This window comes from Lethenteron reissneri, chromosome 14 (assembly GCF_015708825.2).
Source record: "Lethenteron reissneri isolate LAM-NWPU_2019-01 chromosome 14, ASM1570882v1, whole genome shotgun sequence".
NCBI classification, from domain to species: domain Eukaryota; kingdom Metazoa; phylum Chordata; class Hyperoartia; order Petromyzontiformes; family Petromyzontidae; genus Lethenteron; species Lethenteron reissneri.
Genome location: NC_083792.1, coordinates 12,278,954 through 12,351,042, shown reverse-complemented (window position 1 = coordinate 12,351,042; position 72,089 = coordinate 12,278,954). Strand labels below are relative to the sequence as shown.

At 43.6% G+C, this 72,089-nt stretch overlaps 1 protein-coding gene across 1 annotated transcript; it reads left to right on the top strand.

Moving 5' to 3' along the window:
• Positions 1-31,740: 31,740 nt before the first annotated feature.
• Positions 31,741-71,490, top strand: LOC133342403 (tandem C2 domains nuclear protein-like). Its single transcript, XM_061551557.1, has 11 exons — positions 31,741-32,360; positions 37,960-38,283; positions 39,908-40,192; positions 41,351-41,475; positions 42,960-43,035; positions 43,174-43,268; positions 47,716-47,829; positions 48,806-48,994; positions 51,345-51,459; positions 54,547-54,755; positions 69,757-71,490. Exons 1-11 carry the CDS (start codon positions 32,186-32,188, stop codon positions 69,883-69,885), a joined length of 1,836 nt encoding a protein of 611 aa, XP_061407541.1. The 5' UTR covers positions 31,741-32,185; the 3' UTR covers positions 69,886-71,490.
• The last annotated feature ends 599 nt before the right edge of the window (positions 71,491-72,089 follow it).

Genomic DNA, 72,089 nt, shown 5'->3' with positions numbered 1-72,089 from the left:
GGCACACATACAACTAACACCAGTATACACATACATATGCGTGTCACTTTGTGATCATCATCATACTCTTTGGTTCTTTTGGTAAAGTCACGTAGGTATAAAATAAAATAAATCACGACGTTTTGGGCGCAACACAAGCGTCCATCATCAGGTGGGAAAGCATGTGATGATGGATGCTTGTGTTGCGCCCGAAACGTCGTGATCTATTTTATTTTATACCTACGTGACTTTACCGAAAGAACCAAAGAGTATGGATTCCTGCAGTTACGAAAGCTTCAAATCAAGATTGAATCATCATCATAATTATCACCACTACCACCATCAACGTTCATCTTATTGATCAAACACGACAATAATATAATCTGTAAGAGGGAAGGCGAGCGAACCAACTTCTAAGTAACAAGATGATTGGAAACACAAATTTACATCACAAATTCTATTTATTCCTTGATTGAACATGAATCAGATTTTTGACAGGCATGCTGATGAAAAAGCAGAAATGTGTTTTCTATTTTCTCTACGGGGTTTCCCCCTCCCGCCCTTCAATTATATTATCGTACGCCAAGGTTGTTTGCCCGGGTGTCAAAGTGAACGTCGAAAAGGGCACGCGAGGCTTTGTGCTCATGCGGCAACTGGGATGCTCTTGTTCCTTGGTCGCGGCCCTCATGCAGTGGTTCTCTGAAGCATCATCCTCCAGATTACTGCGCAACAATGCAGCTCGTGGTCTCATGTATGTATGAACTGTGCGGCTGTCACAGGCAGCTAAATAATCACACGCGCGGATGCACATTACCACGCGTTTTCTTTACGCTTGGGAAGTGTGGCATATTGCTGAATGCTTACCGAGTACATTCTTTTGTGTGTGTTTTTATGAACCCGATGAAACACCACCCCAATCTACCTTTTGGAAACGCGTAGCGAGACGTGATTTGGTGGCTCCACAAAAGGTTGCTTTTGCACGGTCAAAATAATGACGATCTTTCCTGGGACATGTCTTGCGGAAACCAGGAAACTGCCCGGAGAAGATGCTGATTCAAGGCTCTCGGTTCCAAGAAAGTGAGGCCCAGGCCGACCCAGAAGAGCTTAGAATTGATGAGGTTGTTGCTGCGACAGAGTTCAGTGTGGGACAAATGTTCACAAGAACTGCTGGTGTAGGAGAGTCCACTTTTGTGGCCAGCCCACGGACTGAGGAATGCTTGAAAGTGAAAAAAGTAGAAATGTACATGGCTTGTGTAGTGGTCGTTTTGTTTTCGATACAAAGTCACGATGTCCTAAATTATATTTAACAACAAAGTTTGTGCGTTACATGTTCAAGAGTTATCAGCCAAATCCAGACCACGAGCTCAAAATAATTGAATGCATTTTGTCGTTTCGACTATCTGTTGCACACTCGAAATGAAGGACGTGGGCAGGTGCTCCAAATCGAGGGCAGACAATTTATTGTGGTTAATAGCAATCTTGTGAAGAACAGCACCATCACTCTGTAAAATGCAACAGCACGTGTGTCACACACAGCAATTATTCCGAGTCGCCATTAACCACGTGGCTAGTGTATCCGTGCGGTCATTCAATAACAGTTTTCTCTTAAACCCAATTCTACTACTGATAAACCATCTTTGTTTTTGACAATCACATTTGCACATAACTATTCGAATATTCCTTTAATCCTAAGCTGTATGTCTATCTATACCATCCACTTATATCGGTATCTTACACCCATTATATGTGCTGTATGTGTACAGTATACGTACTGTATGTCACCATTGTACAGCTTACTACTTTAAATGTGTTATAATCTCAATAGCATTGCAAGTAGTCATACTATGGGTGCATGGAGATGGTTATAGACTAAACAGTATTAGGGTTAGAGAATTACAATGACAGTAGGTAATTACAGTGCGTCATCCTTTACAATGCACAGTGCTAACACGCCTCTAATTGCATTAATCACAACGAACAATTCAAAGCCAAGCTTAACGTATAGAACACGTCTAGAACATTTATATAACGATCAAAAACAATCTTTGGGTCCTTTACGTGTAAAATGCAACAGCACGTGTTACAACAGCATTTCTTCCGAGTCGCCATTAACCACGTGGCTGGTTTACACGTGCGGTTATTCATTAACCCTGCCAGCCACCTACAGGCCCGACTCGGTCATCACATGCTGCTGTACACACATGCTGCTGTACACACATGCATTGATGCACAGCACATCAGGACTTTCACAGAACCACACTTTACTCCCTTGCTGCACAAGGACATAATTAGAAGAGTGATCCCTTCCTAATGTGCCACATATCAAAGAGTTGATTTAAATGTAACCATCCCAAAGGGATGTGTTTAGTTTGTTGTCATTACCCCCCCCCCGCACCTACGATCAGCACCGCTGACTGCGCAGGGTGCAAAATAAGTGAAACAAAGGTACAGCTGCAGACTGGATCCATCCTCATTTGGACTCATCAGTACAGCACATCCGTCAATGGCCACAGAGTCAGTTCTTGTCAGCTCGTGGTCTGGACCAGGTTTAGATTTGTATGTACAGTACATGCAATACGCATGTTTGTGTGTCGTTTAAAATATTTGTTTCCAGCCTGCATGAATTGTACTGTTGTGATGGGATTTCTCATCATTTACATTGTATGATTTCCCACTGTGCTGAGACCCATCCAACACCAACACTTTTACCACTTGATATGACCTATAAAGCGACCATGACTTTGTCCTTTCTTGATCACAGATAGACACATCACCAACGACCAATTCACGCTGAATGCGCCCATGCTCTTTGAATCTCGAAACATGACTTGAGCCTGATTAGTAATTGGTATCGTTTTGAAGCGAAGATTGTTGCATTTTTGAAACCAGTTCTCAATCTCTTGTCAGCATGAAGGCCCCTTGCTTTCCGACAGTACTCTCTGCTGCCCTGTGAAGTTGCCGTCCGGCCTCAATAGGCGAGGGGCAAATGACGTACACCCTGCTTATCTACAAGTCTCCACGAGAGAATTGTTTATTTTTTTCGTCCACATTCTTATGTATGACGTTGTTTTTTATTAAAACATTCAAACGGCAGATGCTCGCTGCACTAAGATCTGAAGGGGAAAAAAAGTTTAATCTCTCCCCACTTTCAAAATCCATCCACAATTGACTTTTGTTTACCTTCAGGCCAAAATCCCCTGGAGAGCATCTCGTTTATATCTCTTATACATCACGGGTGCAGGTAACTGTGCGCGCACAGGATTTTCCTGGAATCCAACAAAACACGAGAAAGCTGAATGAAATTTGTGTGAAACGCAGACCCCCGTCCGAGATAAGCGACGAGGCGCGAGAGAGACACGAGGCCAGAGAAAGTCCCCAAGGACTCTGCGGTGATATCGCCGTTTACTCAACACGCGCCAGCAAATCGCCCGCGTGGCCATTGCGATGCGGTCACAGTGCGATGTCCGAGTGTTTGTTCTGCTGCATGTGCTGATGCGTCACCTTCTACAAACATTGTCGCGTATTCGGTTCTAAATATTACTCCAAATGTGTCCGTTGCACAGCGGCGCAACTCCCCATGTTAGATAATTGCATGCATCTATCTCTTCATATGCTTCCTTGTTGTTGTTGTTGTCTTTTTTTCAACTAGGAGCAATTTACTGTTGTGTGCTTTATGCGTTAACTGGACGTCGTGTACCCTGGATTTGTGCTTTTGTGTAATTGTTCTGTTGAAAACACACTTTTTAAAAAGCAGACCTGGTAAAGCACAAACAAGAGAGAACAGCCCACATAAGTGAAGATCACAACTACTGCTTGGATTTCTTCAAGCGAGCTCCTATCCACGCAATAGGTGATAGGAATTCTATATTACTGTGATGAAAGTGCAGTTAAGTGGCATTTGGTTTAATTCGTAATTTCAATATAAATGTCACAAACATTTAAGGACATTGCAGTGCCATTGTGAGGATGCAGTACACTTTAGAAAGGATTATTCTGAAATCCACTGGCTCCGCAATAAAGTACAGAGACAGCTTTCACTGGCTGTGTTGTGGACCAATCAGTTTCAAAGACAATGCAAATATTATCAGAGGATTGTTTTGTTTGCACTCTGACCACAAGTATTGTGGTTAATGCAGACATGATTCCTCGTAAAAGGTTCCAGTTTGGTGTTTTAACATCTTAACGCCTGTTTTGTTGCCAGAAATAAGGGGCAAAACCTATTCTCAAACACTTTATTGTCATGAGGTATATACCAGAGTTGCCAGGTTGGACAATAATTACCTCGCTCTCCTCTCGGTTTATGGTTTATCGCTTCAAATTTAACCTCTGCTCTCAGCTCACGTGCTGTGCGATCATTACCGAACGGTTATTAGCCACGGCGTCTGCTAATTTGTATGAAGATTAGATTTCCCGTGACATTGCACGAGTCAGCCGTTGCACGTCATTACGATGGTTCCAAATCTGCAAGATTACCCACGAATATTAAATGAAGACATTTCTCAGCCTGAGTGCTGGCTGGATCTAAATGTTCCTTGTGCAGAACAGGCATTTGGGCATAATGTGGAAGTTGATGCAGTGAATAACTTAGGGAAGGGAACCGTGAAAGCTATTAATGGCGACAAGCACAACATATGATTGCTTGATTTTACATGTACGTGTTTATAAGCACAGCTCGTTGTGTCGATCCACTGCTGGAATGAACGTGGCCCCACGCCACGCGATTCATGGGGATCATTTAACCATATTTCACCGTGCTGGTCAGTACGGGGTGTTGAAGGGAGCATAGTCGGGGGGCGCAGTACAGCTGCTGTACTACCCCCCGTCTGAACATTGCTTCATTGTCGCTACGTTTGCAGATCCAAGATGCACCGCTACGTTTGCAGATCCAAGATGCACCAGCTGTGTGTTGAAGGGAGCATAGATGGTGGGGGTAGTACAGCTGCTGTACTACCCCCCGTCTGAACATTGCTTCATTGTCGCTACGTTTCCAGATCCAAGATGCACCAGCTGTGTCACATATATAGCAGCTCACCCCAAGCTCTCAATGTCCCGAGAGTGGCATTGTCTTTGTGCTGGTCGCCTTTCGGTGTCCTCGGGTCTGACACTGTTTGAGACTTGGCTCTAAATAAAGCTGTCTCTGGTGTGGACCAATCAGTTTTAAAAACAATGTATATACTATCAGACCATGTTGTTTTGTTTGCATGTTCACCACAATTATTTGTGGTTAATGCAGACATGATTCCTTGAAAAAGGTTTCAGTTTGGTGTTTTAACATCCTAACACAGCTGTTTTATTGCCAGAAGGGTAAAACCTCCTCTTATATATCACAGCAGCCATTATCGATCCACTGCTAGATGAAGGTATTCCCAAGTTGTCGCCATCCCTCGCGACTCTTGCGATGCAACGAGTGTCGAGCACCAGCGTGGCAGGTACTGATATGCCGTTCCATGATGATGATTTTTTATAAAGTACATTATTGACAGCTGACGGTGTCAATTTCCATCCCCAATGGAGGGAGAGTTATTAAGGGACAAATGTAAAACATCTCGGCCCATGGTGGACAGTGTTGCCATTAAATGGGGCTTAGTGTGCCTAGGATTTTAAAGAACGCCCTTACAATCTGGGAGAGTCGATGGCCATCGTGCTTGGTATGGCCAGGCTTATCGTGTCGATGGATGAGGAACAGACGCCATGTGTTAATCGCCCTGCAGTATGTGCCCTCCATCAGCTGATAAGTCATTGCTTTGAAATCTCTCCTAGAGCATAGCAGGGCAGTGTCAGGGAGCACAACATTATGGTTTTGCTTTTCAGACCGCTGAAGAATGCACTTGTATGTGTGTGTGTACATCTTACTCTAGTATCCTTTTTTCCTAGATTTGAAGCTTTCGTGACTGCAAGGATTCATATTCTTAGGTTTTTTTCGGTAAAGTCACGTAGGTTAAACATCAAAATTAATGAAAATAAAATTAAAATAAAAATGAAAATAATAAAAATAAAAATAAAAAATAAAAATAATATCCTAGTATTCTTTCTTGTGCTGTTTGTTGTTGACGTTACTTTCTGACCCGCCCTACTGGAAATCTGTGAAAAAAGAGCTTTCTGGCTCATCAGGTTCCTCCAGGATAAATACAGATTCTGTTTCTGATATATGTATATTGTGGGGTTGGAGTTGTGATGTATTGGGTAGCGCAGTGTGCTATGATCATGATGACCCGAGTTCGATTCCCAGCCGCAACTATCATCAGCGATGAGTTGAACTGGTCCCAGCTCCATTGCACTCCGTACTGAGATGCGTGGTGAAGTTTGGTGAAACAGAACTTCACAACCGACACAGTGTGGGGAGGCCCTCATTCAGCAGTGGATTGACAAAAGCCATAACTTAAGTTATACATTCTGTAGTGTATTAGCGTGGCATTAGTTGTTATACTATTTCATGTGGAAAACGATCTCCTTCATGTCAAATCACGGAACCATCTTAGGCGTGTGCTGGGTATTCTTAATAAATGTAGGTTCGTACTTTATATGATGATGATGATGATGATAATACGACGACCCTGGCACCAGACGGTTATATGTGTGCAACGTCATGCGTTTTTCTCTGGCAAAATAAAACAGATGAACGTTTTCATGTTTTCACTTACTTTGGAGTCGTGGTTCTAATACATTGATAGCACTTGGTTTAAAGATTTAGTTTGAGTCATGTTTGTTTTAGATTAGAAGGAACACGCCATAATTGTAAAATGTGAGTGGGCAGCGACTCAGCATATATGGCTGGCTGCAGTATATCTGAAATAAATTGTGGTGTAAGCCTCATGAATAATGAATATTCATCAGAGTATGCCATTAATGCCCCGGAACCCAACTCCCATGCTATGTTCTCCCTAAATCCCTGACCTCTAAACAGAACAAGATGATCCAAAATGCCACCGCTAGACTTCTCACCCGCGTCCATGAATGAGAACATCATCGCCTCCAATACTCCACTGTGTCCGTTGCCTCCTCGACCAGTACTCAATCATCTTCAAGGTCACCAACACAGTCTTCAAGATCCTCCATGAACCCTCAGTTGCCTACCTCTCACCTCTCGTCTTGCTCTACCTCCCCTCTTCTGTGCCTTTCGCAACAACGGACAAGGCTTTTTCTGAATCCCCAGGTCAACATCCATCTGGGAATCCCTCCCTGCTCTCCACAGCCATCCGTACAAAAGACTCCAAAACCGTGTTCAATTTCAGGCTCAATTCTTTCATATTATCGTTTGCCTTTGACTGATTGCCTCTTTTCTGTAAAATAAAATTACTGCTACGTATGCACCTTCTTATTCCCCCACGAAGCATCTCTCCCACTGTGCTGTACAGCGTCTTGAAATGTGGTTGTGTTTAGAAGCTGCGTTAACACAAATTTGTATTGTAAGTGCTAACTTGTGTGGATGTGTATGCATAAATCAGAGTAAATTAAGTACACACTGCAGTATAGCATTCTTGGTGAAGGTTTTATTTATTGAGCAAATGCAAAGTCCCTAAGCCAAGCGGTTGCTCCTGGATGTTGAGGGTGAGTAGGCCTCCACTGAGTTTGTGGATTGGGCAGACTTCTAGGACGTGGTGTATGGTTTGCTCCACCCTACAGGGACATAGCTGGGCTTGCTCTTATGCCCATCGGTGGAGGTTGGCGAGGCATGGGCTGTGGCCGGTCCTGAACCTGTTGAGGGTGGACCCACTGCTCCTTCCTGGGCAGGTTGAAACCAGGGGGCTGCTGTTGTGTGGGGGTAGTGATGAGGTACTAATGTGCCAGGTTCAGTGACTCCCATTCTTGTGTCTAGGTGAGATTCGTGTTGAAGTCGTGAGTGGGTGAGTGGGTGGCTGGCTGGGTGAGTGAGTGAGTGGGTGGCTGGCTGGGTGAGTGAGTGAGTGAGTGGGTGGCTGGCTGGGTGGGTGAGTGGGTGGCTGGCTGGGTGAGTGAGTGGGTGGCTGGCTGGGTGGGTGAGTAGGTGGCTGGCTGGGTGAGTGAGTGAGTGGGTGGCTGGCTGGCTGGGTGAGTGGGTGGCTGGCTGGGTGAGTGAGTGGGTGGCTGGCTGGGTGGGTGGGTGAGTGGGTGGCTGGGTGAGTGAGTGAGTGGGTGGCTGGATGGGTGGGTGAGTGGGTGGCTGCGTGAGTGAGTGGGTGAGTGAGTGGGTGAATGGCTGGGTGGGTGAGTGAGTGGGTGGCTGGCTGGGTGAGTGAGTGGGTGGGTGGCTGGCTGGGTGGGTGAGTGGGTGGCTGGCTGGGTGGGTTGAGTGAGTGGGTGGGTGGCTGGGTGGGTGAGTGAGTGGGTGGGTGGCTGGGTGAGTGAGTGAGTGGGTGAGTGGGTGGCTGGCTGGGTGGGTTGAGTGAGTGGGTGGGTGGCTGGGTGGGTGAGTGAGTGGGTGGGTGGGTGGCTGGGTGAGTGAGTGAGTGAGTGGGTGACTGGCTGGGTCTTTCCAAATCGTCTTTCTTGAGGGCAGGCGTCATCTTTTGTGGGCTGACGGTAAAGATGCAGGCCTGACATCAGTTGCTCACGCCCCTTTCTGGGGACGGGTCTCCACTCGAGAGAAGCTATCGGGAGCTCCTCTCGAGGGTGTTTGGTCTTACTCTTCCACGCCTGTCATCCATATTTTTTGTTTTGTTCACGATAATGAAACATGTTCCATCACTCTCTTGGCCTTCTGAAATGATACTATCCAGAATTCATTAAACGTACACGTTTTTTCGACAGCACTGCCCTCTGAACCCAGCAAACTGACCTTGATTCCCGTTCACGGCTGACAGTGGTAAGAAGCGATCTCTGAACGGCTCCTGCATCCCACAACCCCCCGCCCTTCACCAACAAGCACTAACCAGCCTGGTGAAGTATGGTCAGCCAACCCTCATCGATGGCACGCTGCAGTGATATCTTAATAAAGGGGTTAAATCGTAAACGTGTTTATTTTCGCGCATTTAATAATACAATGTTTGCACTGATGGCTCTCATAATAATAATTAAAGTCACGTCGATGGAAAATAATAAAAATAATAAAAAAAATAATAAAAACCAAAAACTCACGACGTTTTGATCGCAACACAAGTGGTCTTCATCATCTCTCCGCCTGATGACGACCACTTGTGTTGCGATCGAAGCGTCGTGAAGTTTTGGTTTTTATAAAAACATTTTTTTATTATTTTCTATAATTTTTATTTTATTATTTTCAATCTTTATGACTTTACCGAAAGAAGCAAAGAATATGAATTCCTGCGGTCACGATTTTTTTTAGTAAAATTTTTTGTTGCTTAGTTTCAACTTCCATTCTTGCCATGTTTCTGCAATGTCGATGATTTTGAGCGGTAAAGGGGTTGTTTTTATTAAGCTGACAAATTGAAAGTAACGTCATGTTTTCTAAGTATTTTTTATCATTTGTGTTTAGGACCACCTCAATATTTAACTGTCTAATTAAGCCTTCTGGAACATGATGTTAAACATTAATTAACCATCATTTTGGTTTTACACGGACTGTATTCGCTTTATTCATGACAGCTGTAAAACAGCGCGACAACATTATGACGCCCCGCGGATTCTAGCTTGTCTCTGGGGTGACTCTGCCTTGCTCTACGAGCTTAAATTGTTAATGGCTTTATTTCCTTTCAGCCTTATTTTTTTTTAATGAAGCCATAATCGCATAATGCCTTTTTAAAGCTCTAGTGTATATCATATTGTCGGAATATTCTGTAATACAACGAGGGAAATTGGAAGAACGCACATGGGTGCCTTTATGTGCATGGCTGTATTTAAGTGAGAGTTGATAAACTAGACCCACCATGGGTAGAAAAAAGTGGGCCGGGAATGATTCCGACCGCATGAATCTGTCGTGTGCCGCGTCAGTCGTATTAGCTGCTCGCTTGCATTAATTTCCCCAACAGTTTAATGAGCTAATCGCGGAGTCGTGGTGTCTTTTCCATGTGGGAACTAATACTGACTCACGATCTCTGGAGAAAATTTTAGTTTTCATTAGAATTTTATTTAATTCCAAACCAAAGTTTAATCAAAACATTTTGTAACAGTGGTGTGCCCTAACGGACTCTGAAAGCAATTGTCATGCATGACAAACAAATGATTTAAACAGTACAGACACAAAAAAATACCATCTAATTATCACGGAGCCATGTGGAAGAGGCACACGCCTTCGGGGCGAGTGGTCGAGGGGGCTCACCCAGAACACAACACTGTGAGCTGGCACTGACAACGGATGCGTACGAAGCGCAGCTTCAACACAGTTTTCTTGGTTCTTTCGGTAAAGTCACGTAGAAGGGAAATAATAAAATAATAAAAATACAACTATAACATTCTCACGACGTTTCGATTGCAACACAAGCAATCATCATCAGGTGTGAAAACCACAGCAAGAACATGTTTTTTCAAATTTTCTTGCTGTGGTTTTTACACCTGATGATGATTGCTTGTGTTGCAATCGAAACGTCGTGAGCATTTTATTGTTTTATTTTTATTATTTTATTCTTTCCCTTCTACGTGACTTTACCGAAAGAACCAAGAATATGAATCCCTGCAGTCACGAAAGCTTTAAATTGAGTTTTAACACAGTTTTCTTCTGAAGCTATCTGCCCATCGGCTGGTTCTGCCTCAAGTCGTCTCCATCACATCCACTCTTCAAGCTGCAACACCACACTGAGAATACTGGGGGAGGTCTTGGGTCATCGGCACGGGGAAGGATGGTCGATTTGGTTTCACCTTGACTACCCCACAGCGTTTTTTTTTAGTCACACACTCACCAAATATACTTTAACATCGCGCCCAGGATGATGCCATTAAGTTTACGGATGTGTCATCAAGTGTGCGTGTAATTGCTCACACGTGCACACACGCACGCGTGGCAGATAACGCCTCGTCTCTTCCACGTGACATTTGGAAAGCAAAGGACTCAGTCTATAAATGTGTGCGTTGAGCTCGGAAAGTCATTCAGTGGCATCTGGAGGGGGTCACCGCAGTATGGATTGCAGTTATAAATCCTGCATTATTGCGCATTGGGCAGAGATCTGCGATGCGAGTGATTGAGATCTATAGCGAAAGACAAGAAATGACAGCGTTATTTCCAGATGATTACCTCGAAGTGACACTACATGATATGTTCTCCAACACCATTCAACTTAAGGTTGGATCTCCGGGGAATCGCTTGTGTACAGGAGAAAGATAGAACATACTTTTTAAGAATGGTTGAATGTTTGTTGTGTAAAATTCTGAAATAAAATTGCGTCGATGCAAAGAAACGGATAAGTAAAGGTTGGGTAACTTATACAATTCAGCGGTCATTTATGTCTGGGAAATACTGTGCACGTTACCAATGGCATTGCCGTTGATGTGATAACGCAACAATGGCTATGTATGCACTGCGTAGGTGTTCATGGTCGAGCGGTATAGTTCTCCGATGCATTTTCTTTCTCCGGCGGCAATTGAAGCTCCCCCAGCATGCGGAGCGAAACGTCGGACATCATGCCGGGCAACACGTGGTACGGTATGTATTTTATAATTTCATGAAAAAATATATAATTATACTTTTTCACTGATGAGGAAGCTCATCCATCACTTGCTGTTTTATTACTATTATATATTTTTGCACACACAAAACTGCGCAGTAAAAATCGTGCGTAATGTATTCACATATTCAAATGGTTGATGTGAAAATAAATAATGTTCTGCGATGTGCTATAATTTGCACACATATACGGTACACGCTTACACCTAGAGCACTGCCATAATGTCAGCGTGGTTGTCTTTATTGCGGCAATTAAAATCGCGAAGGTGACCACGGCAGAACGCGGGTGAAGACTCGAGGGAATACATTCTCCACGTGAAGTTCGAGCCGCAAAACCACACTTGGACCACAAAGCGGCTACGAAAACGTAAGCGTAACATTTACAAAATGTGTTTCTGCAGAGTGGTAGTGCTCAATAGCTCCGAGAGCTTGGAGTCCCACGTCCATTTGTTTCACCGCTTTAATACGCAAGCGTTCAGCAGCTTCCCAGCGAGCGTCATTTCTCTAACACTGGCAGGAAACATTCAACCCCGTGGCCACGAGGGAGCCGATTGGCCTCGCCAGCCCTCATGAATGGCGAATACCGGCCAGGTCGGATAACAGCAGCAATCGCAGTTGTTGCGGAGATTCCTAAAACAGCCACCTCTGCAGTGACCGCTCAGGATAGGAGCCGTGTACAGTTAGCTTCATACGGGACATGACTTGTGTGCCAACACAGAGGATGGCAGTTTGAAGTTTAATTAGTGTTTCCTTTCATCTGTGGAGAACGGTTCCCAGCTGGTGTTGATTTCTTTGCCAAGCTCACTGGCCGCTAATTCTACGCTGTCATCATGGGTGATGGGACTCAGGCTGTTATTAAACGTATGAATAGACTCTTCAGGTGCTGCTTTTTGGATTTGAGATCCGACTTCCCAAAATGCCTTGCCACTTGGACTGCTCGCTGAATCTTACCTTCTGACAAGGGGGCCATGCAAGATGGCTTGGCTGGTTTCTCCCACTACTCTTAGAATTTGCGACACGTTTGTTTAGGCTTGGATTTTTGGAGCCCTAAAAATTTACAACGAATGTAAGAATCCTGAACAAGGTATGACAATTCGCAGCAATCCACAGTCATAAAACACGCAGGTTGTGAACCTGCTGTATCTTAAATTTTTTTGTTAATGATTAGGAACGTTATTATTCATATGCTGGTGCGCCAGACTACTGCTCCATGCTCCTCACGCTAAGTGCGTCTCATGGGCAAACCACGACTCTTCTTTCGTGCGGCATTATGAAAAGCAACAATTAAATGTTTTTCTTAATGATCGTCACAAATGAATGCAAAGGTTCCTCGTCCAGTCCAATGATGTGGGGTTGACGCAGTGTGGATTTCAGCGATACCGCCAGGATGTGCATGGATGGAGCATTCATCGGTGATGTGCTTGATGGTTTAGACTTCTGTCAAATGGCAACATCTCCTACTTTTTGCGAACGTTTAAATTGGGAATTTGTGAATTGTATTGTTTTAACTGCAAGTAATTAAAATACAACACAAATACAGATGGATAGACGGCCCAAAAGAAACAGGTAAAACTACATGTGCTAGCTATTTGAAAATCGTCATTTCACAACGAGAGGCCAAGAACCTACACCTGATATCATCTTGAAAGATGTAGCAGATGTGTGGATGAATGAGGTAGGGTTCCCAGTATGTATATGTAACATATCTCCAAACATATATACGTGTATCTCCCCGCACGAGAAATTAAATAAAATCTAAAACATTGATAATAATATTATACAGCCTTTTGTACATTCAATGCTGGATACAGGCCTCCCCATGCCACGACTAAGTATGGCTGTTTATTGTCCATACTTCACCACGCTGGTCAATGTATGTTGGCGAATGGAGGCCAACAGCTGATTCAGATATCATTCGCAAATGATGCGAGTCACAGGTCGGAATCGAACTCGCATCGCTGGGTTCATTGGAAATAAATAACAATATTTCAACAATATTTCAATAAAACATTGAGATGCAACCAATGGTATGGGTCATTGTTTAAAAATGAAAGTCTGAAACATATTTAAACGCAGTTCTCATTTCCTTATATGGAAAATTAAAACACTCAGCATGCCACTGTGGTCATCGAGAATAGACCATATAACACATAACGAAGCAATGCCCGATCCACAAATACGAAGGAGTCATCACAGCGATACATTCCGTTGCTCCTGACGCGGTCGTCTGGCTTGACCACCTGCATGTGAGATTGTAGCTGTTGATCTGCATCTACATCAGCCATCTACGAAAGAAGAAGACTTCCTTGTAGACAAACAGAGCAAACATTATCTGTATATACACACTCTCTATGCGCGCCTACATTGTATCTGCAATCGCATCATCAGCACCAGCTACAGCCATCGTAGATCTACTGCTGAATGACCTCATTGCCACCATCCCTCCCACTCTCGTGATGCCACGATCCACCTCCCTCCTGCACACGAGCTCATCTCAACGCTCACGTGAATATATTATAAAGACTGATAACTAATAGCAAAAACATTTCACGCACCATCACGGAGGTAATAAATGAATAGCACGCAAGCGTGTGTATCTCAGGGGAAGAATAAAAGACATAAATGTAGTCCTTCTTTTCTATGGATCTTTCCGACGAATGTTTTTCTGCATTATTTGTTCACGCAGGAAAACACTTAATTGGGTTTCAACTCTCTGAGTTTCTTCAGTAGCCAGGCTTTTAGTCCTTGTTTCCAGAAGTCCCAGAGTCCAATGGACTATGTTTTTAAAATATATTTTTTCATTTCTACGTGAATAAACAACAAAGTATTTATATTAACTAAGCACTAATATAATCTACAGGTATAGATAGTGATATTAGTCCACAGGTCTGCAAAATGCCCTCATCCAGCAGTGGATTGGCAAAATGGCTGTACACATGCGCATGTTTTTGTGTCATCTATTCTCGACAAGTTTCTAAAACCAGAGCTTCAAAGTAGTCGTCCTGAATAATTTAAAAGCACACTTTTAATCCCACTGGCAGTAAATATTTGTAATTGCATATTCATCAATTAAGTATTTATCTATTAGCATTATTAATATCTATCTTCCTGTGGGGTCACCTCAAATCTATTGTTTACAAAACTCGGCCAAGAACCCTGAATTCATGTAGACAAGACACAAATGATGAATGTTCAAAGATTACAACATCCGTCATCTTACAAAAAATCCAACGAGAATTCATGCATGCGTAAGTGTCAATGGAAGTCAGTTTGAACATTTGTTAAAATAAATGAAGTAACCCTATGTGATTTGTGGAAATAAATATCTTAACCCTATGTGTCCTGACTTTCGGGCCACCCCTGTATATGTGCCTACAGCTTCAACAAATCAGCGTGAGCAGGGAGTACAAGCACGGAGGACAGACAGGCAGACAACCTCAATTCCCAGGGAAAGGACAATGATAGCGTTGTTGCGAAGTGACATTTATCGGCTATTTGTAACATTGTCAACCGTGAACGTTTGGGAATTTTTCTATTTCCTATCACTTCCAATTGGGCCTCAATTTATCCAATATGAAGTTGTGTGGAAAAGCAACAATAATCATAAAATAAAAACAACATACTCTGTGTAACTTGTAAAGGATCAGCGGGTGTCTCTGGTAAGAGCACTGAGCCAACAACGCTGAGAGCCTAGGTTTGAATCCAGCTACTGGTGATTGAACCGGGTTCTCAAGTGTAGAGAGCTGATGGTCTCAGCTCAGTCGCCCATGGCTGTACACGCAAAAAAAATCCCACACGTTTACGTGAGATGTACGTTTTTTCCTACTTCAATTGGATATTTTGCGGTTGTAAATAATTAGCATGCGTATTTTAGTGTCACACAACAAACATAAATCTCACAGCAAAACGAGTGAGGAAGCGTGCCCTTTATTGTGTAAAGATAAAAGAGCCACTTGACGGGATTTTCAGAACTTCGATGACAATCTGGACACATGCGGGGGGCGGGGGGGGGGGGCACGCAACTGCTCGGTGAGATTCCCAGATGGATTCTCTGTCTCGTTACTGGACAACGACAGTGAACGGGGAATGCAATCTTTATGAGAAAATAAACAGCAACAAAATACATTAAAGAAAGATGTTGTGGGACCTCGAAGGGCTTTATTTTTAGCTGATATAGGAAGGTGAATAGAGTGATTTCTTATCAAATGACTCTCAACAATAGAACTGATTGTGCAATTCATCTCATCCGAGATCGGAAGCTGTCCGTTCACAATGCTGATAGCTGACCATTGTGTTTGCGTTAAATGGCAGGGTAGGGGTTTTCAATGCAATAGTCGGCATTGAGGCCATCATGTAATTATTAGGCATGTGTCGACTTTATTTCAATTTTCTACAGAGGCGAATAGAGTGATGTTAAAGTGGCGGCTCTGTCTTTGTTAGGCGGCAGTATTTTACTGTTAGTTAGTTTTATAGATTGAAAACGCATTTGTTTAAGAACTGCTTTGTGTTTATTTTTTTGTCCTTCCCCCACACCTCTGGTTACGTACGGTGCGAAAACAGTGCTCCATACGTATAGACGTATAGCCGTTTGTCAACATATTGCTGGATGGAGGCCTCCTTATGCCATGTCAGTCACATGGGGGTTGTGTGGCCACACTTCACCACAATGGCCAGTGCAGGTTGGAGAAAGTGGGGTCCAAAACCGGTTCAGATTTCATTCGCTGCTGATGTTCACCATGGCCCTGCAATTGTATTCGGGCCATCAGGTTCAAAGCACATCGTCCATTAGCCCAGACCAGACATTGCTCAGTACACTACCACCTGATGTTGCATCACTTTCGTGATTGCAATGTCTTTTGGTATCCAACAACAGTGAATCATGTGATAATCACTTTTAATGAGCGGGGTTATCAAGCAATTCACTCAATTCACTCTCATTCGCTTTACTACTAGGTGGTACTGGACTCAATTTCTGCTCTGGCTCGTGGAGATTTAGTGCACCAACTATCATCATCATCACCAATAATTTTAACTATTCCTAATTATAATTCGGAAGAGTTCATTCATAATTTTAAATAATCGGCTGAGATATTACAGCAAAGGCAATGTAATTAATGACTCATATTGCTTGCCTTTATCTTCAACAGTGAAAGACCCATGCTCTTTTATTCCTGAGCTTCAATGTTATTTCACTTATGCAGGATATATTTTTATGCTGTAAAATGCTGATGTAGCAGAGGGATGACATAAAAGAAAAATGCTTGGATAACAATTTTACTGTTTCAGTAAAAGAACAAGGTATGCATTGCGTTATATTGCAGCGTTCTCACGAGCCTGACAGTAGAGTATCTACCAACGTGGCTCCCATTCCTATCTCAAGATGCACCCAGTCCAGGATTGGGGCCGTCCATAAATGACGTCACGCACCTAGGGGGGGGGGGGGGTCAGACATTTGTGACGATGTGTGACGAAGGGGGGGGGGGGGGTAAGAAATGTGACGTCACATCAAAATGCGCAACTTTAAATAAATATATAATTGTTTTAACAACACTAATTGTTATAACAGCACTCCTACAACATCAGAATGCAGCGCCATATTAACTACGCACTACAATGACATTAATTTAAAGCGATTTGAAGCATGTTTTATTTTCAAAATGGAAATATGGTTTTGGTGGGGGGGGGGGCAGAGCTTTGTGACGTCATATTTGAGAGGGGGGGTCTGACTTTTTGTGACGCCGTGTGACGAAGGGGGGGGTCAAAAAACGTCCAAAATCGTCCAAAATCGCGTGACGTCATTTATGGACGGCCTCATTGACATTGCGCCAAAGGATGTAAAAGGTACGCAGGCACACGTGTGGCCCTTTGCCAATCCATTGCTGCGAGAAGCCGTTCGCATGGCGTGCAGGTTGTGGCGATGATTTGACCAAACCTCACCATGCTGGTCAGTGTGTGGGGACTTGCGCGTGGGAGCATGTAAGTGGTACACCAATGGGGGTTTGCTGCGTTACCCTCTGCTGCCTGCCACATAGCCTAGAAGTGTGTGTATATACATATATAACCACGTGATATGCACCGTGGCTGCTCATCCAAGCGCTATCCAGGCTCCACTGCTTAGCTCGTGAGATCCGCGAGAAACTGGTGCTCTCTGGATGATTCGCTCATAGGACGAATCACCCAACAGCTCGCAGCCAGTTGCGGGTATGGTGTTTCGCCGTCTTGGTTCTTTCGGTAAAGTCACGTAGAAGGGAAGTAATAAAATAATAAAAATAAAACATTAGAAAATAATTCTCACGACGTTTCGGCCACAACGCAAGCAGCCGTCCTCAGGTGAAGACCAGGGCTGTCGGGGAGACAGCGTCTGACATTCAGACCAGGTCTGTCGGGGAGACAGCGTCTGACATTCAGGCGCTGTCTCCCCGACAGACCTGGTCTTCACCTGAGGACGGCTGCTTGCGTTGTGGCCGAAACGTCGTGAGAATTATTTTCTAATGTTTTATTTTTATTATTTGATTATTTCCCTTCTACGTGACTTTACCGAAAGAACCAAGAAGATGAATCCCTGCAGTCACGAAAGCTTTAAATCGAAATTTAATGGTTTTTCGCCTTTAATAAATGCTGTGTGTGTAATCATGGAGCATTATGACTCAGAATGCACCTGGCAAAAGCCAGCAGGTACTCGTGAGTGGTAAATCACACACTACGCGCCCCTCCTAGGTACAGCGGAGGCTCACCGCCAGGTGTGATGCATGCATGTATCTACGTTGAACTTCTTTCGCACCGTACGTAGCCAACCGTGCAAAATGCAGCGAATGCAGTGAGAGCATTAACGATGGCTTCCAAGGCACTGTAACAGTGCAACTTCCACTCCCCTCCTCTCTCACAATCCACATGTGCACATCCTTACGAATATGGAACACACACAAAAGAACCCTGCATTTAGCCTTTATGGCACGGCTCACGACATGCCTTGGACTGACCGCCACCGTTGCTAATCAGCCTCATCACTTCCACTCTCCTCCTCAACTCACTCACAGTCCACATGAGCACATCCTCGTGAAAATAAACAGAGAATCCCCATGTGGTCTCCACAGCGGAGCGATGTTAGAAGAGGACATTGAGGCTGGCACGGCGCACGTGAGGGTGGTGTGGTCAGAACCATGCCCGGCCACCTTTCATCTCCACAGCATTTATGTTTTACACACCACACCAAGTGATGATGTAAGGATGAGCCAACTTACGGGGGGAGGCTCAAGGCCAATTATGATATCATTCACCACTGATGTTAGCCGTCACTAAAACCCTCCCCTACTTGACATCTGTGAAAAATTAACCCGTAAAAACTAAGTTTTTCACTATAAATCCTTTATATGCGTGCCAGCCCACATTGATCTTTGAAACGGGCGGCTCGAGTCCTCTCGTCCTCTGGCTTGAGATGGCTGCCACCTATGGGTCAGATGATTGCCTACCACCATTAAGCAATAGGTAATTAAATATAAAAAAAAATTCCCTAAAATGTTGAACATTTTTACAAAAAATTTTCACGAAAATAAATTGTCACGCACAACGAGTCTGAGTGCAAAATGTCAGCTCGATTGGATCATTGGAAGTGGGTTAAAAAACGACCGAAAGATTTGCACGGTCGTAAGCGCGCAAGCAAGCAAGCAAGGTAACTTAATATAAAGGATTTAAAAAGAGCTAAATATCTCATCGGATGCATTCAGGATAAATATAAAGATGATTCTGTATGAAACTTAGGTTGCTGGATTTATAGTGCAGTGTGCTAACAATTGCCCCACCACTGCCCACACGTCTAAATAACGACCAAACAACAATGACCACAGTCGCCATTCGCCACGATGCTCGTGCCAGGCTAGGTGCACTTTGAGACCACGTAAAGCATCAAAGGCTCGCTGGCAGGAGACCATGGGGCAGAGGCAGGTGCTGTGGGTCAATTGATTGAGATGACTACCAAAATACTACCACGACTACCAAATACTCATATTACCAAACATTCATACGACCAAATATACGCACGCACACACAATGCTGCTGTCACGCTCGATTGACTGATGCCGTGCGTTTCTGCGGCGTCGCGAGACGCACAGGTCACCGAACTGAGCACACAAAGGGTTATTGCATCCATCCGCTGCGGTTTGAAAAAAAAAAGTTATTTTACCCAAAAGTGTGTCACGGGAGGTGACCTGAAAAGGCATCAACCCTGACAGCCACGATTTGTGGACGGGTCCTGCACGCCTCCCCCCCCCTCCACCACTGCCCCCACCCTCACAAGGCGGTGGCCATGCTCAATAAGCGTCAAGACACTTTTTGGGTTTGATACGCTCAGAAGAATCTGCGTTTATTTCCTTCAAAGCTTTCGCTTAATTTTCAACCCTCGCAAATGTCATCGAACATATCATTTTAAAACATTTCCTTGTTTTAAATCGAATTCACTGCAACAAGATGCTACGCGTGCTTTCTGGTCATTCATACCATTAACCTTGTTGCTTTAAATTGGATTTTCTTTGCAAAGAGACCGGCAGATTTTGTCCAAAACTCTAAAGTCGAGCAAGTGCATTATTATTTTGAAGTGCAAAAATGTCAAATATATGTATATACATATGTGAATTATTTAAACCTTTTTCAAAGTAGGACCTGCTACGTTGGGGTGGCACAAAGAGACCAGCGTTAAACAAATTGTGAGCCATGCGAGGAGATGTGCTCCCACCAAGGCTATTCACGAAAACATAAAAAAAAATTACAAGGCTGCATTGGAGAAATAGAGGCACAAGCATAATTTGAGACAGCGTTAGCCATTTCAAGTTAGACGGTCCATTACAGAAAAAAAGCGGGATTCAATTATTGACAGGAAATTATTTGAGAATTTAACAACAGAGGGGAATCGCAAAAGTTTGCACTGAAAAATAAATACGAGCGACACATAGGGCACGGGCAGCAAATGTACCTCCACCAAATGAATCGGCGGACAGGCGCCACTGGGCAGACACGAGAGAATGAGTCGCCCTCCGCCTGGGGCAATGATTGTGAACGGAGTGGAATCAAAAGCGTTTCAGTCGAGACGCACGAAAGCAGGAGGGGATGCTCTGGTTTAAAAAATAAAGAAATCTAGATTAATACTCAAGAGCTACATCGCGTAAATATAAAAAAATGTGTCGTTAAATCCGCCACCACCCGACACAGCCAACTAGTAAGGGTTGTCACGTAAACAGAACGTGCCAATTCGTTACAAGTACAGCACACCGGTGTGTTGGAGAGCCACTCCACAATATTTACAATTAAAGTACGACGTTTCGCCAGTAACTACAACTAGCATCATCAGGTGGACAGCCAGATTTGTGGAGAATTCCTCCTGTTATGGGGAAGAGCTACATACCGATGTGCTGTAAGAATAACGATTATAATTGGCGGAAGCTACCTGCTGTGACATGTGGTTCATACACATGGGCACTGACAGGAAACTGGAATGAAATACAATTTTAAAAAGACTTAAAATTGCATGTAGCAGAGCATGCATGCTTTGAAAATTACACTAAAAGACAGAAAGAAGAACACAATACAAATCAGAGACATATTGACTGTTAACGCCAAGTGAGCTTGGACAGGGCACATTACGACAGCCAGTGCATGATACCTGGTGTGGCGATAATGGCGGTGGAAATGCAGAGATGAGATCAGTTGATGTCCAGAAGTGAGATGGATTCCTGAATAACGGGAGGGTGAGGCATGGGGGGGGGGGCCTTCATCCAGCGGAGGATAGACAATGGCTGATGATGATATTGATGACGATGATGCCGTGTCCGCTAAACCCTTAGCCTTGAGTTCAAGATTAAAAGGCACTGAATACATTTTTTACTTAAAAATATATCCCGGCCAAATCCGTTTAACGCTCAATTGAAAAGCCTAATGCACTCTACCGATCAGTGAAACCGGACTCTGCATTAGTGAGCAAGAGAGCACCACAAACAATGTAATTATGCTCATATGGGTAAGAGATACAATCTCGCTGACACAGTGAGAGGTGTAATTGGACTCTGGAGGTGGCATGCACACACGCTGGTCCGCTACGGGTCCTCTAGCCCACTTGCCGGTGCCTCTTGGAGCCAATATACTCACTTGTTGGCTCCTTACCAGCAACATTTGCATTCATTTTAATGACTGCACCTGACACAAAAAAGTACATATTTGTGTTTAAGATTGATGCGTCTTTCTTTGTTGCCAGACTAAATATTGGTCAGTTCTTGTTTCTTACCTAGCAAACAAGCTTATGCAAATGCTCCATCGATCAAATGTGCAGTCACATTAGAGCTGCCTCCACTAAAGGCAGAGCCGGTATGAGAGATATGGCGTCGTTTAATGTGTAGGGCATTACTCTAAAGAACACTGCCTGGAAGCTTCACGTTGTCTGCCTGAACACATTTTTGAAGTTGTCCTGTTATGCTTGTAACCGGGAGTGGTAACAAATGCGGCTTCATCCAACACTTTGTAAGCAATAATTGTTGGATCAGCCAAATTTGTAAACTCCCACAAAACCATTGAGCTGTGAGTTGGCCAGTGGATGTCAGCACAACAAGTGGAGTTGAGTCCAAATGTGTGTAGACTTGAAAATCATCCCTTCGTTTGCGTGAGTTTTCCCTGACGTGCCAAGAGGATGAAGCGATGAAATCAGCTCGTGTGCAGGATCGCTGAGCCATCATTTGTGGCCAGGTCGCTTCTGAAAAAAGAGCTGAATGGCTCAGTGGGCCTTACCTGGTAAAAATAAAAATAGTGGTTTATAGTTAGAGGTGATGGTGGTATGGGGAGGCCTTCATCCAGCAGTGGATTGCCCGTGGCTGCTGTTGACGATGCTACATTCCTTCCACAACGCAAACACTCCTCACGCTGCGAGGTGGCCATGAGATGCCAGCACAGACATGGATTTGTGAATTTCTCTGTGTGGAGATTTGAGTGGGAAAGAGTCAATCTTTTGTCAGGAAATAATGTTATTCATTTGGGAGATTAATATAGCACTTTGCTACTTGGCTTAACAGCTTCATGCCAAATGAACCAGACGTGGGGCAAGATCATGCATGCGGTTGTCTTCAGCCAAAGGATGTGAACCAGTGCCATTCCTGGCTCCAAATTGTAAAGTGTTGTTAAACAATGTAACTTTCATTAAAAAAATCTAATTTCACCCCAGTGGTATTTCGTTTAAAGTGCCAAATTAACTGAAGGTTTTACCGAATTTTGCCATGATTGGTTTTTCAATGAATATCTACTTTTAATGGCTATAACGAGCGGGGGGGGGGGGGGCGGAAAAGCTTTATGACGATTTAATGACTAAATAATGCAAGCAGACGCACGAGTTGAAAAGCATTTAAAATCAATTAACGTGAAGCTGCAGCTGGTGAAGGGATGAATTTGGTCACTGCGATTTGTGCTGAGTTAGTCCAGTAGGTGTAGCTAAAGGCATTCGCCGCAAAGCTTAGAAGCCAATTGGCCATGAACCAGGATAGAGGATCGGTTTCATTTCAGATTCGATTACGGTTCCTTCACATCCTTGCAAACCTTTGTCATGTTTTTGTTTAATCAGACCGTGTTTGTTTTAATGTATTGCGGCTGCCCGAAGCCGGTTTGTTCATATATATATATATTTTTAAATTAAATGTTGTGAACATTTCACCATTGCCTCCTAAGCGCCACGTGTAGTTGCCTTTCTTTACAGAAATTCTAAGAATCTACTTCTCGCATTTTTAAAACGTTGAGGCGCACATCACCTATTGTCATTAGCCCTCCCCAGATTTTAGATATAAATAAAAACACTTTTAAAAACTAGGCTACGTTTGTTCAATTTAAAACGCTTTAAATACATATATATTGTGCACTTTAAATGTCGTGATGTAACACAGGGTTGCCCTTGGATAAGAAGGGATACTTCACGCGGATCTCATCGGGTTTATTTCATCTCCGAGTCAAACAAAGGAGAATGCCCAGGGCCAAATGAATGTCGGGGCTTTGAGGATCTCTGTTCATGATCCCCCCCCCTCCACCCCCCTAAAATAGACAAAGTCAATACACAATACTGTACTGTAGCAATGGGATACATCCTATAGGTAATTGGGTACTTAAAGTCACGGCATCAGACTATGTGTTACTTCCAGTAATGGCTGAAATTAAATAGTTGTGTTCACTTCAACTTTGATTTAGATTTACGATTTGTATGTATGCGTGTGTGTCGAACTTCTTTTGCACCCTACGTAGCCAACCGTGCTAATCGGAGGTGCGGGGGAAGAACAACAACAAAATAAACACAAAAAGCAGTTCTAAATAAATTCGTTTTTCAATCTAGATTTAGTGGCTTCATAATATCGGAAAGGGAGAGCGTTCCAGACGGCCGCAAAAGAACATCTGAAAGCGTGCGTTGCAGTGACGGTCTTTGTTCGATGGCTTCGCCAAAAGCCACTGCGAGGATGAGTTCACGTGATGGTTTATTCTCCTTGACGAGATCACCAAACGTGCTGTGGTTCGTTTGTGGCAATCACTTTGCGTGTAATGAGAATCGCATACCAAGCCGAATCTGTAATTGGGGTGTGGGTGGCCGTGAAACAGTCAAGGGAAGGAGTTGGATGTACAGAGAGGGGGCCGCCAACACTCGAATGGCTCTCGGGTACCCATCAAACGTAATTCCAGCCCTGTTCATGGCACTCAACATCGTCAGTTATATACAAGTGTGAAATGAAATACGTTATCGCTGCATTCACGTTACGATTTATATTCTCCATGTATTTCATCAGTGCTGTGAATTAGTATATACAAAGACAAATATCTCCCGAATAGCCTTAACAGACTGTTGGGGCAAGTGCTGTTAGCGAGCGCCTATGAAGGTCGGAACGGTACACGAGGTGGTGAGTGGCCAGCACCACGCCCGACCACCTTTGTCTCCCTAGTGGCGATGTTTACACATCACTCTAGGTACTCATTTGTGGCTGAGTCTACCTAGTGGAGGCCCAGGACCGGTTTTAATAATCGTCACCGGTGATGGCCGTGAGTGGGAATAGCGCAGCGCACGCACAACGACACTACCGCTCCCCACCTATATACACACGCACACGCAGTGTGTCTGTAATGTTCCCATGAGGTTTTAATTGTGCATAGCAAAAACCATTACTCTCCAACGCAATGGAACTGAACGTTTTTGTACGAAGTGGCGCATTGAAAACAAGATGCACGCATTGCGCGGTGTGTGTGGTGCATACATACAGGGGGTTACTTTGTGCATTGTAACAATTATAATTCCAGCCCTTTGTCAATCCACTGCTGCGTCAAGGCCTCCTCATGCTGAGTCAGTCACAGGGGTTGTGTGAGCATGCTTCACCACTCTGCTCAGTGCAAGTTGGTGATGGACGTGGAGCTTGAACCGGTTCAGATATCGCTCGCTGCTCACGTTGGCCGATGCCGAGAATACATCTCGGGTAGCCGGAGGATGCACACAATGCGTCAATCAGTGCACCACCACTCCACCGCTATGTGCGTACATGTGCTTGCGATTTTACTACTCCCTTGCCAGAATAAATATGTGCCTTGAGAATGTTTTTTTTCTTTACATTGTCCCAGCAAACAATTGCTTGTTACGTTCCCAAGCGACCGTGACGTGTTTCTGAGTTCAGAACGAACGCTGCTGCGTGCACAGCAGGTAGCCCGGCTGTGCGTGATGGCTCAATTTATTTTAAAATTGTGGGAATTAAGTGTCGGTTCTTCACGCGCTCCCTTGCTAAGCTGCTGCTAAACTTCAGCTAAACACAATGTACCACGATGATGGCCAAGTCGAGCAGCATTCAATTTGCACGTCGCGCCACGCACCAAAATCCATGTGCTCACCTGGGTTACTTGACGTCAAGACAAGAGTGTGTGAGTTTGCATAGGTCGGTATGGTACCACTCCACTCACCTTGAATACGTTTTGACTTTACAACTACTTGCTTAATTGTATTGTATTCATTGGCATGAGTGGCCCAGTGTCTCAGGGGTTAGATCACTGAGCCATTGCTGCTGAGAGCCTGGGATCGAATCCTATTTTCAGCCTCGATGGACCACTCTGGTCTGTGTTCCTTCAATAGAGGATCACCAAAACTACACAAACCCTCTCCTGAAGCCCTCTCCTGGCGAGCACACGTCCCACATTTGGCATTAAACTCCTGAACATATTGCATATGCAAGGAGAGAATGGCCACTTGTGATTCAACTGGGGTTGCAAGTGTTGTGAGATGATAGCTTCAGTCCATTAACCAAAGATTCCGGGAAAAAAACGCAATAGATTTCATTTATATTGCTCAGTCCCAGCTCTGTGAATATAAAATGTCAGTTTGACTGACATGCGAATCATATTTTTGTCTCTAGTAGGATGTGTGGGGGATTGTAATGCCCCCTAGTGCTGATAAAACATGTTTAATCTCGCCTTTAGCCCGTCCAAGGAGGGGTGTATTGCAATCAATCTGAAACTTGCAAGCGAAAAGCAGACCGCGACGTGATATTCACTGCATCAATGTGTGTGCAATTTGTAAGGGCGCGGTGACACAGATTTATTTCATTTTAAGGTTATAATCCCTTGTTCATCATGACGTCCTTTTTACTTTGATGTCTCCATAGCGTCACGGAGATCACGTGACGTGAGGGTTCTGCCTTTGTAGTGAGGGTTGTGAGTTGACGCCGAGGAGGGGGGAGGAGGCGCCTCGGCTCCCATGTGGAGTGACGTCAGCCACTAATTATTATGAATGGCGGGGGTATCCATTTGGAGGACGTCACCTGTTCATGATTATTAATGAGGGGGGCTGTTCGATGTGGAGTGACGTCACCTGCTCATGATTATTAATGAGGCGGGGAGGATGCTCCATGTTGAGTGACGTCACCTGCTCATGAGTATTAATGAGGGGAGGGGGGGTCCATCTGGGGGACGTCCCCTGGTCATGAGTATTAATGAGGGGGGCTGCCTGACGTGGAGTGACGTCACGCGTGGGACACACAGACATTCTTGGCTCATTATGAAGTGACTCACTGGCGTTCTGCTGACTAGTGGGGCTGGTGCAGTAGCTGTTCATTGGCACCTACTTGTACAGTACTTGCATGTGAATAACATTGATAATACATGGTGATGGTGGTAGTTGTGGTTTTAGTGAATTCGTGGATAGTTTTAGGAGGGCAGCATTAGAGAATGGTGTGTTTTAATTGCGTGATGCACCACTCTACAAAAGGGCTGAGAATACAATGTTTATATCAGGACATAACGCCAATAACAAAATTGGAGTAACATTGAGAACGAAGACAAACAATAATTCGAATAGATATTAAACATATTGTCACGTGTAGAGTGGGTGGACCAGAGGTCACTTGAAGGGATCTGACAGGTAGTTCTGCGACATCCGCTTGTGTGGTCCGTTCTCGAACACGACGGCTTGCCCTGCACTGCGAGAGATCCGAATGGATACATCATCTCGTGACAGTGCCGCCGGAAGCACAATCGGAATAAATTTTGAGATAAAAAAAGTCAAATCGTAATCATTCGCAAGTCAAAATTTACGACTCCTGGTTTTGGAAACCCTGCTGCAATCATCACTGTATCGTTTGTTGTTATTAATTGTAAGTTGCAGGAATTTTTAATTAAAATGTGGGTTTTTGGTATTTACTTGGTATTTGTTTCATTTAGCCAGGCATGGCAGATATGATAATTAAAACATGTGCCAGCCAGCAATGAATTTTAATCTCGACGGTGTTGCATAATATAATTAGAATGAATATTCTTCAAGTTACGTTATGTGTTCTTGTACACTCCAAAATGTTGGTTCTAAGCATTGCTTATGATTAATTTTATCTGATAAGAAATGTGAAATGTTTAAAACATGAATACAAATTGAAGTGAGCGTTTCGTGAATCACCTAATTATGCAATAATCCTATTTTAATTAATGTATCCCCATAACACGGTTAGTTTATGTTTTGTCATTTTTCTTATTAAGAATTCTGGTGGCGAGTGCACCGCACTATGACCAAGGCGACTCGAATTCGATTCCTGGCCACGGTTAACAGCCACTGGCGAATGACGCTTGGACTTGTTCTGGGCTGCCTCTTCATCAGACCCGTACCCGGCCGCGCCAGGGTCGCAAATGGGTACCCGTACCCTACCCAAAATGAGTGACAAACGGTTACTCACCGATGACTCACGGCCTATCCGGACCCGTACCCGGCCGCACCAGGGTCGCAAACGGGTACCCGTACCCGGCCGGGTACGTGGTAGCCGGGTATCGGGTAGGGTACGGGTATCGGGTACCCGATTGCGACCTCTTCAAATTTCCAGAAGGCTTTCACCAACACGCCACTGACCAGCATATTGACGTATGACCAATCAATCTACATGACTGGCACAGTGTGAGGAGGCCTTCATCCAAATGTTTCTTGTAGCGTATGGCAAGTAGAGTATGCGGACAATCTGTTCACCTACAACGAATATAACGCGATAAACATATTAGGCAACAACATTTATTAATAGCGCGGATGCGAATTGGATGTGACGAGGTTGAGTGCACTGAGCTGCGTCGCGCGAGTAGGAGCAGGCGGTCGCACGGCTGCCTCGGCGTAGCGAGGCGGTGGGATGCTGCTGGATGCTTCTAGATGCTACCAACACGCTTCGGTCTTTGTTCAGCCTGAATACGCATCTCACGCGGACTGTGCTTTGCCCTATATTATATATCATTTATTATAACGCCATTTTTCCGTAACGCGGTGTTCTTCAGGGACGCAACTACTCCCCGCATTATGGGAAAACAGACTGTATATTATGCGTCCAGCTTTAAGTTTGGGATCCTTTGTGATAACGGCTTCTGGGGGGGTAGCGCTACTAATGCTGTCCAGTTCGCTGGAGAGCAGATATAGAATGCAGTGGTTCACGGTATGGTCCATTGTATGGTATGGGTGGCTGCGGTCACTGCACTGTGGGTCCTCTTTACCGTCGTGCTTGTAAAAAGAGACGTGCGCAGCAACAGTGTGAGCGGTCGCTGTTCTAAAGCGGTCGGTGGAGCCACCATCGTTTTCTCGGCAGAACAAAGCCGTGCCGGGCAGTGGTGGGGGTTCCAAAATAATACTCATTAAACACATAACAGGTGACATTTATTAATTCGTTTATTATATTTTTGAGCCAGCTGGCCAGGATTGGGCAAAACCTAGTCCACTTTTTTAACAGGTAACTGGACTAAGTGCTAAGCACTCTGAAATAATGATGCAGTAATAGTAATAATAATGCATTTTACTTCTGGGAGCCTCCGTGAGTATCAGGACTCATTTTCAGGAGGGTCCTGCTATGTTGGGTTGTTTGGCTCATTCCATTCATCAAAGTTTGGCTTGTTGTGGGGGGGAAAAGAGACGGAAACACCCCACCACTCATAGGATGGGGTGACACCCAATAATCCAATGTAGAGGCCGACCGAAACAGAATTTTTGGTTTCGGCCAAAACCGAAACCAAACCGAAACCAAACTGAAAGTAAAACATTTATTTCGGCTGAAACCGAAGCCGAAACCGAAAGTTTAACTACACTTTCCACCGAGACCGAAACCGAAGTTACTGAACACAAGATTTTTGAAATATGTCATGATGCAATGCTACTTTAATAAAAAAAAATCTAGAACTAATGATTCAGAGCGTGCAGTAAGAGTCGCTAAATTTCAAATCTTATACTTAGTAAATCTTATACTAAGTCATTATATCTAAACAAACGAATGTTGTAGTTAAGAAACAGCAGTTTTTCCGCATTCTCGCCCAGCAGGCTGCTGCTGCGCCTTGCTTTGATCAGAATCGACTTTAGTGACGTCATCCCACACCGTGTGTTTCTACATCCTTCACGGTGATTAACTGCTCCGTTTATCAACTTTAATTTTCTACTTCACTCAAATTCGTAATTTCGTTATCACTAATTCGATACGGAACTATTAACTGCATATCAATATTGTCAGACTTCGAATCTCGGTATCAACACGCGTGTAGACTGAAGATAACGCAACACATCAAGCCAAGGCGGGCAGGCGGCTGGGCACAGACAACAGAGGCACTTTGTTGTCGTCCCGCCAAAGAGGCTCCACCCACGGATGTAGATGCAGGCTGCCGTCTGTTGACCGGTCGTATATACATTAGCAGACCATGGTTGCGGCTGAGACCTCGCTCCCAAGCTGCTGCTGCTGACGTGCGTGTCTGTGTGTTTGCAGCCTATCGCAAAGGATTGCCTAGCGCCGACTGACCGGCCGATAGGCAGGGTGATAGACGTAGCACTAGCGTTATATTCCAAAAACTGATCTTCGGTTGACGACCGAAAGTCAATATCAGTTTCGGCCGAAACCGAAAGTTAAAAATTGACTTTTGGCCGAAACCAAAAGTATGCCGAAAAAGACCATTTGCCAACTTTCGGCGCCGAAACCGAATTTCGGTCGGCCTCTAATCCAATGACTGTACTTCCATTTCGAGACCACCACGCACCCAGCCCAAATCCTACAGCACCTGGCTAACTATCGGACATTTTGGCCAACTATCGAACAAAGACGGTCACTGCGGTTCTGTGGCCGTCTGGAACGCTCTTCCTTCCGATAATAGAAAACCACTGCAACTGTGCACTTTTAAATCGAAATTGAAAACGAATTTCTTAATAAGTGCTTTTTGCGTTTAGTTTGTTGTCTTTTTCCCCGCACCTCGGATCTCGGATTAGCCCGGTTGGCTACGTACTGTGCGAAAGAAGTTCTACATACATACCTGGTATTACTCCCAAGGAGTCTCCCATTCAACTACTAAGCAGGCTTAACACTCCCATTGTAAATTGAAAATCTTGTTATCCGGTGGTGGGGATAAATGAATCACCCCAACAACCAAACTCCCCCCAAAAAACTAAAACCATCAAATTAAATCACACGCTGTGATCAGACAACCGCCACCAGCGATGTGGTGTCTTTGTCCAGGAACGGATTGACAAGGGCTGGCTGCACGTCCAACTGAGAAAACGACTTTTAAACAACGATGGCATGGTTACTTTCAAATATTGCGCACATACATGACAGCATGAAATAAACGGCGCGACTCTATGCCATGCGACTTCAACTGTGGACCGTGCCTTGTCGTAGTCAGTCCGCGCTTGTGCGCGGTTATTTTTGTTTGCTGGTGACTTTGTGTTTCGTATCGAAATCTCCTCCAGTGCTGTTGCTGCTGGCGGCAATGCAATTGGTCTAAAACGTCAAAAGTCTTTCAATGCAGAAGGGGGACCAGCAAAGCTACACGAACGCCGCTCTCGTCTGTCGCGAGCAGATCTCAACATCGGTGGCATTTTGCCTCTGAACGTATTGCTGCCATACGCAAAAGCACACTCGAATATAAGACGCATTATCATGTTGCACGTCTGTACGTTCACTGAAAACGAGCCTCCAGAAGCTGTCGGTAACAATATCAGCGGTTGAAAAGAAGCTCAAAGCAGGGGAAGCGGGGTGGATGTTGTGAAAGGTGCCATTGTTACTGCGCGCTGAGAACACACGGTAAGCAAAACCCACTTCCCAGATTGTTTGCAATTAGGTTGAGCCAAGAAGAGGCCCCTTCGACATTGCGTGCATTGTTCCATCCCCGCCTCCTGTGTTCCATCTCGGCAGAGCGGCGGAATGACGACGCGAGGTGCCGTGTTTGCGACGCGCCCTGCCCAAGGTCTCTCCGTGTGTCGCAGTCTCTCGAATCCGGTATAGTCACTTTAATAAGCACTGTAAATGATGAGCCTCCTTGACTGAACGTGTGGTTGTTCGCGGCGTTTATGAATTGCCATTTGGCCTTATAATGATGCCACTCGTGTGAGATGTCTCGGGTCAGGGCTAAGATTGAGTAGGTAGTGATTTTTTTTTGGTGATTTATGCTATGGTTTTTTAATCATCTCGAACACACACACACACACTTGTGTTAACATGTTTATTTAAGTTGTGCTTCTTGTTCGTTTGTTTTGTTTTTGAGTGTGCTTTATTGCGATGACGTGTGCACTCATGCGTGCTCTAAACTTCGCGGATTACGATCGGCTAAGGGGTTAGGTATGTTTGGAATTGTTCGTCAAAAAAAGGCATGCGGCAATTGTGAATAATATTTCCTGCATTCTATCGCACCCACAAACACACCCCCCGACCCACCCCGAACGCACCCTCATCACACACGTGTACACTTGGCCGAGTGCAAAGAGTTGCGTCTGTCGCCTCGGAGTAGTCAGCTCGCTGGTCTCACGCACCGCGCCGTGTCACAGACGCGTCTCTGGGTCTGAGAGAGAGGAGGATGAGGACACAGCAACGCTGCTACTGCTGCTGCTACTCAAAGTTCCTCCAGAGCGTTTGAAAGTGATGGCGAGCCAGGGCAAGGGCTGAGCTGAGCTGAAACGTGCTGGCAGATTTCATTTCAACTATCATCGTCCAAAAGTAACAAAGCCATTGATTAAGTAGTGCCTGCTTGTGTTCACTCCTCCACGCTCATCGTCGGATTGGCAAATGCCCTTCTATTTAAAGTTCACACGCGCGCGTCTACAAGAAAACATAGTAACGAAGCAGGTTTAGCAGGCTACATTTAAGTTGCAATATTCACTTTACTTCGCTTTTGGTTATCGACGTCTGCACTGAGTGAAGAAGAGCGGCGATGGCACCGGTGGAGCTGACGGGCGTCTCGGCAGCGCCGCTCCTTCTGTGCCTCTTGCTTCTGGGGGTGCTTCTGGGGCTGCTTCTCCTCGCTTCTGCGAAGACTCCGGGTAGCGAGCTTCTCCGCGAAGAAAAGGAAGGTTCGCTCGGCCGCTGCATGCAAGGATTCGTCTCTGGTGAGAGGCGTTCGTCATGCACCCGTTTGCTTGTCAACTTTGAGTTTTGACAGGTGAGAGGTGGCCCTCTGCCAGCCCCTCTCTGCGTGTGTCGTGTGTGGCCGGATAGCTACACAATGTTTAGATATCGCTTAGAGACACCCACACAATGTTTGTTTATGGCTTAGTGACACCCGCAAGAATTTCGACAACAATGAACGTGTTTTTCAATGCTGCATTTCTCTCCCTCCAATCAGGTGATATAACTGCGATTATTCTGATAACAGATATTTTGCATACACACAATAGCAAAGTTTAGTAATAATCATAATCATCATAGGCAACATCCGATTAATTTTCATGTACATCATTAGCATCATCCACGATACAGCGTTCACTCATCATCCATTGTTATCATTCGTCAGCATCCATAAATCATGCATCATTGTCCACTATAAACCAGCATCAGTCACCTATCCGTCAATCATCATCACTCGTTGTAATCATTCATCAATCATAATTCACCATCTGCCATACACGAGCCACTAATCACTACCACCACCACCATGCATCAGCATCCATGATTATCAATATTGTTCATGCCCACTGCTAGATGGAGGCATCTGAATGTTCACATCATCACCACCGGTTCTGTGCGGCTGCATCGTTAATTCCGCGGTTGCAATGTGGCAACTCTGACGATGAGTAATGGCAGCCTGTTTGCACGGTGCAAAATACAATTAACACGTTTAACCTGAAATAGACACTATTCGTCAAATAGCTGCAGGGATATTTTAACACCGTGACGTGGAAACGTTCGGACCGTGACGAGTGTCAAAAATATGCCATCTTATGACAGCAAACAGAAGATATACGAGCAGACCTCACCTGGCCCGTGTCTCCACATATGAATACAAATATGTTTTAGTCCACCCTCCAATTGGCTTTCCAGACCCATATTATCCAAATATGTGTTTATGCAAGAAGACTGCGGACAGGTTTTGGCCTTGTGCATCAGTGTTATGTTCCTTCCGTTCGCTCTTGCTCCTTTGTGGGTGGGTAATGCAATCTCTGTTGCCCACGTCCAAGGGCTGAATGGAATCGCATGTACTCTGGCATAGCGGACGTGTACAGATGACTCACGATGTGTGTGCATTTGTTGAAAGGATGGACGACCCATGCTAATGATATCCAGACAACCTCAATATCTCACGTTGTATGCCTCGACATACAAGCATTACATAAATGACGGTAATAATGTGCACACAGGTAACGTGTATAGACTGCTGGTGGTGTGTTTGTGTCTGGAGGTAGTGATGGTATAAGCACTTGTGCACTGCGCTAGAAGCCTCGCTACCTGGGTCCGATCCCTAGCCACGAATACTATTAGTAGCAAGCGGTATCTTAACACGTCTTGGGCTCCCATAGGTAGACTCAGCCTTAAATCAGTATCCAGTGGGGTGTGTCAACATCGGCACTGAGGGAACAAAGGTGGTTGGCCGTGATCCTGGTTACAGCACCCCTTAAAACTAAACTATTATTTTTTATTTAACAGGTAACGCCTCGTGAGTAGCTCTTTATCAGAAGTGACCTGGCCACAAATGGGAACTCTGTAAAGTGGCTTCGAGTGTGGAAATGTATAGCAGCCGAATACTCTAAAGGCACGTCTCTAGATGTCGAGGGGAAAACCGGAGGAGGTGGAGAAAAATCCATGCAACCACGGGGAGAGAGACATGCAAATTCCAAACATACAGGCCTCAGGGTTCGCTATTAAACCCACGACCTCCTGTATACCAAGCGAGGTAGTTAACGTCTCACTACTCCTTCGTTGGGACACTTTGGCCTTAATAGGTGCTTGCAAACAGCACTTGCCAAAACAAGGCTGTACGACTATATGGATGATCACTTTCTCAGATGTGTGTTTGTGTCACCAATTTAATGTGCTGCTGTGTGCATACATGAGAGAAGTTCAAAAGCATGGGTATATTTTTGCAATTATCCTCTGAATACTTAAACGTTAGAAGATGTGAATGTTTAATATGGGCAGATCATCACAATGTCCCTTCCTATGTAGTCCTCTCGTAAATTAAAGAAAAAGCGCTCAAGCTATAATTATACATTTTATTGCTTTAATTAAAAACAGTCTTGCGGAGTTGAGGAAATTGCTTGGATTGTGCAAAATTAGAATTTCAAATGAGTTTGAGAATATTTAAAAAAGAAAAGATAAACAATTGCTTAAAGATGTAATGCATCGAATGTTTCTATTTTTTTAGTTTTTCATAAATTCCACTGAGGGCTTAATTTCTCACTGAATATTTCCAGATCGTCGATATGAATTGGAGTCGGTAGGTTATCACCACAGGCAGAGGGGTGACGTCTCCTGCGTTTTGTGTGCCGAGTGTGGAATGATTTGCCGCCGACCCGGGCAGACCTGGTCGAAATGAATCCCTGATTGTACTGGTACATCGCCATGGGTTTTTATGACCTTCTTTATATTTTCATTAGCCCACCAGCATGATAGCGTGTGGTCTTCACGGCGAACTACACTACTCATATCCCCTGAAATCAATGATGAAGTTTCCAATGAAATATACCGCAAAATTGAAAATGCCACTTAAAAAAAAATTGTAGTAAAGAAGAGAGATTATGGATACTGCGTGATACATTTCAGGCAGTGTCATCCAAAAATAGTGTCCCTGTAATAATAAACAATACAACACTGTATGTGCACGTATACAGGCACGTAGATTGTATACCAAGGGATATTTGAACGCGTTCCGTAACTCCACCCACCCACCCACCACCACCGTTACCCTCTCACTCATCAACCTTCACTGGCCAGCCTTAGTGAAGTATGATCAAACAACCCCCATAACCGACATGGTATGGGGAGGCCTTCATCCAGCAGTAGATTGACAAATGCTTGTAAATAAATAAATATCTAACATAATTTTCTGGAATTACCATTTGGGTAAATAAATGGTAAAAATTAGAATAGGGTTTTCCCCTTTTATCTGGCAACAAAAAGTGTCAAAGGAGCAAATTCCTAATCCTAATGGCGTTGGCCATCAGGAGAGAATCTGCAATCACTGCAGTGGTAGTCAGCAAAATTCAGCAACATGTGCATCAAATAGAAAATGTGTAAAGCAGCGATTCACTTAATCACAGCTGTTGACTAATGTGGCTTATATGAAGGCGTGCATGCTGTGTGATTGAGCTTGCTATGGTAAAATTTAATATTTTTTTGGTGGTTGTGGCCAGTGATGGTTGTGATCTTGGTGGGGCTGTTTCTGGTTTTTGATGGCAGTGGCGTTGATGTCCCTCACCGCCGTGTCACTGCTGCCATTCAGGTCCTTCGTGGTGGTGTCATTGGGGACTGCCATGGTACAAACACCATGGCAGATGCGGACACCTGATGCACAAATGGAAAATTGACTGTGGTCATCCAGAACAGACCGTACAACGTATAACGATGCAATGCCCCAATCCACAAATACGAAAGAGACATCACAGCGATACACTCTGCTGCTCCTTGACCACCTGAATGTGAAATTGTAGTTGTTGATCTGCGTCTGCATCAGCCATATGAAAGAAGAAGATTGCTCATGTTTTTAGCAGTGTTGGTGGTGATGTTGCTGGCACTCAATGGCATTAACATGACTCACTTTACTGCGGTGCCCAGCAGCGTTAATTTAGTTTGTGTTTTATTTCAGTTTGTCTCGTACAGTATATGACAACTTGTGGAATTTTAGTCACATCTTTTTGTGTTTAGTTCATTGTCCTTCCCCGCACCTCCGATTAGTACGGTTGGCTACGGACGGTGTGAAATACGTTCAATATACATATTAGTCTCTGGATTTCATCTGTCACTCTAATCCTCTATTTCACTATGGCAGTCAAAAATATGGTCCACTCTAAATTTAATTCAATTGCACGGGGGTACAATTAACCTGTACCCTGTCCAATATGATCAGGCCAGTCAATGGTGGAACTCATTTCCTTATTTTATATATATGTAGAAATATAGGTAACTACTACGTTTCGTCTTCCTCAAGTTCAAGTTCATTTATTAGGTATAGCCCTGTGAGCCATTCGGCTCTTGAATCGGGTGCAACCGCAACAAAAAACAAAAACTTGAACAAAAAAACATCTTAAAGTGAATATGTGACTGAGTGACTGAGTGACTGAGTGACTGTGTGACTGTGTGACTGAGTGACTGTGTGACTGTGTGACTGAGTGACTGAGTGACTGTGTGACTGTGTGACTGAGTGACTGTGTGACTGTGTGACTGAGTGACTGAGTGACTGAGTGACTGTGTGACTGAGTGACTATTACTGAGTGAATATGTGACTGAGTGCAAACAGAAAATCCAAGAAAAGACAGCAAAACATTGCAGAAAAAAAACACCGTACACCAACGCTGTGTGCAAAAATCCCAGTGGGATGCAAGTCAAACAACCAACAACTCAGTGCACTGCTGTCTCTTCTAATGTTCCTGAATGATCTCAGTCTCTACGTTCCGCTCAGACTCGTTAGTGACGTCCCGTCGGGGTCGGTCGCGCTTGTGTCTTAGGCGGGCGTGGGTCACAGCCATCCTCACACGTGATGATTGCCGTTCACTCATAGCTATTGTTGACTCAAGTTAAATACAATTTGACTGTGCTTACGGACATGTATCCCACCACGTTCGCATACACACAATTAATACCGGTGTCTGTGTGAAGCTTGGATGTGAAGCGGCATGCAATGTCAATTATTTAGTTCTTTCGAAATCCCTTAACGTGGGTCTATCCTTTCAATACAAAAAACCCCGTATTGCCTTCCCAGACTGTTGGGGCAAGTGCTGTTAGCGAGCACCTATGAAGGCCGGCACGGCACACGAGGGGGTGGGTGGCCAACACCACGCCCGTCCGCCTTTGTCTCCCTGGTGGCGATGCTCATACATCGCACCAGGCACTCATTTGAGGCTGAGCCAACCTAGGGGAGGCCCAGGACCGATTCAGATAATCGTCACCGGTGTTGGCCGTGAACAGGAATCGAACTCGGGTCGCCAGGTTCGTAGCGCAGCGTGCGAACTGTTCCACTACCGCCCCCCACTATCCTTTCAATACAAGCACTACCAGATTTGAAGCTTTCGTGACTGCAAGGATTCATATTCTTAGGTTTTTTCGGTAAAGTCACGTAGGTAAAAAATTAAAATTAATAAAAGTAAAATAAAAATAAAATAAAATCACGACGTTTCGGAGGCAACACAAGCTTCCGTCTCGATAGCTGTATCACTTGATACAGCTGTCGTGCTGTGACGGTTCCACCTGAAGACGGAAGCTGGTGTGGCCTCCGAAACGTCGTGATTTTTATTTGATTTTATTTTACTTTTATTCATTTAAAATGTTTACCTACGTGACTTTACCGAAAAAACCTAAAAATAACAAGCACTCCCCCCACACACACACACAAAAGCACACTTTGTTTACAACTATTTTCGTGACTAATTTCATTCACAAAATGAATACTGATGGTGACGTGATGCTGCTGCTGATGATGCTGCCGTGGTGACAGTCCTGTGCTGGTGCCGACGCTGACGACCCCGCGGCTCTGATAGCGCTGGCTCTGTGTCCCAGGCATATCGTGGCTGCTGGAGATGGCGCGCTCGCACGTGAAGCGCTGCCTCTGCCCCAGCAAGGACGACAAGCGGACGCTGGTGGAGGCGCGGCCGCCCGACTACGTGGAGCGCAAGCTGTCCGTGGCCGGGAGCCGTCCCGTCGAGTTCGTGCTGCCCCAGCTGCCAACGCTAGCCATGCGCCAAGTGCACGTGCAGCAGCAACAACAACAGCATCCTCATCAGCAGCACTATCATCAGTATCAGGAGGTGCAGCAGGTGGAGGAAGCTGTGCTATTTGACCGAAGCAGGGATGAGAAAATGATGCACATTGTTGATGGCAATGGTAAGCAGGGAAGAGAGTTTGGTTGAATACATCAGTGATTATTATTATTTGCAAATTGACATATTTTGAGTTAAATATATTGATTAATAAATGTATAATAGCTGGAAGCTGGTCAATAATCCATGTCCCCCCCCCCCCCCATCAGAGTGGTTTTTAATTCTATATTGATTCGTATAAACATGCTTTCATTATTGAGGGTGGTGCGGTGGTTAGTTAATGCACTGCACTCTATGACCCCAGCACTCTCTGTGTGATTCCCAGCCATTTTTAGACATCAGCAGAGAGAGATGTCTGACCAGCGCGATGAAGCTTGGGTCAAGCAACCAACATACTTTATAATTGTATCGTTATTCTTACTATTATTACAAAGGTACGCTTGCAACTTCAGAAGAAAACGTATGTCTGAAAATGTCTATTTTTGTACATTTTGTAAATCAACTTAGTTATCAAAACGCGCAAGCTGTTATCTTTTTTTTTATTACAAACATTTTATTTGTGCATACAGCGGAACGGGGTAGGAAAAAAAACGAATACCTCCGCTTTGTGTTATTTGTTGTGCTGTGCAGTGTCTCGTGAAGAGTGTTTTGGTTCGGTGGCACACTTGATTACACTCTTTATAGCTAATGACAGCCATAGCAAATCGCTCTCGCGCTCTCCCTGAATGGGAAACTTAATTTTGTGCGCTTCACTTCTTTACAAGTGCAGGGCACGAAATGAAAACATTACATCCAGTGTAAAAATGAGGTAACATTGTTCTTGGAAAGGGTCTCTGCACGCAAAGCAGTTTTTGTTATCGAGGGCTGTGCATCTAAAAAAAAATCATTGTACTTTACTATGCTCCAATAACGATGCTCCACACCTTCACCAACAAGCTGCTCTGATCAGAGTGGTGACGTACGACACGCACCGCATGGGAAGTCCCTGATCCACTCGCTGTGGATTGACAAAGGGGCTGTTCCATGTACACGTGAGAGATCAAACATCACTGCGCCGCATGATATGGCCTTCCAACTGTGAATCGGTGAACCATCCTGAACTCTTTCTGCTCTGGGGAAAGGCTACGACTTGAAATGCCTATTGAAAATATTTTTTTCACCTGTTGAGGAGGAATGTGCTTTACTTTTTTTTAAATGCCAGATCTGGCTGTCAAGACATCGATTTCGATCCAACCCCATGTTGCAATACACCCAGTGGGAAGGGTTTGCCACCTTTTGAGGTACAAAACACAATGGCATATTATGGGAATAATAATAATATTTAATAATACCAGATTATGGGTGAACTACATGCAAATGCATTACAATCAAGTCCACGTTTTTGTTTATCCAGGTGAGAACTCGAGAACAGGATTAGTCTCATTTGCAAGAGTGACCTGGATCACCAAGATGACTTAAGCAAAACTAAAAGTACAGCGATTAAAAACATATACAGTGGTGCAGTAATTACGTGACTGACAAAACACTGGGACTTTGAATGTTCCGGGAAGATCCACAGGATTTCCAGGACAGCTACTATCGAAAAGGAGGGTATCCTGGTTAAACCAGGACATGTGATGATGGCAATGTTAATAATGAAACGCTGCTGTCTTCCCCCCCCCCCTCACTCTCCTATCCAAATCAAACAGTGGTTGCACTGCCACTCTTTAGCCAAATGAAGCGTGAACTGGTGGCGGGGACACCAGGAGCTGCCACCGTAGGGCCTGCCGGCCTAGGCCAAGATAACCAAAGGCGGCGGCCCAGCTCGCTGATCATCCCACCCATCGGCTCGGGCGCACCGTCTCCGGGCTCCGTCTCCCGTGGCTCCTTCGCGAGGGCCGCCTCCGTGTGCACGTCCCCCTACAGCCCCAAGCCGCATTCGCCAAGCCCATCGTTTGGCAAACCAAGCCGCTCCTTCAGCATCCAAGGCTCAGGTACACAATGCCCGCAGATTTGGTAGGAAATGTGCCTTAGTCCTTGAACATAGGTGGAATGCCAGTTTACAAGACGAACGCACTTAAATTTAGATTTAAAGCTTTCGTGACTGCAGGGATTCATATTATTGGTTATTTCGGTAAAGTCACGTAGAAGGGAAACAACACCTGATGATGATTGCTCGTGTTGAAATCGAAACGTCGTGATAATTGTATTGTTTGAGATTTGTATTATTTTATTGTTTCCCTTCTACGTGACTTTATCTAAAGAACCAAGAATAAGAGCATACTTATCTCAATTCTTTATTTCGGTATTGTACATACTGGATGTATACTTTGTTTCTAAGTGTGCATAAATAAACGGGATAAAATTAAACACTGCTCTGTCACGCTTCGTGCAGTTTCGGAGGTCGCCCACACGGCACAGAGTACGATGTCCACGTTTTAGAGATTCAAAGTTTGTGACCACTACTGCATCTATCTGTGAATTTGGTTTCATGAACATATATGCTGACCACAGCGAATGCAATGCTCATTGTAATGCTGTACTTTTGTTGTGATGTTTATGTAAAAGGAGATCTAAAAGTACTGAATGTTTTTGGATGTTTTGGAAACTTCAGACAATTTCACTTACTTCCTTCAAATGTTTGCACAAAAACTGTGCCTTCTGAATGTCACTGAAATGGTTATGCTCACAGCAATTCGTGCACTTTCCAGCTATTTTTAAATATGTATTTGTCAGAGTCCATGTTTCTCATCCAGGCCATGGTAGTGAATTGCACTGAGAGGCAGAAGGAGGAATACATGGATCATAGAACATGCAAACTAAGGACAACATATTGACTGTGAATACACATTTAGTGGGCTTGAGCAAGACGCATCGCTAGATCGGATGACAGCTGAGGAACGATAATGGTGAAGGAATGGCAGCCAAAGAAGTGAACTCGCCTGAGCAGGACGATAATTGCAGAGGTGGAGCAATGCGATTAGCTCATGTACAGCAGCAAGAGATGGAAATTTGCATTGCAGATCTGTGAGAGACGTGGTAAAGAAGTGGGGGCAGGCCTTCATGGAGAACAAATACATGTACTTACGTCATGATTGTACGCGTGCGTAACATGCAAACACGCACTCACTTTGTTTACCGTTCCCACGCAGAGTGGAACCTGCGCATGGGCTCACCGGGTGCCTCAAGCAAGCGGCTGCTCAGCAGGCAACTTTCGGTGCCTCTCACGATGCATCCGCAGTCGCCCACGCTGGGGCAGCTCTCCCCTCTCGCAGAGGTAATGCGTCTCCAGCCAGTTCAACGTATGTAAGACAAAATAGGCCAATTATATACACGTGTAGCTAATTTGTAATTTACTTATATACCATATGCTTGTACCACCTAGCTGCAGTTTCCTGAGCCCCAAGCCCCCTCCCCACACCGACCCCCCTTTTGAAGGCTCAGCCCCCCCTTTTTAATTGTTAAAGTCAAGTAAAAAATAATGTTGGTGCAATGTTTAACACCGGTGGTGATTTTTCTTTTTATAGTTCGATTTTTCTTTTCTCACAGCATGCGTAGTAATAAATTACATCTATAGATAGTATTTTTTTTCTCTCATTGCGTAGAATTTTTCATGGTTATGCTTATGAGTATAGATTTGTGCAAGAAAGGCGCCGCGTGTTTAAGCAACAACAACACGACTTGACTTGACTTCCAGGAAGGTGCTCAAAAGTGTTGCACGTGACAAACAATAATAACCCATTGGCCAAAGGGGAGAAACAACGAAGAAGCAGAGGAGCTCAATTTGACAACCAAATGCATCGTATAGATCAGGGGTCGGCAACCTACGGCTCCGGAGCCGCATGAGGCTCTTTACGGGCTGCTTCTTGACGATATGTACGTATGTACAGTATGTACTCAGATGCATTGCGGCTCTTGAAATGGAGAATTTTGTACCGAATTGGAAAGAAATGGCTCTTCTTGTCATTTTGGTTGCCGACCCCTGGTATAGATAGACATATATGAGAGAAAATATTTGCCATAGTAGGCGAATAACTAAATTGAATACGATGTATTTTTAGCACAGTTATTGGAGATTGGGCTTAGGCCATCAACTCACTGCCACGGAGAACCCAGTTGCGTTTCCAGTGGCTATCAACAGGATCTCAGAGTTTAGTGCCCTGACCCCTGGCCCTCCGAGGATACCGTTGGAAGATGCATGTTTCAGAGAAGCCCGTTAATGCACTTCCTCTGCCTTCTCATCAATCTCTACACCTCCAATTGATATATATGAAATGTAATATATATCCATTATATATAAGATATTTTTTTGTATAATATATATATAACTTTATTGTGATAAAAAAATTATAGAGCCTTGGGCACCATCGCGAACACAAGGCAAACCAAGCCAAATCAACGCCGCCGGTTGCTTAATAAAGACTCTGTGGGCCATTTTTAATACCGGCGACAAATGCATTCAATATTTCAGTCTGTGCGCAATGATTCGTAGCGTGTAATTTGTCACACATCTGTGTATTTTGTGGAGAAACATTATAAGTGTTCGGAAATATGTAATCCGAATAAATTGTTCGTGGATGTTTGTCATTTTTTAAAGAATGTTTTAGCTCATTTATGATCGAATCGTTAATGTGGTGTTTCATTTTGTCCCGTTTTTTTATTTGCACACTTAGAAACAAAGTATACATATGTACAATACCGATATAAAGAATAGAGATAATTGTGTTCTTCTTGTAAACTGGCATTCCACTTATGTTCAAGGACTACGGGACATTCCCTACAAATATGGACACAACATACAAAACTGAAGACAGTTTCGACAGTGGGACATTGGAAGGTAACTTTATGATTTACTTGAATGTATCATTCACTGCATCATCTCTTTTCGTTTCGTAAAACACGAGGTGGGAATCTCACGCGCCAAGCGTTGGGCTTTTGCGTTCAAAGTGAAAATGTCGTCGATGTGTCGCCGTAGACGTGATTGTCGAAGGCGGACAGCCAAGTGGCAAGCTTCATGTGCAGCTCCGATACGACCAGACCATGCAACACGTGTGGATCATGGTGGTGCAGGTAAGCCTCTCTATCTCTTTGGTCTTTCATTCTTTCATTCACTCACTGATTGAGAGACGTCACACCTTTTGTGTGGTCGTATTTTTGAATGACACCCGAAGGGGGGCAGATGAGAGAATAGAGTAGCAGGTAAATGTATATCATTCAAATCTAGGTAGTACAGGTTTCCTGTATATAAATGACAAATTAACTACATACAATTAAACCTCGTTATTTCAGTATTTGATCATTATTCGTAATTGGGGATAATTGGGCATGGTTGCACTTTCGGCATATATACGGTGTATTAGTAATTTGCCATGAGCCGAATGGCTGTACCAAATGGTCCAATTCCGGCATGACCAAAACAACGAATCGGTCTGGTGGCGGTGTGCGTGGTGAGCGTTAGTGCAGATCTGTTGCTTTGGACTTTATCTTGTTCATGCACTCTGTGCAAGCCAACCCTCTCAGAAATGTCATCTACACCTAAATCAAGAAATAATAGAAAGGGACTCACGTATAAATATCTTAGTCTGCGAGACAAATCCACAGTTTTGGATCAAATTGATGCAGGTGTGTCAATGCATATGGTGTGAGAAAAAAAATAAAAATTACATTATTGGGGCAGGAGGCACTGGGGGGTACCATTATACATAATTCGGAATATTGGATAAATCGGCAAGGCCAGAGCCTCATATGTGTCGAATTAACAAGGGTTTACCGTATGTATTTAATTGGCCTATTTTTTTTTTATTTGCATAGAACTGATTGGGTTGAATTTTGCCGACATCTGACCCACAAGGGAGTGAGTTCAAATCCCAGATGGGGGTTGACCAAAAGCCAATCATTTCCTTGTAGTTGCTAATGATAAGTGACAACCTGAAGCCAACAATTGTTTTCCACTAGATTAAGTCTCCTCTTCCAAATGAATGTGGAATTTCCACCATTGGCTCAGGGCTGTAAAAAAGGAACTGAGCAGGAAACTGTTCAGCTAATAATATTTCACTGACCGAAATAATGCATACTTTGTAGAAAGCTATGAGTGGTTATTTTACTGGTCCTGTCACAGTAACATACAGTTTCCCATCACTGACTCATACCGCTGTTGGAGAGGAGCACTATTTAATGCTCATTCGAGGAGGGCATACATTTGACTATTTATATGGTTCTTGAAATTAAATGTGCCAGGGTCATGTATCGAATGACGAGCCGTGTGTCAGTGTTGGGACGGGGTTAATGGGTGTGTGCTGAGCCAACATCCTCAGCGTACAGGTGTAAAGACATGGCGAAAATCAGTTTGACGAAAACACACGCTGCTTGTTTGCTGGAGGTTGCTCACGAGTAGGCAAGATTGACGTTATCCACAGGGCTTTGCCGAGCATCAGTGTTCACACTCACTGAGGTCATCCTTAGCTCTGAGAGCTTCCTTTGGGTTTCTTCATTGAACACGAAGTTCATTTCTTGAGCCCTTGCCACGGGTAGACGCAGGACCCCAATTCTGCCCTGAGAATGTTCATTTCTTATCTTGGAGAATCTAATTGTGACATCTGGGATAATATTATGCACTGTGTGATGGAGTTGACAACACTTTTAAGTAGGGATGTAGGAATCACCATGCCTCGTTGGTCATGACATTCGTTTGACTTTAAACACCACACTGGTTCGCGTGGGTTGGTGGAAGGGGTACCCATAACTGCTGCAATTTGCACTCGCCACTGATGTTAGCAGTGGCTGCGAACGCAACTCAGGTTAACAGGTTCATAGCGCATTGCTCTTCCCACACACTACTGCCCCCCCCCCCCCCCACTGTATGATACAATGGACGTAATTATGTGACGTTCAATATTTAGCAAAGGGCAACATTAAACGTAGCCGAATATAATGCATGTAACATATGTACATATTTTATAATAAACCAAATGATATGTTTTGGGAATGCCACGTCATTTTACCAGTGGTAAAAAAAACACCTATTATTTTCTGTTGGAATGTCAATGAAGAGGATTTGCAGGGTATATAGCATTGGTTAGGAAATCATTATTCTGACAAGAATATGGTTTTCACGACAACTATTTTTTTGCTGAAAGGCTTTGATGAGGATAATTGGAAAACATCGATTAGTGTTGACACAACCTTCATATGGATGGTTACTTTAAAGAAGTGTGGATGCAGAATAAGAACCCAGACCATAATGATTATGGCAGCTATGTAGGTGGTGAATTTCTTACTTAAATATGCTGAAAATTACAAGGCAGACATCCTCGCCCATGTTCAAGGCATAGTTTTGTTATAAATCGTAAGTTTGAATTGTATGCCCTGCAACTGAGACTTGATTGACGGTGAACCCTCTCAGCCCAATCACACTTCATGACGCTGACAGCAACCTTTTTGCGATGTTCAAAGCAAACCCTGAGGTTTTATATAATGGGTGGACTTTGCAAAAATACATATCTGGAGGGTATCCGTTTTATTTTTATTCTGGGTTACATTTAAAATGATCTGCAAACGCTGACCCTCCGTTGAAAGAGTCACCCAAAGGCATTTAAATAAAGGTTGCAATTTCAGGAGAACATTTTTTTATTTATAACGTAAGGAAATATTGCACCTGAGGGGACATGTTTAAGGAACTCGTTGTACTGCAGACTCGCAGCTTTGTCGCTTGAATCCTTTCAACGTCCCCATGTTTGTTTTGTTCCACCCTTTCATCTTGTGAACTGGATATTTCGCGTTGCTGTTAACTATCGTGATTTTGCCCCGTAATTATCTCTGTCCCCTTTTTGGAATTGTTTAATATAACTTTAAAAGAGTAGAGGCAATTGTCGTAGTGCTCTGACATCACAGCGGGCATGCAACTTGTGTAACTAACCTGTGACCACTTCCTGTCTTATATGTCATGGAGGACTGAGATATCTCTGGCGATTTGGAGTTTGTCTCTGAGAATCAAGTAAAAATCTAATTTTTGTATTTCTCCCTTTGGGCGCATCCACGACCATTGCCTCGACTCGTGTTTGAACAAGCTGTTTGTTATCTTCACTTGCCCTGCCGGCCGCGAACCCTAACAGACGTCCTCGTCTCTCGCTCCATACTCCAAAACCAAATGCATAAATCATCGGCTCTCATCTATGCAACTCGCATCTGTCAACAGACACGAGGAGGTTTTGGAACACATTTTGCCACGTTTTTCAGTGCAGGTTGGCGAAGGTAGCAGCTACCTGATAAAGGAATGGCATTGCAATCACGCAAGGCGCCTTTCGCCCACAGAAATACCCATAGCCACAATAACCGCAAACAATCAGCTGCCATTGCAACCACCATAATAACACTACAACCACAGTTAACCACAGCAACACTCACCAACATTAAAACAACAAGTAATTGTGTAACGGCTGTACAGGAATTAATTCCGATTCATGTAACATTCATTAATATGTAATGCCTCATTGGACTCCGTGATGGTCCCATCTAGATGCTATATTCATTTACACTGCATTTGTCTTTATCACAAGCAATGCACCTTGCAGTGTGATGCCAGTGCGTAGGCAATACAGACACGTGGTCTGCATCAATTAATGAAAGTGTGCAATCTGCAGCGAAACCAGCATTTCAAAGACATAGACACGTGGTCTGTAGTGTTTATGCAACATTGACATAGACACGCGGTCTGCAGTGATGCTGACATTTATATTAGACAGATAGTGATATCAGCGTGTAGACCACACACGCATTGTGTGCAGGGATACCAGCATTTTAGACTTCGCCAACACATGGGTCTGTAGCGATACCATTGTTTATCTTACAGAGACTGATTGTCTGCAGTGCAAGGACTGTGGAACACTGCCCTGCTCACCCACCCTCCCATTGCTCTTGCGCCAGCTGTCTGCCTTAAACAACAATGTTCCGCTGCCTGTGGAAAACGAGGCTTGGCCTTGGCTATTAAACACATTCATAGGTTACTTCTGAGGTAGACATGGACGGTTGGACCTTAATGAGGTTGTACAGATTGGAGCCGAGAATTTGTTCAAGGCCATTAAGCGGTGCAACATAGGGTTGTGCCTGAAGTCATATTGATGTTCTAAATAAATCAACATAATTGCAGATGGAATAACAGTTGCAGCTCTGGCCTGTGTGCTTATTTGTGTAAAGAATGCCCGTGTTGTTGCATGCATGCCGCCGTTGTTGAGAATAATTACGGAGTTTTTGTTGTACGCAAGAAAACATTTTTATTTGTCAGCTGCAGCAGTGGATGCAGACATGCAGCGAACTTTTTTTTTACCTCTGTGGTTAGAGATCCAATTACCTCGACTGAGCATATGGCATATGTAGGTCTCTAAGTTACAAGCAGATTCACGAGTCAATTACTTCGCTAACTCCAGTACGTAGTAGAAGTAGAAATAATAGGCGCAATGTATGATAGAGGCGCATTGCTCTCGCACCCCGTATGATTTTCCCGGTCGCATTCTCGCCTCAGGTTCAAAACCTCGTGCTCAAGCCGAGCAAGGCTCCGCCGAGCATCTACGTGAAGGGCACGGTGCTCGCTGACAGGCGGTGGACGTTCAAGACCAACATGAAGCCCAACATCAGCGTGAGCGAGCCCGCGGGCACGAAGGCCACGGTTTCCACGAAATCCCCTGGCAATCGAACTCTTCGGCCCAGTTGTAGGCGGGACATTCCATCAGTGGGGGTCAACTAAGGGCTCTGTAAATACTCGAGACCTGTCGCTTATGAGAGTATCAGCAGAGGATGTTTTTGGGGTATTTTTTTTCTCCCCCCTCCCCCCTCACTCAGGAGTTCATTGATTTATCTTTATACTCTATTACTTAATCCTCGTTCAATGGCGAGGGATGAGGGAGATCAATTATGGCGCCTCACTCAAGGCAGTCACAAGGTCGAATGGTAAACAACAGTGGCATAAACATGCCCGTTGTGTATTACACCATTGTACAAAAAGACTTTGTTTTAAGTGTTTCGCAGACTGAATTATGAGCCTGCCAACCGGAGTTCGATTGTCGGCCACGGCCTTCATCAGGCGCGAGTGATATCCGTAACCGGTCGAGGCTTTCCATCCTTCACCAACTTGCACTGACCAGTGTGGTGAAGTATGGTCAAACAACTCCCATGGCCAACATGGCATGGGTAGGCCTACATATAGCAGTGGATTGACAAAGGACTGTAAATTATATTACTTTAAACTTTGCTTTCATAACTGGCAGCAACTGTTTAACGATTTATAGATTCATAATTTAGTAGAGAGATCTTGCGGCCATTATTTTAACGGACATTTACATGCATGTTATTAGCCCTTACTAACGTAGCCATTAAACATAGCATCAACAGTTGCAACCTGCTCTGATTTGGTTTTATTTCCCTCACTATTTTGCTTTATTCTCTTTTTTCGGTGACCCTGTTCACCCTGGCAAAATGAGACTGTCCTTGACTATGCTCGAGTTCTCACCTGGTTTAACAACAACAACAACCACAAATACACCAAACCGACTCGAACATAAAACTCCCTCAGCGCGAACGCGATGGTGGCACTTATCGCCTCGTTTCTCCCGCAGAACCCGAGGTACGACGAGATGTTTGTGTTCAACATTGAGCCCAAAGCGATGCAGACGGCCAAGTTGGAGTTACAGGTGGCCACCAGGAAGCCCCGCAAGGAGATCCTGGGGAAGACAACGATCAGCCTCCACAGCCTGGGAGAGGAGGCAACGGATCACTGGCTGGAGCTCTTCTTTCATCACGCCACTGTAAATAAGCTCATTAATAATTCATCCATAATACAGTTTTTTTGGGGTTCGATCGCGTAAATATAAATGTGTCGTTAAACCCGCCACCACCCGACGCAGCCAATTAGTACGGTTTGTCACGTAAACAGAACATGTAAATTCGGTTCGAGTATAGCACACTCTGAGTATGACGTTTCACCCATAATTACATAAATGAAGTGATTTGTAACGTATTGATAGGAGGAAGACTTGATCCACGGGTAATCGGATTTTCCGCGGATAGAGTTGAAGGTGTGGATAATGGGAAGAGTAATTAGGTTTGCTCTGTCTGCTCAGTACAGGTGGATATTTAATGGGAATTGACACTTGAACCAACATAATTTTTTCTTGAGAATCGTTGAGCAATCCGCCCTATTCAACTGTCAGAAACGCCTTCATCAATGTCGAGTCAACAGTCATTGTTACAGTGGCATGAATCTCAGGCCTTAATCTCCCATTGGCCGTTCCACTTGCATTTGGGCCAAACATTGGAATTAGGTGTGTGTTACAACTACGAGCGTAAGTCATTGCCACATGCTCATGGCAACTGTAAGATTGATCATTAGTAATAATACGTGTTCTCTATCAGCTCACTCACCTCAACGTCAGTGCCCTTTGCCCACATGCATCCACAGCCCAGAGGGCATGAAGATTAAATAACTTGCACACGTCTGCCCGATGTCTCTCTGCGTCCCACCCGTTGGTGTCTGCCAACATGCTGAGCGGCAGTTCCCATTATGAATTCAGAAGACATTGAGAATGCACGTTAGCGTTCAGACCCGAGTATCCTGCACCTAACACATCTACACAGTGATGTACAGTACAGGCAAAAGCCATCAAAGTAAATCAGCTTTAATTGGGGTGTTAAAACAATGTTGCAAGTCTCTTAAATTTTCCGCACCCTCCACCTCTTTCCACACAGCAGTGAAAATGGAAACACCACAAATAGTTAGTTGATCGGTAGGTTACATGTGGTGGGAGGTAAAGCGTGGAAACTCCCACATATTGTTTGTGTTTAGTTGTTGTTTGTGTTTAGTTGTTGTTTGTGTTTAGTTGTTGTTTGTGTTTAGTTGTTGTTTGTGTTTAGTTCGTTGTCCTTCCCCCGCACCACGCATGAGCACGGTTGGCTACGTACGGTACGAAAGAAGTTAACACACGTGCACACATCTTCAAAGTCGTCTGGCCAACACGGCAACGTTGTTCAAAGTGACCTCTAGATTGGCTCTGTAGAGTTTGTAGTGCAGGGAATTCGTCTAGCAGTGCTGTGAGCAAGACATTCCAGGGCTGCACCTTTACCGCCAGCTTACTGGCCATCTGGATGAGTGAAAGCACGTGGGCTTTCATGCACGCCAGCTGTCACTCAATTACGATATTCCTTTAGTAATGCAGGCGCATCTGATCCACTACCAAGCATGTAAGGATCACAACACTATCAGTATCATTGTGCAGCAGTGTAATAGGGAATCATGGTAGATTCGTAACATGGGGGCGCTGATACCAACACACATTGGGCCGTTAAACGTTGTTAGTGTCCGTTGACTTGGTGAGTGTGTCCCCTTTGATGGCTCGTTGATATCTCAGAACAGATTAATTACTTTAATTTCAGCGCAATGAGCTTAGAATACAGAGCTGCATTTATTACACAAAATAACCATAAAGCCCTTTAATTCTGTAGAGGTATCCTAGCTTATATCCATAGTATATATATGGCACGATACATCATACTGTCTCGTTACACAGATGCACGATACTCAGTTAATGATATTGCCAATATTTATAACATTGCCAATTTGTAATTTGTTTATTTAAATAAATTAAGCAACGATTCAGTTAACAATCCTTACTCCATAAACAGTCACTTGATTATATAAATGGCTTTTTAATGGACAAGAGGCTCCCTCAAATGAATCACGAGCTACATTTATTGCCCTTTTATTGTTTTCGGGTAAAGGTTTATATTAACGGCCCATCACAATGTCTTATTCAGCAGATGCTTAATAACATATTTTCTCATTAGGGAGGAATTGAGTGATGGCACAGTGGTTAGCGCACTGCGCTGTGAACCCGGCAACCTGAGTTCGATTCCTGGCCGTGGCTGACATCAGTAGCCAGTGATATCTGAGTTCATCCTGGGTGCCATGGGCAATCAACCCCGCTGACTGACGCAGCATGGGGGGGTTGATTGTCGATCCATCCAGCAATTGATTGGCAAAGGAATATAAAGAACGAAATCAATGGGTTTTCTCGCTCCATTTATTTCGTGAAATGCTGATGAGTGCATTCCTGTGCCGCGGGTAACTTTGAAGTCTTATTGTGAGCGCCTGCATTGCAGATGGACAGAGGGGAGCTGTGTGTGTCCAGCTGTCTCGACCTGCAAAAGGACACCCTTACGCTGCACATTAAGGAGGCACGCGACCTCCGCAAGTCCTACTCGACCACCCCAGGCAGTGAGTCACCTTAAAGGAAACGGGCGTGCGTGCACGTATCCACACCCACGCGCAAATGCCTCCACATAACCAGAGCAGCGAGTCTGAGCCTACTCATGCCGTCAGGTGCGCAAGGCAGAGCCAAGTGATTTCCTCATCGAATCTATCCTGGGTCAAGGTGTTTCACATCTCGTATGTCAATATCAAGTGCTGTCGGGTTTGATGTTATGGAATGATGAAATGTCCTTTGTCGCTGATCGCCCTGACCACAACCTCTTTAACTTCGAATAGAAAACCTGTTTTTTTATTCTGTCGTTTTATATTTTGAGCATGTGACCCAAGTTGGTCCATCGTTAACATTGCGCTTCTGCAGAGGATGCTGGTCTATTCTTTGCTCTTTTTTAATGGCACGTGTTGATACAGTACATAATCTGACTGTTTGACGAAACCAATAATTAATGTATTACTTTAGTTTATTGAGGCGTATGCAATATCCCAATGAGACTATTGTCCGATTATTGTGCTCTTGGCAAATCAATAATATGTAATCCAAAAATACTGCATTATTGTTTAGTCGTAATTGTATTACTGTTGTTCATTTATTGTCAGTTGTTCTTTCATGTTGTCAAATGCTGATATGGACATCCGATTTTTAATGATAGATGTTTTGATAGTTGGTTGAGATGTTTATTGTATTTGTGGCCCATATCTGCCTTGAAAAGGAGACTTTTGGTCTAAACGGGCTTGCCCCTGAGTTAGAGGATACAAAATACAACGTGTGATGTCATAAACTGTGCTCTTGAGCATAATTTCAAATATCAACTCAGGGCAATTCAAATTTAATCAAACGGCTCTTGGTACTGCATTAGTTTAACAAAAATACTCGTCGATAACAATATTTTTTTCTCAATAATTTCGGCCCTTTGTTAATCCACTGCTGAATGAAGGCCTTCCAACAATGTCAGTGATGGGTGTCGTTTGGCCATACTTCACCACGCTGAGTCAGTGCGGCATGTCAAATCGGGGGCTCAGAACTTGTTCAAATATCATGGCTAGGAATCAAACTTCGGTGAACGTTTCATCGCGCAAAGCGAACACCACTGCACCAACCCTCTGCCGTGAATTTGTTTGGTAATACTGCATATTATAAACTGACATTTAATCTAAACAATACTGGTTATTGATTAAATATGATTGGAATTGCTTTGGAAGTGAAGTAAACTTAGTACCTTGGACAGCCTGGGTAAGGAGACAACGATTAAGCGTTTGTGCCCTCGCCTTCTCAACGGAGCGTGACGTACACTGTGTAATGCTACCGCAGCATAACACGGAGCTCCGGTGTTGGCTGGGCCAACTGAGAGTGCGCTGCGCTCTGAGGCTGGGTGCGGGGTGGTTTACCTCCGCAGTAAATTGGACGGGAATGTTGCCCGCGAGGCGCCGGCTCCAACGCACCGCTCGAGTCAATTGCGATTTTGCACGAACGCTCGCGCGTGGCGAAGGATCGGGTCTCTCTCTCGTCGGCACAGGGGCGCGTGCTGCGTGCCCTGTGCCCTTCATCGTCACAGTCTTAGCTTTGAAGATTGCTCTCTTCTCATCATTGAACAGTAATTGATTACAAAAAAGAAACCCGAGCTTTTCGGGTGCGCATGGGCAGAAAATGCATTTGAAACTTAATTTGGAGCTTTCGTGACTGCAGGAATTACTCTTTGGTTCTTTCGGTAAAGTCACGTATAAAGAAAAAATAATAAATTAAATAATAGCATACGACGTTTACCCACAGAGAGAGAGAGAGAAAACAAACTTAAAACTTCCCCGTAGAAGTGGTTCAAACTAACCACTGAACAAAGACGGTGACTGCATCGCGCACTTTCAGATGCGCTTCTGCGGCCGTCTGGACTGTTCTTCCTTCTGATATTATGAAGCCACTGTAACTAGGAACTTTTAATATCAATTGAAAACTTGTTTTAAGAACTGCTCTTTGTGTTTAGTTTGTTGCCCTTCCCCCACACCTTCGATGAGCATGGTTGGCTATATATGGTGCGAAAGAAGTTCAACATTACATATATACAATTGACTTTTTAACAATGCGATGTCGCCCAATCAAAAATCGGTGACACGGTGAACGACATTTTAAAGAAAATAACTGGGGGTTCGTCACAACTGGATGAGCTTCGTCAGTGGGTGATTTTAGTTCTTGTTTAATAACCTTCAAATGTAGCTAGTTTATTTCATTTGCAATGTGGCATGCATGGTTTATTCTCAGAGTTTCGGGCCTGTATCGCAATTGCGAAAGGAAAAAGCTCAAGTAGATACAGTTTACAAATGCCTTATGGAAAAAAATGTGTGTTTCTGCATGAGTGTATGTATTCACAGAGTTTATAATTGATCATCCTCAGCATCCCATGATATTCGGCGCTTTTTTCTGGAAGATTTTCCTGTTTTTTCCTGGATGTTTCTGTTGCGCGTCGTCACTTTAAGATGTTCTTTGTTCATGTTTTGTCTGTTGCGGTTGCACCCGAGGCAAGAGCCTCATGGCTCACAGGGCTATGCCTAATGAATTAAACTGAAAACTCAAACTATCTACTGTTTGATGATGGCCACCTGAAGCCATCTCTCACAAGCTTGCGATGCAAAAATCCCCAGTCGATATAGTTTCCAAATGCCTTCGGGGGACAATGCGCATTTTATACTGGTGTGTGTTTACACAGTATGTATTTGATAACGTGTTATACATTAATATTAATAACATTTAAAAATAATAATTTTGAATATCTGAGACAATTTGAAAAAATACATAGAATTGTTTTCGAGAGTCAATTACAGCAAGTATGTAATGAAAATGTATTTATATTTTTTTGCACACGCACACACATGCACACACATGCACACACTTGCACACACACTTGCACACACTTGCACACACTTGCATACACTTGCACACACACATGCACACACTTGCACACACTTGCACACACACGTGCACACACTTGCACACACTTGCACACACACATGCACACACTTGCACACACTTGCACACACACACGCACACACATGCACACACTTGCACACACACGTGCACACACACACACACACTTGTACGCACAATAGATGCATTCGTGAAAGCCACCATGCTCATCGCGGACAACAAGATGGAGAGGAGGCAGACGCCACTGAGTGCCGTGGTACGTGGCGGCGTCAGCTGGAACCACACCATCAGCCTCCCGGCCGAACACCGGCACCACAAGTTCCTCGGAGTGAGCATTGAGCTGCGGGTGTTCTACCGCGACTCGCTCCGCCGGGCACACCTCCTGGGCCAGGTATGTGTCTCTCTCCGTCTCCAGCTCTCTCTCTCTCTCTTTCTCTCTGTGTGTTTCTTATGCCCCAAACAACAATGAGCCCCAACCAAATGTGACCTTTTGCTGCACAATAGCCAAGCGCTGTTTTTTTTGTGAACGTTCAAACCCATGTGCGCCACGGTGAGTGATGCCAATTATATAATCTCAACAAATACTGTACAACTAAATATCCACCGCATCGCGCGCTTTCATATGCGTCACTGGAACTATGCACTTTAAATCTAGATCGAAAACTCATTTCTTTTGAACTGGTTTTGTGTTCAGTTTGTTGTCTTTCCCCCGCACCCCCGAATAGCACAGTTAGCTACATACCGTGCGAAAGAAGTTCAACATACATACATGTTCTAGAAGAGCTAATAATCCGATATTTGGGACATAGAGATCAAGTCTATCCTTGTAAGTAGAAAAATCCTGAAACCGAAAATTGCAAATTTGGGCCCTCCATATAACAAAATGCAAACCGCAAGAGTGCAGCCCTGCAATTGCTTGCTCATGCCACTGCTGGCAGAAAGACCTCCACTAGAGGAGCTCTACAGAACTCATAGATATGGGTGGTGCTCACATTTTACCCCACCACACACGATCCTATAATAAACTGTGGTGAACCCACTTGTACTGCTGAGTGGACAGAGGCGAGAGATTTAAGATAAACTTGCCCCATTGGTTCAACTGCCGCACCGGGAGATCGAACCTTTGACCTCTGTACTGCAAGTCACGTGTGCGGACCAACACACCATATGGCAGCATCTCTCCCTCGGATAAAAGTTGAAAAGAAAAGTGTTTTCTCAGTTTAACACATAGTAGGCAAACGTGACCAATATCATCCATAATAGGGGTTTGTTTTCGTGTTAGATCGTGTAAATATAAATGTGTCGTTAAGCCCAAATCTGGCTGTCACCTGATGAAGCTAGTTGTAATTACTGGTGAAACGTCGTACTCAGATTGTAAATGTTGTGGATTTGCAATGTAACCCCAAAAAAATACCAATATTATGATTGATTTTCTCTTTTAAGCATGGGGCTGCGATAGTTTTTAGTTTTTATCTGGAGGTTCGTGTTTTTGAAAGTGTGTGATGCTAAAGCTGATTAAACGCAATCAAAGCAATCTTTTTTTGAGTTAAACTTTCATGAATATATCATTTCAACACTTTGCTGTGTATGGACACGTGTGTGTTGATACTCTGTTCATGTCTGTGTATGGGTATACATATAATCATATATATATGTACTCGTGTGCCATGACGGCATTCATAGGCGCTTGCTAACAAAACTTTCCCCAACAGTCTTTGTATTTATGTATTATGTACAATTTGTTCACATTTTCGTATGAGATAATATTGTTTTTCACATTTCTTTGTATTCATATGGTAGTTTTGTGTAAAGAATTTATCACGTTCCTTGTAAATATACGGCCAGTGTGTGAGTTTAAAGACTTTGTATGCAGTGAGTAAAGAACATTGAGTTACATCTGGGTTCAAAATAGGATCAGAATGTTCTCAATTGCCTGTCGCCTCTGATTATTGTTACCTTGCACTGGTCTTGCCAGGAGCAGTGAACTTGTAAATTGGACAACAATTCATGGCGAGAGTACAACAGGAATGTACTGCAGTAAAACTTTGCGCACCAGTATGCCCTATGTGGTAGTATATAGTATACCTTTGTGCACTCCATCATATCAATTACTGTGTGTGCATTTGTGAGAGCTTTTGATTGTTGTTCTTTCTCATATAGGCCGCCACGGTGGAGAGATGTTAACTACCTCGCCTGGGATACTGCAGGTCTTGGGTTCAATCCCGACCCTGATGCCTGTATATTTGGAGTTTGCATGTTCTGCCCGTGGTCGCGTGGAGTTTTATCTGTGTCCCCCGGTTTGTTTTCCTCCACATCTAGATACGTGTCTTTAGAGTATTGGGCTGCTATAAATGTCCACATCAATCACTTCGTTGACCTCTCCTTTGCGTCGTCTTTGAAAGAGAGCTTCATTGCTCAGTTGGGCTTACCTGGTAAAATAAATGTAGTTCTAGTCACAGATAGTGTTTGTTAATCTAATGTGTTTTGCTTCCATTCAAGTTTGTAAGGCTCTATACTCTTAGCTTTTTCGGTAAAGTCACGTAGGTAAAAAATGAAATTAAAATTATTTTTATAAATTTTAATTTCATTAATTTCATATGAATCCTTGCAGTCACGAAAGCTTCAAATCTAGAATTTGTAAGGCTCTGTCAATATAGGTGCTGCAGTAGTTTACCCATACTTTGCTTGGAATTCAGGCACCTGAGCTCGCATCCCGACCCAGGGCTAACATGAGTCAGCGAGTGATAGCTCACGTGGTGCTTGGCCGCCCCTCTTTCACTGTGGTGGTGAAGTATGGTCACGCAACTCCCTTGGCCAACACGGTGGGGGCATGCCTTCAACCAGCAGGAGATAAATAAAGAGCTTTAAATGGCATTCTTTAATTGTCTCCATTTGCTTAAGAATGTGAGGGTTTATTTATAACATTTTACGTTACATTTCTTTGTAATGCAATCGTTTTTTTTAAATATTCATATTTATTAGTGGTTTGTCTTCGTAGAGACTTGTTGTTCCTTTGGGCTCTCACCTGGTTATAAAGGACGGAAATAACTTCGGTCAACACCCAGGGTGTAAAAATAATAAATAATAACCCAACCACACTCGTTGTTCTGTTCTGACAGACGAATATATCACAGGGAATACCAGGTTAACGACGCATTTCTATTTACTCGATCTAACACAAAAAACCTTTATTATAATTATTATGAAGGTTTCACACCTGCCTGTCATTTATCATGACGGTAAAAAAAACCAGGGTGGCATTCCTTTCAGTGCATTGAGATAAATAAAATCAGCCTCATGTTGTACATACCACATCAGCCTGTTTTAAAAGCAGCATTGGTGCTCAAATTAAAATGAAATTTAAAGAACTTGTACTGGTAGTGATGTGGGTACAAAACAAAAACAATCGTCTTCTTGGTTCTTTCGGTAAAGTCACATAAAATGGAAACAATAAAAATAATAAAATAAAACATAATAAAATAATTCTCACGACGTTTCGGCCACAACGCAAGCAGCCGTCATCAGGTCTTCACCTGATGCGTTGTGGCCAAAACGTCGTGAGAATTATTTTATTATGTTTGATTTTATTATTTTTATTGTTTCCCTTCTACGTGACTTTACCGAAAGAACCAAGAAGATGAATCCCTGCAGTCACGAAAGCTTTAAATCGAAATAAAAACAATCGTGTTCAGCCATTCATTCAATCCACTGCTGAACGAAGGCCCTCCCCATGCCATGTCAGTAATGGGGGTGGTTTGTCCATTCTTCACCGAGATGGTCACTGGGGTTTGGTGACGGACGGAGAGGGTGCAGGATCGGTTCTGTGATATCACCCGCCACTGACTTTAGCCGTGGCCAGGAATCAAACCCAGACTGATGGGGGCCATCGTGCAGTTTGATAACCACCGCACCACCACTTCCTTCAGGGTCAAGGTGTAACAACGCGGTATTAATAAAGGCTTGAGCAATGCAATTGAGTACGAACGAATACTGCTAATTATTGCATTCAGCACTGAGAGAGACTGCACAGCCAATGCCTTGCAATTACAATTCCCGTGCGCAACTGCCGGTCGTTGAAATCCATACATCACATTGCGAGCGAGCGAGCGCGCGTGTGTGTCTATAATGTGTGTGTGTGGGTAGCAGTAGTGTAGCAGTTCATGCACTGCGCTATGAACCTGGCAACCCAAGTTCGATTCCCACTCGTGGTCAACACCGGTGATGATTACGTGAACCGATCCTGGACCTTTCCTTTCTCGACTCATCCTCAAATGAGTACCTGGTGCGGCGTGTAAACATCTCCACTGGGAAGACAATGACGGCCGGGTGTGGTGTTGGGCACGCATCCCATCGCGTGCCGTGCCAGATTCCTTAGGCGCTCGCTAACAGCGCTTGCTCCAAAAGTTTGCTAACGCTATCAGGGGGATCTTTGTCTTTGTTATGCGCTTTTGACAGGCTGAGTGATCGATACATCTGACGCGCATGTGTCGTGTGGCCAATGCCGCGAGGTTGAAATTAATTCGGCTTTCATCAGTTAAATTGCCCAAAGTGAATGGTGCACGGATGCTGTCCGTCCGTCGTGTCAATTATAAATAACGAGGCTCCGGAACGCAGCATATTAACCTGCCACTTATCATTACTTCAGTATGAACTGGCAGTTCGGAAAGTGAAATATATCATCGTAATTGAATTTATTTCAGCAGGAATGTCCCCGTTAGACGTAGATATCTAATTCGCGCGAGGGTTCTCGGGTACATGATTTAAAACTGTATGTTGAGTATAGAGTATAGTGTACGAATAATGAGTAGTGGCGCTCTCATACGCTGTGGCTTTAGCGTCACACTCCACGGGATGTGAATGATTTGGCTCACTGATTGTGAGCATCATATGTTTGTAAGAGTTAAGCACAATATCTCGTGGAGTGTCGAACTTTAGGCTGACCCCGCTCTGAATAGACCAGTCGCGACCTCGAGGCTGTATTATTGGGGGGCTGAAATTCGTTTTTTGGCTTTTGATAGAAATAGTTATAAGTATGTACTCAACTGCTGTACAGTTGTGCAATATATAATCAGTCTAGCTCTTCTAGAACATCGTTAAACTCTGCATCAGTCACTGAGTCAACCACAATTGTGTATATTTAAAGTATGAGACCTGGGTGCCAGGCAGCTTTGTCTGTTGATGCTGTGTGCATTGCTTTGCTAACAGGGGTCAAGTCAAAGTGGTTTGCTACTCAAACGAGCATGGGGTGATGCTCGTCTTATGTTCACGGCACTGAACGAGTGGTGGAAAATCCACATTCCCACTTGAGTAGGGATTCAATCTACAGGACAAGCGTTGTTGATTCCCTACAAAGCGGTACTTATTTTAGCAGCAACAGAGAAACGTTTTCCTCAGTCAAACCCCAACCGGTTATGGAATTCATGGCCTTCTGATTGCGAGCCACATTCTCGCACCGTTGCACCACCTGGCACAACGATACGTGGCTTAAAAGGGATGATCGCTAAGTTAGTGTGATAATGCCACTATTAATATTCGTACGTCGGGTGAAGCGGTGACAGATTGGTTACCCAAATGCACTCTGAACACGGTGACCTGAGTTTGATTCTTGGTGATGGCGAGCATCAGTGGCAAGTGATAGCTGGGCCAGTTCTGTCCTCCACTTCACCAACCCCGACTGAATGGTGTGGTGAAGTATGGTCAAGCAATCCTTTTGAATGGCATGGCGAGGCTTTAATCAATTAATTGATAAAGAGCTTAAGTATATTACTTATTATGTAATAATTGTATCGTGGGTGAAGCAATGGAGTACTGATATGATGATATTTCAGGAGTCTGGAATAATTAATTCTGTATTTCTTCATCTTCGCTTCTAAACTTAGTCGACACATAAAGAAGAATCCATCATGACACGAGTATTTCTATAATGAACCAATTACATAAGCATACTTTCTCGCAGCTCCCAGTTGAAATGAAACATTTTAAAATATTTAATTGCCCATTAAATGAGTGCTCCATTTAACTTTTTTTTCATTGAGCCGGGTCATGAGATGTGGATAAAACATAATCCAATATATACATCAACGCTGCACACGTGAGTTAAGAAATAAATGCCCTCCACCCCCCTCACCCTCTGAAAAGTACCGAGTACCCTATCGTTGCCCCTACGTGAGTAGGGCAGTGGCACGACGTTAACTACCTCGTCTGGTATACAGGGGGTCGTGGGCCTGATCGATCCCGACCCTACCCGGAGGGCACCTGACCTCGGGCTTGTCGTTCGTGGAATATCTGTACCGGGTTGGTGTTTAATAATAATAATAATAAACGTTCTAAATACTGCAAACGGGGTCTGTGTGGAATGCATCAAAACAGTTTTTATCGGACATAAATTGTCCTACAATGGTGCATTGAACTGAACTCTTACTTACAATGATTATTATGAATGTTATGGCACACGGGTGAACACTCAGCGGGTAAGTGCGTGATGTTAAGAATGCGCCTGCACAGGGAAGGGCAATGATTATTGAGCACCTAGGTGTATTGAATAGGCGGGATGGTATTCTCCATTATTTTCCATCTGTACTTAAAGCGCCCTGCACCAGAGTCAAACGAAACGTGCAAGCCTGAAGGCACGGGCGTGCGGTGGGCACTGTAAATCCGTGCTCGTGGCAGTTTGGGAAGGGATATTGATATTTCACTCTGAGCCTGGAACAATGAGAACACAGTGTGCTGTCATCTTTCGCGAATGTCAAACGCTCTTGTTTATCAGTGGTTTATATATATTTTTTTAAACACCATCTTAAGTAACACTTTATTGTCTTGTTTTTCTGACGGTTATGTGTACGTACATGCTCGTGTATGTATTATGTACTGTATGTTGAACTTCTTTCGCGCCGTACGTAGCCAACCGTGATAATCGGAGGTGCGGGGGAAGGTACAACGAACTAAAATACGAAACAAGCAGTTCTCAAGAAATGAGTTTTCAATCTTGATGTAAAAGTGCACAGCCCCGTTGGCGCGTCTGAGAGCACGCGGTGCGGTGGATATTCAGTCGGTGGATATTTAGTTGTGCAAATGTTATTGCACTGCCCTTGATCCCCGGTCTGCCTCTTCAGATTTACCATCTCCGTTCCACGGCAATGTCGCTCTACGCCCAATCGGCAAGGGAGGTCTGACGGTGGCGTCCTTTCCTCAGGGCAACCCCCTGGGGCCAGGGCATTGGTGATGGGGGTCCAAGCACTAGCTCCCGTGACGGAACAAAGAAGGCGCTTTTAACGAAGGGTACAGAATTTGCCCGGGGCTAGGAGAGTAACTTCAGACGCTGCCGGCTGCACACAGGTCCGTGCCTCCACGTCGCCCAGTAAACAGGCGCATTCCGTGCTCCCCACGGCACCCACCACCCACCCCAGTCAACAACAATGCCCCTTGCCCCCCCCCCATATACATTTAATATCATCATCATCGGCCATGATTTATCCACTGTTGAATAGAAGACTGGTGGGTTATACACTCTGTCTGTTGTCTGAGACCACCTTCACATCAGCATCCATATGTTGGGCCTTTGCTATTTAAATGCGAGCGTATTGCTGCTGGAGGTCGTATATGTTGTGTGTGATTTATTCTGCTAAAATTAATTTGACTCCATCCGCCTTCGACGATCAGAGTCGTCTAAGCCGCACCTCAAGTCGACGGTTCGGTGGCTCAGCGTTCAGAACATCGACCAGGCGCCGGGGAGATCGTGCATTTAGAATCAGTCGGTTTCTGTTCTTCAATATATCTCTCCGCTGAGTCTTTACGATGCCAAAGTTTCGACATTCAGGCACATGACTGATTAGGTGACATGCAAGCACATGACTGATTGGGTGACATTGTTTAACCACGAGGTGTGAGGCGTGCAGCCCCCCTGCAGGGCCAGGGTTGGAGGGAGACTGGGTCCCCTCAAGGCTCACCCCCCTCCACTTCCACAATTTTAGTCAAGTCCAAAAATGTTGGTATTATGTGTAACGTCATCCTTTCCTCATGTACATAGGGGGGTGAAACGTCAGCCTTTCCTCGTATACCAAGTGCGTATGAGAACCAGGGTAGAATGGACGATAACCAATACAGATCGTACGTCGATTAATTATGTTGAGGGTGTAACATTTATTTTAAGTTTGTTTAACGTTGACTGTGTCGTAACCTCTCCCCCCATTTAAACAAGATCACGCTACAGGGTTGGAGTCACGTGGCACTTGAGAAGTCACCGTAGAGAAAGGGAAAAATGCTTAGCTTCACAAAATGCTCCCATATACATCGCCTTATATATGTGCATTTTATAATAGTGGTGTTGATGAATGTGTGAGTTTTTCACTTTATAGTGAGATTCGTAGTACGTACAATAAATGAGTTTTGTAGCATGTAGCATGATGACGATTATGCGAAATACACGTCCAAAATAACCCACATTCTAACTCACCCTATTGGTTAATCGATACAAAAACAAACTATTTTCTGATAGGTACAGTATGTAAAATATCACAGTTCCTACTGTCATCACAGCTTTCTCTGTGTACTGTCACATCAAAATGTGCACTTTGTGCTCTGATATAACGATGCACATTCTGATTTAACTACGTACACTCCTGTACTGTGACACCACAACTTGCTATGGAATTTACTTCAGAAGTAGTGCTGTGATGTCAACTTCCCTGGACTGATCTCTGGTGCGAGTCGTAAGGGTGCCAAAAACATTTAATGTAACTTTTGAATCTCTTTTAATGTGTAACACGGATTATCCCCGTTGAGCCAGTCGCCCAGCTATTTGACAAGGGAGATCCGTGGTGCGTGAGCACAGCAACAATAAAACAAGAACGTCAGTGTTGCAGGGTCCTTGAGGAATATTGACGGTGGTACGCAAAACACATGCGAGTCGTCAAAAACAGTACAAATGTCATATGAAAAAGTTAGGTATAGGTCCACGTAAGCCATATATTTTAGTATAAGAGTGACACGGACACAGCGCAAGCACGTGGGAGCGAGAGGCGCGAGCAGACGTTAGGTACAGGTGCGTGCAGGTAAACTGTGTGTTTTGGTCTAATTGGAAATGCCTTTGTCACGTGACATGAGACTGATGACGCAATTGGAGTGGAGTAGATCAATGTTGGCCGTGAGTGCTTCAGGTGCCTTCCACAAGCGAGCCAAGGACAGCAGCGGAACGTACAGAGATGGGCGTGTGCTGTCCTGTGGCTCTCTCTGATAGGTTACCTTGGCATTTTGATTCTAGTTGACGTCGACCCTGTGTGCGCGTGTGTGTGTGTGACACGTGTGTGTGTGACACGTGTGTGTGTGTGTGACACGTGTGTGTGCGACACGTGTGTGTGTGCGCGTGTGTGTGTGCGAAATCCTGCCAGCGGGCGTTCGACACTTCACGTGGCCTCAAGGTGCACATGGCCTGGCACAAGCGTCGTGGTGACGTCACCGCCACTTAGTGGCGAATGGCGGTTGTTGTTGTTGTGTGTGTGAAGTGTCGAGAATAGTGCACCCACTTGTAATTTTCAAGTTGGTGATAGTCGAGTAAGACATTTCAAAGCCAGAGTCCTTAGGTTAATAATGGATTTGCTTCCTGATTATATGTTACGTGAAATGCACACACGCAGGCCGAGTAATAAAATGTTGTTTCTTATTGTAAATTGGAAATTGACCTTTCCATCAGGAATTCTTCATCAAAGAGTGATGGAGAAGGGACATTGCCCAAAATGTCACCTTTTATATATTTGTTTTCTTTCCTTGTAGGGCAGTGTAATTGACGAACGCCTTCGGTTTTTTCAGTTATTTGTGCTTTGTGCGCCACTGACAATGCAGTAGCGCAAATACAATAGCCACAAGGAGTTATTGTTTGATGGAAATTTTTTAGAAGATGTACAATATAGCACAGTCTCCCGTTTGCAACTCCACCTATAAAACTTCACAACTTCCTAGAACTGTTCTCCGCAATGCGCTTGGAAATAAAAAAAAATAATAACCACACGTTTTCACAATCGTAAAAAACACTCGCTTAAAAGTCGCATCATCTCTTCGATCAAGCACAATGAGCGGAGCAAGTATTTTTTTGTCGTTGTTGTAACCAATAGAAAGTCTTGAGTTACAAACAAAACTAAACATAACAAAAAACTTACCGGCTCTGAAGTTCATGCAATTTTCCGTTGCACCAAAGTGAATACGGTCGGAAGTGGGTTAATTAGCCATGACGCACATATGTAAGCGCCTTCATGCTTCCACAAGCATTCCTTCATGTCCGTGACATTTAGCTTGGTATTGATATGTGGGGCATGCTGAGATGACGTTTTTAAAAATATATTTTGGTACCCAAGCCCAAGGTTGTGGGTGTGGAGCGCTGGCGCTGAATCGTGGGTTGCGAGTTCTCAGAAATGCTGTGAACTCGTTTGTAACCTGTGATATCACCAAGGAGTACAATTCATCATGCAAACTCTGGTCATCCTCGCAGCGGCTTTTGGCTAACTATTGAACGAAGACGGTCATTGCATCTCGCGCCTTCAGATGTTCTTCTGCGGCTGTCGAGAACGCTCTTCCTTCTAATATTAGGAAGCCACTGGAGCTCTGTACTTTTAAATCTCGATTGAAAACAAATTTCTTTACAACTGATGTTTACGTTTAGTTTGTTGTCCTTTCCCCGCAACTCCGATTTGCATGGTTGGCTACAGACAGTGCGAAAGAAGTTCAACATACGTCCAAGCAAATAGGCAGCAGACAGGCCAAGATGGGCGAGAAAGGGTCCCGGGACGGTAGTCCCCAAGACAACATCAGAATCGGAATCTGTATTTATACTGGAGGAATCTGATGAGCTCTAAAGCTCTTTTCACAGATGTCCAGTAGCAGCGGGTCAGAACATGACAACAACAAGCAATATAACATGATAGAAGTGAAAAGTATATGAAAGGTAAGTAAATCACTCAAAAAGACACAAATAAAACTAAACTATTTGATTTTACCAGGTAAAGTCCACTAAGCCATTATCAGAATCAGAATATTTATTCATACTGGTCGAAACCGATTAGCTATGAAGTTATTTTTCACAGATGTCTAATAGGGGCAGGTTAGAACGTTACAACAACAAAAAATACAAAAACACGATGTTAGCTTATTTTATTCAGAAGCGACCTGGGGAGCTTCAGCAAATGTAGATATATATATAAATTTACTGCATTGCTGTATAACTTATAGATTGGATGTAGTATATTTTATTTTATTTAACCAATAACATGTAATAGTTACTACTTGGAGTATACAGTTTTTTTTAGAACACGTTTATTATTTTAATCATATATTTTAATGTAATGGCCATATATACTAAGTATGGGCGTCATGGTGGTGAGATGTTAACTACCTCGCCTGGGATACAGGAAGTCCTGGTTTTGATCCCAATGCTCAAGCCTGTTTATTTGGAGTTTGCATGTTCTCCCCGTGGTCGTGTGGATTGTTCTCCGAGTCCTCCAGTTTTTCCCTACACATTAAGAAACATGCGTTTAGAGTATTTAGCTACAATACAATTCCACTTGATAACCACTTCGTTGGCCACGTTGCTTCTGAAAAATAGCTATATGGCTCAGTGGGCCTTACCTGGTAAAATAAAAGTAGTTTATTATATGATTATATTAGAAAATGTATGTACATACTGTAATGCACTGCGGACCTATATACCAGACGTGATTTGGCGATTCAATTGTGCGCCAAAGAATTAACTATTGTCAATATATTTACATTATACGCGAATGTGCGCAGTGATTAACGCACTGCGCTTTGAACTCTGTATCCTGAATTCAATTCGCAGCTGCGGCTCACATCAGTGGCGAGTGATATTTGAGCCAATTTTGGGTATCCACCCCTCGCGCTCTTTTGACTGCACATTCAATGAGTACTTGGTGCAGTGTGTAAACATCAGCACTGTGAAGACAAAGGGGGCGGGTGTGGTGCTGACTGTGCCACACCTCCCCCTCTACGTTGTGCTGGCCTTCATAGGTTCTCACGAAGAGCAATGGACCCAACAACTAAATTAAATCACGACGTTTCGGGCGCAACACAAGCGTCCGTCATCAGGTGGGAAGGCATGGCCTACTGTTGATGCAGACTGTTTTGACAGTCTGCTGATGCAGGCACTTGATGACGGACGCTTGTGTTGCGCCCGAAACGTCGTGATTTAATTTAGTTTTCATTTATTTTTTTACCTACGTGACTTTACCGAAAAAAAACAAAGAGGATGAATCCTTGCAGTGACGAAAACTTCAATTCTAGAATTGACCCAACAGCCTTTGTTGACGACACGGGGATCTTTTTTTCTGTGACCTGTGAGTGTGATTTCTCAATTGTTATTGTCTCTTGGTTCAAGTCCATATGAAACCCAAAGTGCTGTCATAATTGTAAGCTATTGCAAAAACATTGTTAAAATAAATTATATCTTTTTGAGACCACTTCACCTTTTTAGTTTCTAAAGTTACCCTTACAATAGGATGTAGTTATAGATTTAGAGACACGCGATGATTATGATTAGCATCCTGCTTACGTGCCCAGTTGATGGGCGATTTTAAGTTGCCTTCATGATAGATTTGTGAAACTGATGATCATAAAATAACAAAATCACCAGATTACTTTGAATTTGTCTTCTTGTTTGAAAATCGGATTTTTGTTTGATTCAATGTTAAGTTTTGTCTGTGAACAGCATGAGTTTAATACCAGTCACAGAAAACATTTGCCAACATATATTTTTTAAGCAAACAGACATTGATTAAATATGAAACTTACTTATCATGGCAGTTTTCCATGCTCGTAATGCATTTTATTTTAACAGCACTGCACGAGACAATGCAATTAACAAATTTACACTTGTCTAAAAATAACTTTTAAGGAATATCTTGCGTGCAAAAATACTATTGACGAACACCCCTTTAAAATGTTACTTCTGTGCAGAGAGAGCGAACAATGAGATGTGTGCCTTTGGGTGTACTGCATATGACATCATTGCTTTAGTTTAAATGCTGCATTCTACACCACGTGCACTGCATTTGTTAGGTGTGGGTGAAGAGGTGACACGGGTTCGTGTGCTGCACGATATTCCAGCCACCTGAGTTTGATTACCAGCCAAGGCTAATTGAGTGGTGAGTGCGATCTGAACTAGCCCTGGGCAATACCCCCTTTACCTACTCACAGTGACCAGCATGGATAAGTATACTTATTTTCGTTTATTTTTCCTGAAGACCATTGCGTGTCTGTGCTATTTCTCCCACACTCCCAAAAAGTGTATTTATATCCTACCTTAAACCCTGAAAAACTAGCAGGGTTTTCATTTCCATACGTTGCTGTATGTACATCTATAGATGTCTTCGTTTCGCTCAAGGATATTTACAATCTGCAACTGTATCCCCCGTGAGCCAAATATTGACTGAACCCAGAAGCTGAGTCGGGTTGGGTCCGGTCAACACCTGGATGGGAGACCACCGAGAACACGACTTGGTTGTTTTAAGTGATGTCATTCCTCAGTGAAGGGCCAGAGATAAATACAATGTTTTTTAGTCTTATTTTTACCATCCCATTTGTATTTTATTGGCTTTTTTTCTGTATCTTTTGTATCGCTTTGTCTGCTTCATGAGTCTAAATACAACATTGGCATACATAATGCGTATCTTTGCATGATTTGTAAATAATCAATGAATTGATGCTCTATTACATTCCACCTTGAATTATCAAGAGAACACATTACCGTATTACCAAGACATTAACAAATGATGGCATAAGTAAAGTAAATATTTTACGAGCCTAAAAGCTTTGTTTTGAAAAAAAAAGTGGGTTCTTTCTAGATATATTATTATTATTTATTTTAGTCGTGGGCAGCAGAGAGCGGTGCTGTATTTCTGTGCATTTACGTCTATGCTGCCTTCCAGCCGAGTTTGAGCAGCCTGGTTGAAGTAAGGTAAAATAAATCCTCATGACCATGCATGGAGGAATGACACAAAGGGCATTACAAGTACTTTATTCTTTTGCTCGGCTGTGGTTGATGCCTGGGAGAATAAAAAGATGTTAGTTTGCGGTCTGCTGGCATTCTCGACCCAAAATCTGTCATGGCATGCTGTGTAAAAGAATCCTCCTTATACCAACATATTACGATGACATTACAAAGTGGTGAAATAAGCAAAGTAAATATTTGGCAAACCCAAGTATTGATGTATTTCTAAAATAAGTGTTTTAAAGATATATATATTATTTGCATGACAACATTCTGTTTAGCTTGTTTAAATCCAGTATTAATGGAACACTGTGTTATTGCATAGTACATAATTGCTGGCCTGACTGCTTTAAACAACAGCTTATTAAGAATAATAGAGGTTGTGCTTGTCCACTGAAGACACCTGCTAATCTTTTAGAAAAACATATTTAAGAAAAGGTTTCTAACCTGCGGGCAGGGTGTGATATTTTCATTTCAAGTCATCAACCATTCTCAAAGTGTTTGGCTTGGGTTGCTAGGTGCCTGGTATAAAGCGAGCAAAAATGTATAAATACAATGATGCATATTTTCCAGTCTGTTGAAAATCCACTTCTAGATGAAGGCCTTCGAAATCCGTGTTTGTAATGTAGATTGTTTGACCATACTTCACCACACTTAGCAATGTGGGTTGGTCAAGCTGGAGGGTAGGCCAGGCCTGGTAACAATAGACTTACAAAGAGCACTGAAAGGTACGTAGAGACGAGCAGATCACATCGAGACCCAGACTTACATAGAGATCCACAGATGTGCACATAGACAGTCACATAGATACCCACACATGCACATAGAGACACAGACTCTTATAGAGACCCACATACTTAGAGACATAGACTCACATAGAACACTTGCCACTGATGTTAGCCATGAACAGAAATGGAATTCATGTCACAAGGTTCATTAAAAAACCCCAAAGTGTAAAATGTAATTTATATTTCAGTAAGATTCATTTAAATCAGGTACTTCCATTTATATTTAACAAGCAATGAGTCAAATTACACTTTAAAAAATTGCTGGGAGGGAACAGTTTTAAATGCAATTTAGGCTACCTTTTGAACTGTGCGGGAACAGTGGTGGTGTAGGTGGTGGTTTGCACACTTCACTACAAACCCGGTAATCCGAGTCCATTTCTGCTCTTGGCTGACAGCAATGGCAATGATAATTGAACTGGTCCAGTGCCCCATCTCCTAAATCCACCAAGCCACACTGCTCAGCATCATATTGTATTGTTAAACAACTCATGACCAACACGGAGGGGGGGTCAAGGAGTTTGCATTTGGCAGTGCATTTCCAAAGGACTTAAAATATATTGTTGTATTTATTGTTGATTTTATTGTGCAGTGAATACAGCTCTTTTTTCTTACAGGTGACCCTGAACTGGGATGCAGAAGGCTCATGTTTGGAACAGTGGAAGGAGACCATCAGAAACCCGGACAAAGTCTTAACCTACTGGCACAAGCTGAATGTGCCTGATTCACATAACATCAGATTTTGAAGGGAAAGAAAACGAATCCACGCCCCCCCCCCTCAAAGATAATAACACCATTGTTGGTTCACAGCAGATACATTATGGAACTGGTCTCACAATAAAATATAATGCAACCATTGTGGCTACCCACAAGTATTGCAAGAGGCAGCTCAAAAGAATGTGATGGACCATTCATCCTACCTGATCTGGAACCTAGCCAAACCACGAGATTCAGCCTTTCATTGGGTTCTCAATTGCCAGACACTTCGTCCACGTCATCTAATCCCTCTTGCCAAATCACCCAGAATGCACCCGATCTTGTCAGATCTTGTGAGATCTCAGCAGCTAAGCAGGTTGAGCCTGGATAGTTGCAACATTGGGAGACATCCTAAACAACTGTGCAATAATTACATGTAATTATGAAAGTTCAGAATGTGTAGGGTGTGGCTATGACACGTGTATGCCAAAGCACAGGGAGTGTAATCTCTTATCTCCTTACGACTGATTTGAAGAATATTGTGACAGGCTTACATATCAGAGTAACTTGACTCGTCTCATATCGGAGCTGCAAAAGAACAATGTGCTGCTTGTAATCCCGAAAACTGCATGAAACATTGATGCATTTTACAAAGTACCTCGCGATGATTTTACAACGTGAGCCATGATATAGACACATTCAGACTAATTAGGAGTTGTACGGGGCTGATGAATGTGTTAATGCGCGACTGTTATCTTTTTTTGCTGCTAATAATACTTTGCCTTTGTCAAATTCAATGTTATTATCTTCAAACACAAATGTGTGTTAAGCATATATATTTATGACGAATAGGTTTCATTGGGTAAATTTTTATATTATATATCATTCTATGAATAGGTTATTCGAATTATGTACACATTTTCTGGTAACAGATGCAAGCAAAAAAAAGTGGTCTTTTTCAGGAAAATGTGTTTTAAGGGTTTTTATAAATTTTGCCTTCATCCAGTAGTGGATTGACCGTGACTGATGATGATCGGTGTTGTATTCGAGAAATACCTTTACATAGGTAAAGAACTTACTTATATCAGGCAAGTTGGGTCTACCCTTCCCTGCCAGCAACATAGGTTGGAAATGGTGGATATGCCCACACTTGGCCCTACTGCACTTTTACACTTTACCTTCCCAATTGTGGTCTAAACTGGTGCAATACCAGTTGGTGAAATGTGGCCAAAGTTTTACAGGTGTTGGCCCAAAAAAATGCATCTTCAATAATGTATTAAGTGTTGTACGTTTTAGAAAATTGCGTGTGCAAACAGCTGCATTTGCACACATATCAATGTATATGGGCGAGTTTAAAAGTGGAGTTTAATTAATGTCTTCAGTCTATTAACATAAGATATTTTCTTTTATTTTTTCAGTAATTACATGAGGTGTAAATGTTTCGGCCAAAAATCATATCTGTCTGTCTCCTCTTGTATGATGTTAAAATGTAAACCGTCAATTTCTGGAGGAACATGCAAAATGTGTTCATGCCCTAGCACTAACAGTTTAATTACCTCGTTTAGTTTTGTATGGCTTTCAGAATGACAAAGGTATACTCTATATGTGAAAACGAAAATCTGGTCAATGTAAGTAAAACGGTCTTTCCCATAATGCCCTCATAGTGTGTTGTCTTTATTGATAACTTCAAAATGTCATAGACATAGCCATAAAACTTTGTTTATGATAAAAATGTGCTGAGATGGTACTATTTTGCATTCAATTCCAATGTTTGTTCTGTCTATATGGACAGGACTGAGGCAAAAGTCAGTCCTCATTCTATTATCCAACTTTCCCAGTCTATTACTCTTCTATTAATATTAGTATTCTACCAGGTAAGGCCCACTGAGCTATACAGCTATTTTTTTTATAAGCGACCTGGCCACAATTGTTAGCTCAATAAAGTGGATTATCACGTGGAAATTGATAGCAATGAAATACTCTAAAGATCCACACGACCACGGGGAGAACATGCAAACTCCATCAGGGGATCAAACCCACAACCTGCATATCAGGCGAGGGAGTTAACATCTCACCACCCATCCAACAACATCATTCTTGATTCTTGTTCTCTACCCTTCGTTTTGCCCCTCCGACACTTCTTTAATGAAAATGAAGCTTCTCCTTTTCACAGCATGTCCAATACATTCCCTCTTTCAACTGCTGTATGAATGTATGTTGGACTTCTTTCACACCGTACGTAGCCAACGTGCTA

Excerpts from the sequence above, each read along its gene's own strand:
- LOC133342403 (XM_061551557.1), top strand. The coding sequence starts at position 32,186 with ATGGCACCGGTGGAGCTGACGGGCGTCTCGGCAGCGCCGCTCCTTCTG. Across the intron at positions 38,284-39,907 it reads GCACATTGTTGATGGCAATG|TGGTTGCACTGCCACTCTTT; the intron begins GTAAGCAGGGAA and ends CAAATCAAACAG. Across the intron at positions 47,830-48,805 it reads ACATGAAGCCCAACATCAGC|AACCCGAGGTACGACGAGAT; the intron begins GTGAGCGAGCCC and ends TTTCTCCCGCAG.